Source organism: Dermacentor albipictus, chromosome 5, assembly GCF_038994185.2.
Source record: "Dermacentor albipictus isolate Rhodes 1998 colony chromosome 5, USDA_Dalb.pri_finalv2, whole genome shotgun sequence".
In the NCBI taxonomy this organism is placed as follows: Eukaryota; Metazoa; Arthropoda; class Arachnida; order Ixodida; family Ixodidae; genus Dermacentor; species Dermacentor albipictus.
The window spans coordinates 142,248,860-142,316,685 of NC_091825.1; the positions used below are offsets into that span (position 1 = coordinate 142,248,860).

At 46.5% G+C, this 67,826-nt stretch overlaps 5 protein-coding genes across 7 annotated transcripts in view; 2 read left to right on the forward strand and 3 right to left on the reverse strand.

The window, feature by feature from the left end:
* Nucleotides 1-3,398: 3,398 nt before the first annotated feature.
* LOC139060140 (cuticle protein 70, isoforms A and B-like) lies at nucleotides 3,399-8,331 on the reverse strand. Its single transcript, XM_070539045.1, has 4 exons — nucleotides 8,197-8,331; nucleotides 5,735-5,923; nucleotides 4,254-4,476; nucleotides 3,399-3,594 (listed from the first exon to the last, which is right to left on the reverse strand). Coding segments are annotated over exons 1-4 (423 nt in total). The 5' UTR covers nucleotides 8,206-8,331; the 3' UTR covers nucleotides 3,399-3,592.
* Nucleotides 8,332-18,346: 10,015 nt separating this feature from the next.
* On the reverse strand, nucleotides 18,347-20,673 carry LOC139060346 (uncharacterized). Its single transcript, XM_070539461.1, has 3 exons — nucleotides 20,265-20,673; nucleotides 18,729-19,265; nucleotides 18,347-18,352 (listed from the first exon to the last, which is right to left on the reverse strand). The coding sequence occupies exons 1-3, from the start codon at nucleotides 20,271-20,273 to the stop codon at nucleotides 18,347-18,349; spliced, it is 552 nt and encodes a 183-aa protein (XP_070395562.1). The 5' UTR covers nucleotides 20,274-20,673.
* Nucleotides 20,674-34,506: 13,833 nt separating this feature from the next.
* LOC139060141 (uncharacterized) lies at nucleotides 34,507-39,155 on the forward strand. The gene is made up of 2 exons (XM_070539046.1): nucleotides 34,507-34,737; nucleotides 35,177-39,155. The coding sequence occupies exon 2, from the start codon at nucleotides 35,233-35,235 to the stop codon at nucleotides 38,950-38,952; it is 3,720 nt and encodes a 1,239-aa protein (XP_070395147.1). The 5' UTR covers nucleotides 34,507-34,737; nucleotides 35,177-35,232; the 3' UTR covers nucleotides 38,953-39,155.
* Nucleotides 39,156-39,541: 386 nt separating this feature from the next.
* Nucleotides 39,542-51,316, forward strand: mgr (prefoldin subunit mgr). Its single transcript, XM_070539048.1, has 6 exons — nucleotides 39,542-39,740; nucleotides 39,826-39,950; nucleotides 40,105-40,171; nucleotides 40,971-41,069; nucleotides 45,609-45,747; nucleotides 51,000-51,316. Exons 1-6 carry the CDS (start codon nucleotides 39,666-39,668, stop codon nucleotides 51,071-51,073), a joined length of 579 nt encoding a protein of 192 aa, XP_070395149.1. The 5' UTR covers nucleotides 39,542-39,665; the 3' UTR covers nucleotides 51,074-51,316.
* A 14,475-nt stretch (nucleotides 51,317-65,791) lies between these two features.
* The window catches only part of LOC139060146 (c-Myc-binding protein), a 15,510-nt gene continuing 13,475 nt past the window's right edge, over nucleotides 65,792-67,826 (reverse strand). For all 3 annotated transcript variants that reach the window (XM_070539054.1, XM_070539056.1, XM_070539057.1), the window contains exon 5: nucleotides 65,792-67,066. In XM_070539054.1, coding sequence (XP_070395155.1) covers nucleotides 67,016-67,066 — 51 coding nt within the window. In that variant the 3' untranslated portion in view covers nucleotides 65,792-67,015. The remainder of the gene's footprint in view (nucleotides 67,067-67,826) is intronic.

A 67,826-nucleotide genomic window follows, 5' to 3' on the forward strand; every position in this document is an offset into this window, starting at 1 on the left:
CCAAGGCACCTTGACCACAAACACTAGGCACAAAGAAACGTCTGGTATTTTAAGCCATCATTAGGTAAAAAATGTCAGCCGATTTCAACCAAAAGCTTCTTTATACGGCTAGATTTAATGGTTGAACTAGCAAAATGTAACAAAGTTGACGCCAGATCTGCTATAATCAGCGATAGATCATGGGGGATTATTTTCGATATAGCTCTATGGGACTTAATGGGTTAATATCATGATGCTCACATAGATGGGTGGTGTCAGTGCTCAATTCCGGAAAAGATCCTGCGAGCCTTGCCTCATATCGGCCAGTATCGCCAACATCACGTGTATCATAGTTGATGGAAAGACTCATATGTACGAGGTTAACTTGGTATATTGAACAAGGAAGCAGATTGCCATCGTGTATGACCAGATTTCACGCACGGTTGAGTGCTCAGGACAGCGTCTTGTACTTACTAAGCCACATCGAGCACCATCACGTCGACGGCCTTGCGACACTCTCCATCTTTATAGACGTTGCCGAAACATTCGACTGTGTGCTTCATACAGGCATCATCAAGGGACTCCAAGCCATGGACATCTCGGGAAATGGTCTTCGATTTGTCCATGACTGTAAGAGATGCGGTCGCATCAATGCCTTCCCTGCTTTTTTCTTTCCACCAATACTCTTAACATATCTTGCTTATCTCGACTGCTGACCGGTTGGCACTTAAGTCCATTTTAAACCCAAGCGCTTATGGAACGTGTACGTTACTTAGGGTTCTCACTCTGCGAACCCCTTCGCATTGCGTTAGGATATGCCGAGTTACCTGCAGCCTCAGTATGCCCCCCTACTGGCGAAACGCACCATTATAACTGGCGAAGCAATGTTTCTTGTGCTGGACCACTTGAGCATAGCGTTTCGAAGTACGCAGACGGGTCGGTGTGTGCACAAACAGAAAGCTACGCAGCGTCATTCTGCGTGTCCATCCGGAGCTCAGAATATGCACATCAAACTTGGGCTGTCCAGAGAGCCCACGATGCGGCGGTTAGGCTCGGCCTACCAGTCCCCACGTGGGAGCGGCCCGCAGCTCTGCCCTAGGGCAAAGCGTCTCAGGACCTTGCTATTAAAGTTCTTTGTCTGTCTGTCTGTCCCTTAGTGTGTCTTGGGCTGGCAACGTGGATGGCGTAGTTTCGTCTTTAACAGTAGAAAACACGGTAATTACGGCGGCTTTGCGAAAACTACGCGCCTATTCCGCATCGGAGACGCCGGGGTGCTAATGGACTCAAAGTCAGCATTACAACGATTACACCGTGGCATAGTTTGAGAGAAGGTTACAAAGCAATCTCTGGCACTCTTTAAAGATCTAATGAGCAAGGGATTTAACGTGAAATTTCAGTGGATCCCATCCCAGGTAGAAATTGAAGGAAATGAGAAAGCTGACGCTCTTGCGCTAATAGGTGTCCCAAAAATGAGAGTGCCGAACATGTATCAGAATCTAAGGTTTCAATCCGCAATAACTTTAGGATGATGCACAAGACTCCACACCAAGCCTGTGTGACCCCCTCTCGCGATGAAGCAGTGCTGTTGTACCGCATCAGAACCGACTCCACCGACACACCCCGGATTTGTTATTCAAGACTGCACGGTGTGCTTCCCCGCTCTGTGCCTTCTGTGGTGATGTCGGTGACATCGAAGATTTTATTTGCATACGCCCCCAGTTCGACAAAGAAAGAAAAGCGATGGTCGACAGCCTGCACAAGAATGGTCCTTCACACAGGACTTTTGAAGCCGTCGTCTTCCCCGGAGGGCCTGCGGCAATCGGGAAGAGAGCGCAACGACTGCTGGTTGCCTTCATGCGAGACACGGGGCTCTTCGGCACTTGTTGACACACCCCCGATCTCAACTCACAGGAGGCTCAGGCGGAACAATTGCCGGCTATGTATGCCAGACTAACCCCGCCTGCTTGCAACACCACCACCACCACTCACATACCAAATTTCCTGATGGGTTAGTCTCTGAGAGAGGTTTATCGGTTTCGCGGCCGAGAGTGACGGCTTTCTTCTTAAGTGCTTACATCTCGCATTAGAATCGTTGAAGAGAAAGAGAGGGGGGAAGGCAAGAGAGGTTAACCACATCGCAATAATCGGTTTGCTGCCCTGCAGATGGTTGAAGATAACAGCTTTAAATCCTTGATGGATGTTGACATTTGGTACTCATGCATAAGAAAGGATGTGTTGTATGTCTATCAGAACTGGCTCACCTGCGTCACGGGCTTTCAACATTGCAAGAAGGCTAATTTGGACTTCTTAAACTTGGGTTTGCCCAAAGTGCATGAAAAGAGAGTTCTCTACTAAAAATATCAGAAAGGAAGCGCCAAAATCTGCAGCTCTTCGCTGGGGTTGTGTTCAAGTATATGAATACTTATACAGATCACCGTTTCGTACCGTGTGTATAACTGCCATAAGGAGTTTTCTTTTTCAAAGTTTTTCCAGCGCTCATACTGATGCCAATTCAGAAATTTTGGTAATGCATATACATAGTTTTCGTTTATTCTTACAACACTATAAGATTCGTTGACAGATATTCTTACGCACCAAATCCTCCATTAAACTACTGAATGGTTCTGGGCACGAGAGAGTTTGTGCAGATAGTAATCCGCATTCGGTACAGGGAGCTCCTGTTTCATGCTCCCTACTTTTCTGACATAAGTACAGCAAAATAAGGTAGCCTATTATAATCTAACAGAAGTTACTGCACACTGACGCGCATGCCGTGTCCACCTTAAAATACAAGAGGAAGCTAGCCTTTATGAATTGATCTAGTGGCATTCTTGGTATACAAACTTGTGCGCATACAATTGCAAATTTTGTCAATCGACGGATAGCCGGCTTCCACGCTAAGATAAATTGGTGAAATATTCAACAAGGCTAGAACAATCTTGGCCAGCCGTCGAAATGCATTGGTGTTTCAGATGCGCGTTTTGTAAGACAGTGAGCTCTCATCAAGACAGTGCGGGCTCCTTGTTGGCTACATGACCTCTGATACGTTGTGGATGCAAGATCCTAATTTTTCTTTTACATACAGCTGCGTGACGCCTGTCCGCTTAATCGTTGTTTGTTTGATCGATGAGGTTTCGCCTCCAAAAGCAGCACTTTAGCGTTGAGAGAGGCTACAGCTGGTGGCTGGGAGAGAAGTTTCATTCCTCGGTGTTCTCCAACGCGCACTACAATCGAAGTACAGAAAGGTTTTTGCATACTGTCGACGTCGGAAGATAATCGAAGCCGCGACCTCGTTCCCAGCTGCATCAGGTCGTATAGCCAGAGCCACGGCTGCGTGTAATTGTAGCGGAGCTATACCGTGAAGGTAGGAGGTGAACGAAGTGTCGTTGCTCGTCGAGAAACGAGAATCACGCTCGACATTTGCACGCACAGAGCACGTTTTATTCGCACGCAACACTTTTTTTTCTATACAACATTTACACACCTCACACAATTCCACGTGAGTATTTTGTTTTTCTTTTTCTTTTTTTTCTGCCAACAGTAGAAGCCATCTTATCACTCTTCCGCTCCTGGAGGCAAGTTGAACCACTGCTTACTGCTCTTCGGCGGTGATTTCTGAAAGGAAGATAATTGGGCGTGAGGGTGGAGCATTTCTCGAAGAGTCACACACCAAATTAGGCATGACTGATCGATATCAATTATGCGTCGTAGATTAGCTGCGCGATAATGAACGCGTGTAGGCATGGCATGTTGAGAAGCTGGTTTGGCGTCCTGCCTTCTCCTAGCTGTCTCAGTTATATATTTATTGTATGGTAGTATTACCAAAAGGCAAGGCGGAAAGTACGCTTTACCCTCATCATTATCGCCGCCGAAATGGCTAAGCAGAGCCTAAATAGATTCTCACTAAGATAATATGATGTTCATTTATTTGTTCATATTATATCTAATGAATTTATCAAGTACAGTAGCGAGCCCCCTTAGGCACCCATGTTTTAGGGCTGTATTGGGCAGCCCGCTCGTTCTGAATGAACGAAAACCACTCCACATACGCTACATGTCAAACTTTAAGCACAAAAAAATATACTCGACTTGTTCAATCGCGCGCCTGCATAGAGAACGTTCTAGCCCTAGCAAGATTCACTGTTTTTATGCAGGCTGATTAACTCGGCACCAGTTAGCTCCACGCAATTACAAGGATGATCTTACGTAAGCCAGAACATAACGAATAAAGGCATTCGCACAAGCTGTGCTGCAGAGAGCACGCGAATACTCACAGTAGTGCTTGTAGCCGGCGTAGTACGGGGCTGCTGCGTAGGCCGGTCCCACGAGCTTAGCGGCCGGCGCTGCGTAGGCGAAGGCTCCGTAGGCCGGGGCCAAACCGTAGCCGTAGTGACCATAGCCGTGGCCGTAGCCGTGGCCGTAGCCAAGGGCGAGCGCAGGGTAAGCTGGGGCAACAGCCTTCACCACTGGGGCGGCGTACGCGTAGGGTGCGGCCACCTGAGGATATTAAAGAGCAAATAGACGAACGCTCAGTCCAAAAGTGTCCAGCTGCAGAAGAGAAAACTTATAGATGGCGAATATAACCGCTGATTTAGGGTCGTGCTTTAAAGCATTCTAGAAGACGTAATTAACGATGGTGTTTGTCGGTTCACGTTTTTCATAATATGAGCCGTAGTATTGAGTAGCCGCAGTCCCGCGGCGTCAAATGGCTACAGTAATGTCAAGCAAATATCGTCTGCATATAGCACGTCAGATGCGTGGACCTTCTCCAGCGGACAGAACTGTACACCACTGCCTTTTAACTATGGCGTACGCTGCCCTGCCTAATCGCAGTAAAGGGTACAGCATGAAAAATACAAGCACGACTGAAGAGCGCACGCCGCAAGAGCTTGCTCGCAACTTAAGTTTACCGCACAAACGCCCATTGAACATACGCACCAGTATCTATACCGAAAAGAAAGAAAAGGATATCTAAATAGCAGTCGCACAATACATCACACCATGCCAAGATAAAAATAATATAATAATTAAACGACGCAGCTCAGGGCACATAAGTAAAGATTACCTAAAGAACTGATCTCCTCGTGGAACGCTTTCGACGTTTGGCTAAGGGATTTTGCCAATGTACTAGACTTCGACTTCCTGCCTACGTCTGAACAGCTATGCTTAATTTCACCAAATCTTGATTCACAGTCGCACTTACGGCGATATAGTGTTCTTTATACTGCATTTTATTCGTTTCCGTGGATAGCACCGTGCATGTTTATCGAACGTTCTGCGCAATGAACATCAGTTGCCAGTCAGCGCTTGAGGTGCCGGCCTTTTGTAATCCTCAAATTTTCGCGCCTTCCCCTTTACCAACTCACCCAACTTTACATCTTGCTTAGCCCTGTCTAAGCTAATGCAATGCATATTTCAACCGTCTAGGCCCCCGATGGAGTAGCCGGCTCACAGCGTGTCGAGAGAGGCCTGTGGGTGTTCACGACATGCCGAGTTGTTCTTTCGACCTGTTTGAGGGAGCCGTATCTGTGGAAGGTACTTTGCCCCCACTCGTAAATCTTCCTTATGCTACGTTCTGCTTTCCATCGTCTACCCTGTTTTTCAGAACCGGCTGACAAAAAAAAAATATTTAACCGAAGTTTAATAACATGGAGCCACGCTCGAATAACGGCTACGAGTGCGCGCCCTGTGTTCTACAGAACCACACGCGTGCTCACAGGCTTAAGTGCAACCATGGCGATCGGTGGGGGCTCACCTTCAGAGGCGCAGCAGCCAGCACGGGCGCCACCGAGTGGACCGTCTTCGTCGCGTACGAGGTGGCCACGGGGGCAGCAGCCACGGCGTAGCCGTGCACCACGGGCGCGTACGCCAGCGCGGGCGCGGCCACAACGCCGGCGTGCACGGCCGTGCACGTGGCGACGAGCAGGACGAGGGCGCTGACCATCTGCGAACAACGCGCCACGTTTTGAGCGTTCTTCTCTCGCGCACGCGTGCCACGACATCACGGAGGAACCAACGCTGGCCCGGAAGCGGCACTCCAGCAGTTTGAGCGCGTATTGCTGAAATATGCCGACGCCGTCCGGCAGGAAGGCCACAGTAATGGCAGGACACAGTGGACGATAAGAGACGCGTGCCTGTCGGCTCTTGCAAACGACCGACGTGGCGACGGCCTCCGAGATAACCCTCGAATTCGATCACCCGAATACAATTTAAGTAAATTTTACTGGAGCGAGTGGTATATCACCCTGCGCGCGGGGACGATCTCGGAGGCCATGGTCGCGGCCATTTCAGTTCTGTCCATGGTCACATGCGTCAGGCCTGTCAGAGTAGCTGGGAACATGTGCCTCAAGACGAGCGGCTTATTTGCGCAGCCACCTATACTATACCACTACAGATTGTACTGGTTAGCGGCTCAGTTCTACACAGAGTTACGCGACGAAACGACAAACGCAACCTAAATATCCTCACGGCCACAAAAACATGACTTCGACGCGCGTAATTCCTTTAATAAAGCGAATATTTTTCCCCAAGCGGTCTACTATTCGCTTACATTGACAATAACTGCCGATGACTGCCGCACATTTTTTTTGTAATAGGCTGCTTAGCGCAATTTTAACATCACACAGGCTACCGCTCTCCTGTAGTGTTTTCGTGTAGTCGCAATAGTATACATTCTTCAGATTGTATACCTGTCACAAAAGTGCACATTTCTTAAATATTATTGCGCGGAAACGGCCCTCCTTGCCCCTTAAACAATGGCAGTTTGCGCTAAATAATGTTACATACGAAGCCCCATGTAATGCGGGTTACTTCAACCCGAGCAAAATTTAAGTAAATTTTACTGCAGCAAGCGACATATTCAACTTCGGCGCGAGGAAACGTCCCCGTAGTTCGGGAAACTGTCGCCTCCAACTCGGGGAAATCTCGGAACGCGAAAGCACTGCACGCCCATTATAATTCCGCCGCAACCAGGTTTTGGGAACACTTTCCGTTCATGTGACGCGGGAGTCTTCGGAGCGTGAATCGGTGACACACCTCCACGTGATAAACATTCTCGCATCGGTCGCATTCCTCGGCATGCTTTGCTGGTTCCGCAATTTTTTGAGGGGTCGTAACGCGCTTCTTTGTAATGTCGTTCTTATACATCTCGGGTAAACTTACACCGTTGATTCAGATAGAGGAATACTGTTTGATCGTTCTGATGAGCTCTTCGCGACCTTCGTTCTGAGGAGTTCACGGTCAGGGGCGGATTGCAAGCAATCAGTTCGCCTAAGATTGGGCGTGCTTTGCCGAGGCAACATTGATATCGCACATGTGAAACGCTCATTCACTCCTTGTTGAATGCGTCTTAGTGTGACTTGCGTAATAGAATAAGTACATCGTAAAAGGCTCAGTCATTTTTCAGCGCTTTAGAGCGTTCATTAAGGGCACCTCCTCTATCATCAGTGGTAGTAGCCATTGCAAACAGGTTTTTTTGTATTGCTTATTGCACACGATCTAGCGCTACCTAGCGGAATGACAGACACGTTTTCTCGCTTTCTTACTGCACAGGCTCCGCGCTCGAAGATTCTTACATGAAATTCGTATGTCTATATGTGACCATTAATTACTATGGTGAGACGTTGAATTTAAATTACAATTGACCAGCGCTTGTGAACTCATGCTGAAACTTGCTACTCCCGCTTTTATGCCCCATTAATCGCCAATATGTTCAATTGTTTACGGGGGCACTTATACCTTTGAACTTCTCGCGAGTGTATTAAACGAGCATGTGGAGAAAACGTGACCACATGAACGATGTTAAGTAAATGAGACTAAAGAGGCAAAATAAAAAAGTCGGAACGAAATACGCTAACCCTCGCCTACAAAATACCGGATATAACGAAGTGACTTGTATAGCGAAATACTCGCAGCCGATTTAGTGAAGCTGCCTACTCCCTGGAACTGAGTAGCAGACTTGATTAACGTTTTTAATTGGCTCCTAGGAGCATAGAAAAATATCATGGTCGGTAACTTTGATGCCCTGTGAATAATTCGGCGCGGTCTTAAATGATTCAGCCCTTCCCGCTGAATTCCTTTCCCGGCCGAACTGATCGCAATGCCCTGTATAATATTCAATTTTTTTTCACAAGCTGCCGCATTATGCACTCGTTTAGTATATGCCATTAGTGCGCTTCCTGGTTGAACCCCGATGGCCTTCCTGCGCATTCCACTTACGGTGTTCATGTTGACTCGGTGGGGATGATAGCCTGCCGCGTGGGTAGGAAGTGAGATGGTCGGGAAGTTGCGGGGTGGTAGTCACGAGTGTTGGAGAGGTAGGACACCGGGTGGCGATGGTCTGAGTCCCGCTGATCGGCCGCTTTATATACAAAACGCGCGTGCCTGCACGTCGCAGGTCCACGTGACCTCCCCTCGCGCTTTCTGTGCGGCAATCCCTCTCCCCTTGGTCTTGGCCTGTCCGCCGTGTTGGCCATTTCTGACGTGGAACGGGGAGGAGTCGCCGCGCGCTAATTCAAAACCAAGAAGAGAGAGTACGCGGACTAGTCACATCGCATGAGCGGTGGTCGCTGCAACGAACGGGGGCGCCCCTGGTGCCTATTTTCTCCCCCTCTCTCAACCCCCGAACTCTTTGACTGCGCGCGGGCATGAAAGCGAGGAGGGAAGGGGGAGGCACCGCGCGTTCCTGATGACCCAGGTCGTCGTATCTGGCGTGCGAAGAAGGTGGCGGCGTGCTGGAAGGAAGCCGGAGAGTTCCTTCCTGGCCCCTCCGCGCGCGAGTCATGACCTACTCTGGGGCTTTCCCTTTCACCGCGCCGTTGAGGAATGACATCTCCGGCTCGTTGGGCCGTGGTTTGTTTGCTTGCTTGTTTGCGTGCTCGCAAGCTTCGCGGCCCGCTTGGTCGTCAGAGACGTGTGGATGGATTGCGGAGAAATGCACGGCACAGCGCAACGCCGGCAATGATGGCGATAGAAACAAACCAGCAACAAAAATTATTTCAATCTCACCCTCTCGCGCCAGGGTCGGCCGCTTCGAAGGTGGAACTTTCGAAATCGCGGCGACCCTTTCCGGTGCCTATTAGGCGGTGGATCAGGAGGGTCATGATAAAGTGCACGGGCGGGGTCAAGTCGTTTGTCGGTGCTCCCGTGCTGATAAACGCGAGAGCGCGTGGTGTGTCACTGCGGCGTTGATTAAATGTTCTGCTGTTGTGTCCGTCGCTGTCAACGCTTGTCAATACGAACGAGAGGTGTGGTGGGATGTGCGGGCAAGTCGCTGTTTCAAGGCAAGGACAATCACTGCCACACGTTAAATGCACTTGTTCCTGATCCGGTTGCGGAGCTGGTCATATATTGGATTTATATATATCGAAAATTTCGTTTTATTTTCACACCTACTGACAGTTCTTTCAAAACCGGTCCTATTTGAGTGATCTTCGACCACCGTAATCGTTAGTGCCGCATTTTGCCATCCGCTGGTTCCGTCTTTTTTGCCTGCTGCTGAAATACGGCCCCTGGAAACTTAACGCCATATACACTCAAAGTCACCTACCTTGCCGATGTCAAACAGCTAATTGTTTTGCGGGCTCGAGCAAATAAATAAAGAAGGACAGCATAAGCTTCCGTGACATTTGTGAAAATGTTCGTGTGCTTGTATAGTACGTTAATTAATTTAGAGTAATAACGTGAAAACATTTTACCAGAACTGAGCCAGTTCGATGTGTGTGTAGCCGGTATGATGACGGCTAGAGAGAGTAACCACGTCATTCTCTACGAATGGCAAAACCTGTTCACATAAATCGCGACGATAATCGTGTGAAATTCGCGCGACAGGCGCAATGGTATTCGAGCGGTCACCACAGTTTGAGGTACTCCAGATTTTCCTCAGTCACACCATCGCAAATTCTTCAAAATATAGCACGCAATTTCTTCAGAAAATAGCCCACAGTTTTTCTTTGTTTCTTCTTTTTTAAGCAGTTAGGCAATGCGCAGTTTAATACTTCAAATCAGGAGTTCCGCGGACCGGGTACACACCGATCCAACCATGTCCACACAAATCTTTAATGGCAGTGCCACGTCGGCTTGTGCAAGCGCCGCAGATACTGGAATGAATCGCACCGATAAAAGTTCGACATTCAAAGGAGCGGTGCGTTTCCACGGTGAGGAAGTCGTGAACCAAATGACAAGTCGGTCTCTTCATTGCATGCTTGCAAAAGAACGGCATACTTGTGTGCTCTGATCGAACGTGAACAATGCGGTGGACAGTAATCTGTGGGTTATCGGCGTAACGCGCGCATGCAGCGTAAACTACAAATAATGTACGCGTATCTCCTTCTAACCTGGTGATACCAATCGACCCGAAAAGGGCGCAAGGTTAAGCAACCCTGCCAAAATACTCTCTCTACGATGAAGCTCTTGTTTCCTAAAGACACTTTTTTTTAAGGTTCCCCTCGCATCGTTATTTCGTCGTTGTTTTTATAGCCGTCTCTGCCATCAGGCTACGCCATGAGTACAAGGCCCGGGGCCACGGTTGTATGTACTCCTTTGACTTTCATTTTCCCCCGTTAACAGCACCTACCAACAGCACACGAATAAAAGGAACCGCGCAGAACAGGTGATTTCAAGAAAGACACCAGCCTGATGTCGCGATTATCCTGGTCTACTACGTATTATTTCTTTTCACGACACTACACGTATACACGTATACACGACAATACACGTATACAACTGACCCGCTCAAGCGTACCCTTAGGCCGCAACGGGGTGCTTTTTTTTGCGCATTGTTGCTTCATCTTTGTTTCTCTGTGCACTCGTAGCCAGAGCGTCAGTTTAATGGTATCAGTATGTATATTACGTCGCTGCTATTAACCTTCACGTTGCTGTCCTTTGGTCAAGTAAAATAACGCAGCCGAGACACTCGAGAACGAGACAGACAGAGAGAGAGAGAGGCTTCCGGCGAAATTGAAGCTCTCTTGCCTTTTTCTTTTTTTCCAATGCAACGAAAAGCCTCCAGTGCGCATTGCTTTCTTGCACGATCGCCTCTGGGTTCGAGAAACGGGAACGTGTCAAGGGCTGTCGTCACCCGCGCGGTGACGGCACGGGGGCTGGTGCGTCCGCTCCCGCGCAAGCATGCACGACAGTCTAGCCATGACAGCTTTCGGACAGCTCGGACGGTGACGATTAACCGGGCGCGCTCGCGGCGCCGAGAGCCTGCGCGATAATTGTGCGCGCTTTGCGAGGCCACGCGACTCCCACCTCGGATGGCTTCGGCCCTGCCCCGGTGTTACGCCGGTCAATATTTACCCCCTCCTCAAAGATCTCGCGTGCCGGCTCAAGTTACTTGACACACGTGGATGGACTGCCATGGGCGAGTCACGACAGCGTGAGTGCCCGAGGAGACGGGCCGGTGGCTAAAGAAGCGATTTTCTGATGCAACGATACAGAGGAAGGCCTTCCTGGGCCGCACGGCCAGCATTTAGGCCGGACGGCCACGACGGAGTGAGAATACAGCAGTGTAATAGAGGTGTTATGACTACTGCACTCATGATTGTGTTCGCGATATTGTAGCGTTCACACCGGTGCTGCTGGCGCGACGATGTCGAGTGGTTTTGGTGTACAGAGCGGATCCCCAAAAGAAGCGAAGAGTGTACTAAACCATTGTCTTGTCGGCATTCAAGCCCAGTGGTTGGTTTCAGCTTGCTAGCTTGAGTTATTGTCCTTGTTGATTGGTTTTTGTATTTGTGCGCTACATTATAAGTTAGGACGGGGCCTAACTGAGGCATGTGCAGAATGACACCGTCTTTCCTAGTCAAGAAGCGACGGATGACCATAGAGCACGGAAGAAGTAATGAGAATTTGCAGTGGCAGCGATCGCGCACTTACTTTGCGGGTGCCCTCGTTTCAACCTGCTAAGAGTAACCGTTCTCCGGCACGCTGGATCAATTGGACAAGCGCCCACTCACGTAAATTAAAATTATTAGAAACTGGCCTAGACGGGCATCAGCGCCAGCCGTTATAAAGGCGCGGCTGCATTATTTAAGAGATACCGGGCTGTGCGACAAGTTGTGACTGTGCACTGTGTGACGTAGAATGTATTAGTGGGACGTTGACACTGCGTATGATTATGTAACGCTCTGGCAGACTGTGTGACAGCGCCTACAGAGAAAGTTATGTATTGTTTATTTCTCTTCCTCTGTTTCTCTCATATTTCGTACCCTTTTCCCCTTTTCCTGGTACAGGGTAGCCAACCAGAGATATCCTATGGTTAGTCTCCATGTTTTTCCTTTATCTCTCTCTCTCTCTATCTCTATCTCTCTCTTGAATTGGCTGAACAGGAGCACCTTTCCTGCAGTATTTTTGAATCTGAGGCTTCTTGTTCGCTCACAGGGAACTGCCTTTGGGAAAATACCTGGAAACTAACGGAATTTCTACCATAAGCCGTCAGGTACTCGGGCGTGCGCGACTCGGCAACTCTGAGAGAAGCTGCATCATCACAGTGTCCTCTGTGGTGCACTATCGAGGGACTCATACCACGGAGCCCTTATTCTGCAGTTGTCCATTGAATGTGTGGATACCCTGGGCCATTACCTGCGCGGAACGATTGCGTTTTAACTCGAGAACTGCTTGTAATGATCCAAACATAAACTTAATAGCGCGATAAAATACACATAAGGAACCACAAGGACACGATTCAGTCCTTGTGGTTCTTTCTTTCTCCATATATCGCAGCGTTAAGTTCACTTTTGCCGAGGCGTACAACAAACCAACCCAACTGAGCACGTTGCAGCGGTGTGTTAAAGACGACGTTGTAAGGCCAATTTTTATCTACACGTTAAGCCAATGCGACTGTCTTAGTATTTGGAATCACCAGTCCTCAGCTTTATGATCATGGTTTCTTCGCTTTTGTTAATCAGCAGAAGTTGGTAAGTTTCTGCAGCGGCTCCAATGGCCAGTAGCTTCTTAGCGTTGGCAGGTATTTTTCAGTCGTTTCGTGAACCCTAGCAATCGCTGTGCCACGGGCGGTACCACGAAAGAACTGAAGACCACTTTGTTATCGTCGATGGTGCGCTAAGTGTCTTATAACGCTTGCTCGATGCATCTGACATTGCTCGCGACTCCGACTGCAATATCGGTTTCAACTTTGTCTTTGACATCTCATTAGGCTTCGTGAACCGGCACGACAAGAAATCTACTTCACTCCGACATTGTTTCTAGAGATGAACGAGGGCGCGTTCACTCAATACCGATTTGCGACTCAATACTCGCGCACACAAAGCTACGCGGTACCGAGCACAGCCTGCGCTTTCTATCATTCGTCAACCCACGTTGGCATACGGCCTTGCTTTGGTCGTCCCAAAATTGCTATACTTGAGAAGTGCCTTATCTTTGCTCGACGTAGTCCCGTGCTCACTCTTCCGCAAACAGACCTTCTCATGCGTTACCAGTCGAGTCGGGCGCGACATGCAGCGATACGCACCGCCTATTCAGGCGTATCAACGGATCCGAAATATCCTCGACACGCATAGTTCAGCAACCCCGCTCTTGTAGCTCTTCTCATTCATCCCCCGTCCATGGCGATCGAAGGGTTCGTTGCCACTAACTTTCAAAGGTTACACGGGGCCCTGAAACTTTTGTTGCTTTGAAAAAAAAACGAATGTGTTGCTGTGTACAAAATTTTAAGACCAAGGTCACATGAAGTAATTCTGTCTCGTGTTTGCTCCATTCTTTTTTTTTCTTTTTTGTAAACTCACTTACTCTGGAGTAGTGGGAGAAACTGCCGACCATGCAGCTCGTTCCCTGAGGACCAGCTTCGACTGGTGGAGAAAGCGCGACGGGCGGTGAGGGACCACGGCGCCATGGAGTGAGGCCACCACCCACCAGGAAACGACCATCATCGCTTGCTTTTTAAAGAAAGTTTATTTCTCTCTCTCTCTTGTAAACTGATAATTTACGGGCGCAGCAGCATACAGCATTAAGAAGGAGAGCTGTCTTTATAAAAGCAGAAAGGCGTCCCGGCGTAACGATTTTCGCCTGTATATGCTATATGCAAGTGAAAAGGTAGGGGAGAGAATGGCCTTAGAAGAAGGAGGGCCGAAGAAAGTGAATATTGTGTTAAGACTGGTTCATATGTCTATCAATGTAATAAAAGGAACCATCTTCCGGTACTGCTCTCGGAAAAACGTTTCACACGAACCCAGGCTCTGACTACACCGCTACGAGTTGCTTATACTACACTCTCGGCTTGTTATTCTTTCTGCTTCCAGGACCATTTCTTGTACTTAAGAATGTTCAGTGGTGAACACACTGTTTTGTGCTTTCTCGGAGAACTTGCGCGGCTTTTTCTCAGAGTAGCCAGAGCGATATAGTACCAAGTACAACATAGAAAACGTTACACGACGATCTCAAGAATAGCTTTGTTGTAAAGAAACATATGTTTTATCGGTACCGGCTGATTTGTCATAGCATTCCAAGAAAGCATTGGGTGCGTCAACCGCACTCACATTCCTAGATTGGTGGCGAAAGCCCACTCGCGTTTGACTGCTTAATCTCTCAAAGAAGATGGAGCAGCTGTCGTACAAACCCCTCGGAGGTTGCACAAAATGGCTGCCTGCAAACGGATGTTAGCCTATTCCAAATAAGCTCAAAAGCGCTAGCAAATCAAGGGATATATACTTTGCCCCCCACACCAGCGACTTAGAACGAAGGCAAAGAAAATCCCACCAGTCGTGCCAAGTATCTTGGCCTCCAAAAAATGCTACGGCGAGGTTGCAATGAGGCTGAATTAGGGCGAGGCGAAGACCCTTCGCGATGGTATGTTCTGTTTCGAAAAAATGGCTCTCAAATCAATCGCGCGCACCGCACTTGGAAGGTAGAAAGTGCGTAAAGCAACTTTGCAACCGGCCCCTTGCATTGAGCGATGAAAGCTTTAGGCAACGCATGGAAACTGAATTTATCTTCGTTCTAACTATTCGGACTGTGATTAAGATGCAATGGTTTTTTGCAGAACCTTCAAGCCATAATATGTAAGCATAGCAAAATAGCGATTTAGCTGTTAAATCAAGATGTGTCTAGACCTTCAGAACAAGTTCCAGCTCATATACATTAGGCTCCGAGCAACGGCTGTTAATCTTGACAGAGGTTGAAAGTGCCGGGACCTGCTTCAACAAATCAATCAAGGTTCCTCGTATTGTGCCGCTCGAATCTCGCAGGCCTGTTTTGAAGGCGCGTTTAATTGTGGGGAACTTCAAGGACTTAATTAAAGGCAGCGGCACACCACCTTTCACTTGACCATTGCCAATCGTTACACACCTCATTCCTACCTTTCCTCCAACGAGCCCTCGTCAAGGCTTATCTGTTGTGTCACGGAATAACTGAGACATAGCTTTGAATTGAATTCCGGGTTTTTACGCGCCAGAACCACGACTGACATAGCTTTCAAACAGCTGTGCTCTGTATCAGACAAGCTGCGCCATATGGAAAGGCCTCGATCGCAGCACCACCAAAAGTGGGCTGAGGAAGACATATGTGCGAGCACCGAAGGCACGTTAGAGGCGGGAGAAGTCGCGGAGGAGGATTTGGCCGGAAAGGGTGGGGGGGGGGGGGGGGACCCTCGTCACCCGTCCGTTCCGCTTCAGCTGGTGAGCAACACTCGCAATGTGCAAACGGTTGGTCGTTTGCATGGGCGCACCCCATCACTCTGCTACCACGCAGGTCGGCCTCGCACACTTTACTTTCTCTCTCTCTCTCTCTCTCTCTCTCTCTCTCTCTCTCTCTCTCTCTCTCTCTCTGTGGGAGAAATAGTGTCGGCCTCGGCCCTGTGCGTGCCGAAGCTGCGGCCACATGCGCGCGTGGGCGCACCTATAAAGAAGGCGGCGGTCACTGCTGCGGCGTCGCCGCTAGAGGGATGGGGTCAGGCTCGCCGTCGCCACGGGGCGTGTCCCCGAGCGGTCCGCACCGCGTGGCATTGAAGTGTCCACCCTGCACCGGACAGCCGGGTACGCCGCTGCTTGCCGCTGGCATTCGTAGACGCCAACTTCAATTGAGTTGTACGAAGTCTGGCAATGAACGGAGAGAGCTTTGTTCGCAGGTAATTGATGGATTATACGTTCAATCTATTTGGGCTGGTAGAGAGTCGAAATGGCCTTTCAGGTCCTTCCAGCCAGTAAAGCTTCGCAGACGTATTCTCCATAGGGCATAAGGACAACACAATAACGTCCAGTGCTTACATGTAGAGTCATGCTATACGTGCAACAGGTGCAGTTCCACTGAGAGTGCTCACAGGAAATATATATTAGTGGACGCAAGCATTTTAGCTTGCCCCAAAAGCAGCATCACTGGCATGGGATGAGCCGAGAACCCAAACTCTGCTCGTATTCTGGCCTACGCAGGGTTGATAGCGCCCGCTTACATAATTTTGGGTCATCTACTTCGAAATCTCTCTTGAAAATCGTTTCTTGACTAGACATATGGCACTGTACTAATGCTGTCCTTGGTTTGCGCGCGCTACATGAAATGCATCGCAACTTGCAAAGGCACAGATTAGCTTGCGCGCGAGTAAGGTAACGGTATGATATTCAGCTCCGCGATGCTAAATCACACTAGCATTTTACCAACCAACTTGCTGCTACGGGCACAACGCAGCACCGGAGTAAAACGGCAGGTACAGACACATTGATCAGGATGACGCGTCGGCTGACAATCCAACACTAAATAATTTTGTTGCGGTACCAGGATACGTAGGGCTTCAATAAAGTTTTACCATACAATACCATACTAGGATATGTGCGTCAGTGAGAAAGCTCGGTAGAAGCGAGCAAAGTGATAACCAATGACTCAATCAATCAAAACTCGCACTTCGTGCAATCAATCAAAACACACAAAGCCTTATTGTACGCGCCAATAAGGGCGTTGTTGTACGCCGGGCTTAGCGTTATGGACGTACGCACGACCTTCTTTCCATTGGCGCAACTCTTCTGACGACAAGCCTGAATTTATCAGCTCAAGCATGAAACGTGTGTTTCGTTGATGACAGTCGTTGCATGTATGCTGGACGCCAAGAACACGTAAAGGCGGGCAGCACATATAGCGTCGCAACTTGATCTTTATTCCTGTATACAGCAGTGGGACGGTGATGATGGCTATGTATCGCAGTTGCGGGGCGGTGACGCGGCGTGTTGCACTGAGTGACACAGTCGGCATCGTCGAGTATTGCAGGCGGTGGGAGAACGAGTTTGACCAACGGGCAGCTGGTCCTTGCCGAAATTGCTCGCAGGTGGGGCATCCTGAAAAACCAGATAGACAGGGTGAGTGATGATCGCCCAGACAGTGAAAGTGATCAAAAAATAATACCAGTATTTGTCATGAGCCACCTGTCACCTCTATTCTGTTCAAGGCAACCCTCCTATACGATAAGTCTCATACTGTAAAAATGTCGGCTGAAGGAAAGAGGTGCCAGGTGGTTTCTTGAAAAAGCAGATCCTCTCTGTTGCTGCTTCCTTCTTTTCCAAAATAAATTATTCCTTCAAGTTCATTTTTATAAGAAAGTTGTTATCCAGAGGACGTAATTTTCAACCTTTGATTCGGTCTACGGCAACTGAGTTTCGCGTTGGCGCAGCCTAAGCTATCCTATATTCTATAAAAATAAGGATATAAGACAACAGGAGTTATATGGCAATGAGTCTTTCGTGATCCATCGAGACATATCCCACTAGAGATCTCGCTATAAGTGAAATCAAAAACTAACTATCGCTTACGGCGCACGTTACACTAGTTCATAGTTGCGGTCTCATTATAATTTCGGCCTCTGAGAGCTTGGCTCCTTTTTTTCTCGCCTCTGTCAAGCCCTTCACCCTCGACCTCACCCTTCAGTTGTGCTAGCCTTTCTGATGCAATTCCATGCGTAGCCCAATAATTATGTGCGATTCCTGTGCCGTTCTAAGAAAATCGATCTGGAATTCGCATCAATTCCGTTGAACATTCGTAAGATTCGAACACAAGACATATTAACTTGTTACGCCGCGTGCGGATTGTTTCCGTGGCAGTCATTTCAATGCATGGTAGACATTGAACTACTGTTGAAACTTTCAGTCCAACTTGACGTGAAGGAAGCGTGTTTGACTCACATCCGTAATATTTCCCGTAGTGTCCTGCAACGGCGTAACCGACGGCGGGGTACGGTCCGTAGGAGGCCACGGCAGGAGCTCCGAGCACCTTAGCTGCTGCTGGTGGTGCATACGCCACCGGAGCTGCGGCCGCACCCGGATTGGCAAACACCTTTGCAGGAAGGACGAACAGATGTAAGGTGAAAACGGCAAAAAAAATGTTATCCTGAAGCAACTGCGTGCTTAGACGAAACAAAATAAAAGGATGTAGCTTATATCTGAACGAGAAGAAAAAGAGAATCCGAAGGGTTCGATTTTCGTTAGCCATAAACTCACAACCCCCATAGCCCCTCCCCCCCAAAGAAAATTTTAAAAAATCTAACGTTTAACGGCAACTTAGTAATGTTAAGGAAAGCAGAAATGAAAGCGGACAAAAAGACAACTTGCCGTAGGTGGGAGTCGAACCAGCATCTTCCGCGTGCGGCGCTCTACCAGTTAAGCTACTACCGTGGCGGCCGCCTTTCCGTCCACTTTCTTGGGTATTTGTGTTATGCCAACAAGATTAGCCTTTGGAGTACCTACCCAGCGCCGCATTAAGGTCATCACCCATCCCCTCCCTCTCTTCGCATGTACGTCTATCTCTCTTCGCCTCACCCTGTGCACAGGAGCAGCGGGAGCGGCGTAAGCGGCCGGCGCTGGTGCGGCAGCAACCGGTGCTGGAGCAGCGGTCACCGGTGCTGGAGCAGCCGCCACCGGGGCTGGGGCAACGGGGGCGGGCGCCACTGGTGCTCCGTGCACCGTCTTGAACGAGTACGAGCTCGTAATGGCCTGCTGCGGCCCCGGTGCGGCATAGCCGGGCGCCCGTGCGGCGTATGCAGGTGCCGGTGCGGCGTAGCCGGGTGCCGGTGCGGCATACGCAGGTACCGGTCGTGGTGTAGGTGCAGGTGCAGGTGCGCGTACTGGTGCCGCCGGGGTGGTGTAGGGGGCGGGCTGCGGCCTTGGCTGCGGCGGAGCAGCAGCAGCGGCAGGTGCAGGGCCCTGCGCGTATGCCGGGGCGGCCTGAACCGCGTACGGTGCGGGACCGTAGCCCAGGAATGGAGAAGCGGGCACCGCGTATCCATACGCTACAGGAGAGGCCAGGTTGCCGGCGTGGGCCGTGCACGCGACAGCCAGGAGGATCACTGCACTGGGCTGCGCGGCAACGCCACGAAGGTCGTCAGAGGAATGGTCACGGCAGAGTTAAAGAGGAAGAAAAGGCCCAAGGCCTGTGCCACAACTGGCGGCCTTTGTGGAGAGTACCATGCACGCTGGTGAGTGAACTCGGCCTTGGGTAACGCTGGTGAAGCAGCTGTATGTGATGAAGCTGCGTGTACGCGACACCAACATGCGCACGCGAACGTGGCCCACTCAATACCTCGAGACGGCGCAGACAATAGGGGTATACTTTTCTGGACGCTGTCGAATTTCGGCTTATTGTCGAATTCGCCGTACTTCTCTATCGCTCAGAGCGCGATTGTTCAGTAATATGTGGCAAAGTTGCAGCGCATATATGGGTGACATGACTAGGTACATTTGTAGCAGGTCCCAAAGCTATTTTTATTGTATGAGTATGGTATGCACTCACATGCTTTGACAGAAATCATTCTGTGATCTGTGTCATACCATTAAAAACCCTGCCAATACTTCCAGTTATGAATTGTTCGGTTCTTTACTAGCAGATTCTACCAAAGAGATTTTTCGTTGTCGCTCATGGAGACAAGAATGGATTACATTTAAAAATGGAAAGAAAGAATCGATCACATTTAAACTAATGAAGAGGCGCGTATGAACAAACTTTATGCTTTTTATCTATCTGGAACGACGAGGGTGTAACAAGGTCACATGGAGGTGGTGAACCATTGGATCGCTGTGCTATCTAAAAGAACCGATCGTCTCCCTAAGTCGGTAACGCTGCCGAATGTGCGACATCACAAGCGTGGCACTGTTCTTGCAGTTTTCGGTGAACGTCAACTTGAGGAAGCCATCGCTGGAAGACGGAGTTAACGGTCAGATTGATTGCGGCGTCTATTGTCTTCCGACAACACTTGATCAATTTAACGATTGGCAAGCTTATCAGCGACATAGGGGAGCAAACGAGCACTGCCTCGGCAAGTCTGTCAGGGACAATCTCGGATAACGTTTCTTACTTACGGCAAACATTCTGTGCGTCTTCCCGGGAGCTCCACACGGAGTCGACAGACTGCGACAGGGACCGACGACTGAAGGAAAACCAAAACCTCCACAAGATGCCTCGCTCGCCACCGCCTCCGCTACGCATCGCTTTTGCCGAGTGCCCAACTTTTTATACGCGACCGAAATAGGGCGTGTACGCGCGCATTCTTTCGGTAAGTGTAAAGAAGAAAAATAAAATTAAAAAGAAGCCCGGTAAAGGGGCAGGCGTTAGGGTGGATGAAGTGCGATCCTAAATACTCGCTGCCTTGTGCCTCATGCAAAGACAGGAGCAACGTACTCGCGCGCTCCCGTGTCACAGAATACACCACCAAGCCGACGAAAAACTAAAACTGTACTTCTCACTTCTTTTTTCCTTTTCGATGCTGGGCCGCACAAGGTGTTACTTTGCATCTGCGACCGTGGTGTCTCCGACCTATGCTATACGCTATTCTCGGTGACTGTCAACCGAGGTATCTGCATGCAAAGCCTGACCCAGAATGCATTGCACGGTCGTGAAACACGCAGTGCGCCGTGTTGATCGTTGACATATCAACAGCCTTACACGACGCCTGTCAGCTTCTGCTGCAGCAACATCGGTTCTCAGTACCAACTGGCACGTGTAGCGGTGTCTCGGCGGCCCTCATCCTTGAGATGAAAAATAAACTAATTTGATTTGATTTGATTTGATTTGATTTGATACGGCGTTTTCATGCGGAGCGCAATGTCGCTATAGTTGAGCTCTCCGCGGAAGGCTGCCTCGTTCCGTTGGAATTGGTTGATTAGGCTGATATGATAACGTCGCATGATACATGATCGTCCGTTTCAAATGGTTGTGGAGACACCATAATAATTATCAGCCGCAGCTGTGCGGCAGAAATATAGTGTTTGGCCCCGGCTTAATTTTGACCACCTGATCGGGACACTAAAGACAAATATTAAACTTAAACTATTAGAAAATTACGCTTACGCAATATTAACGTGGCAAGTCCCACCGTGGCCAGCCAGAAAAGAGGCAAGAACCGAAGGTAGAGACGCCACAATGCAGTTCCCGCTCCAGTTCGCCACCAACATAGCTTATACTCGAGCGTAGTTGTGCCGAATGCGTTCTAAAGGAAGCAAGGACTCAACGTAGCATGTTTCGATAACTTATTTCTGTGCAGCGACGGCTCCAATTCAAGAAAACATATTGAAGTTCACGTTCGGCGTGAAACTTGAGAAACGGAAGCTTAACCTTCGTTTTCTTCAGTAAAAATCAACATTTTTAAGCCAAATCAATAACTATTGAGTTTTCAAAGACTATACTGCCAGTCTAAATTAATTTAATGCTGTTTCTTAGCGTCCCTTTAAGTTGCCCTGAAACCTATAACCACGCGAGTGTACCTGCATTCCTCCCCTACCCTCTGGAAGTAGAATGATCTCGGGCTGCGCAGGAGTGCGCCTGAATTCGATTAGAAAACCAAAATCAAATCATTCTCGAGGCCAAAATGTCGCGGAGACAGAGCCGAAAAGCCCTAAATAGGCTTTTGAAACTGAAACTCTCCATTACGGTTCCTGTCACAGCCCAAACGTGGCTTGGAGACGTTAATGTCAATCGGACAATCGGCAAAGACCGACTGCCAACCCTGAATGTTCTTAGCCGGCTGACAGCGCGCGGCAGCTCGTTCCGCGACTGACAGCGCTGCCATGACGAACCTGTCAAAGGCGAGCTCCTCTCGCTCGCTGCTCAAGGATTCCGCGCGCCGACTATGCAGATCACCCGGGCGGCGCTCGGCACGGACCTTGAGGAAGCAGACGCGCTCCTTTAGATGATCGGCGATCGAGGGCGGTTGTTTCCTGGCCATTGTTCGCGCATTCACAGCGCACGTGGCGTTCGCTTTGTGCGCGCTCATCTGTGAATATAGTGCTTAAGAGGAAGCTTTAGCTCGAGTGCTCTTATATAAATATATGTAAAAGGAGAATTCGTTTTTTTCGGCAACCACTGCACTAAATTTGACGAGGTTTGTTGCATTTAAAAGAAAAACTTAAAATCTAGTGACTGTTGGTTTCGAATTTTTGAGTTAGGTCGTCAATTTTTTATTAAAAAATAGCGAAAATCAAAAATTTTCAGAAAACGAAACTATCAAGTTTACAACCCTCTAACTCAACCACTAAAAATGATAATACAACTCTGTGAATTGCATCTAGTAGTACATCCAAAGCGGACAAAATTGATATGTTACACATGAATATAAAAAAATTTAGTCATAGGGAAATACAACTTTTGCAAAACCGTTATAACCAACGTAACAAATTCACGTAAGATGTAAAATGACATATTGAATTTGTCCGCTTCGAATGATCTAATGGATGCCGTTTACAGAACCACGATATCAATTCTTTATGCAGATCTATGAATTTGTAAACTTCGTGCTTCTATTTTTTTTAAACGGTCAAATATTTGAAAATCGTTTTAAGAAAATTCAAGCCCTAAATCGAAATTCCGCTTCCAACAGTCACTAGAATTTAACTTTCTCTTTCAAATGCAACAAATTTCATCAAAATCGGTCCAGGGGTTATCTCATAAAAGCGTTTTTGCGTATTACATGTCTTTGAATAGGCCGCGTCGGAGTTGGGCCCGAGCTAAAGCTTCCTCCTCTTAAAGGTCAAACGCAATGAAATTTTGGACCGCGTAGGAAACCTGCAGTTTCGGATAGCGTCGATGTATAGCGTAATCCCTCCGAGTAATAACTTAACGTTTCTCAAGTACCGATTGGTGGATGCATGACGGAACTCTCACAAAAAAATAAAATTGATGACTTTGATACCGAAAGTGATTTACAAAGAAAAACGCTGACGTGCCAAGCCGAGAGCGGTGTCGAACCTTTTACCGACTTTTTTCAGCTAGGAGCCCTTTAAACCAAAGAATGGCACACGGGACAATCGCTACGTTTCAGTTTGCTTACCCTGTTCGTAAGCGTTGTGTGAACAGCCATTCAAATTTTCATACTCGTGCACGTAGCGTCAGTGCACATTACAGCGAAGTATTTGTAAGGAATTTAAGTCCACTGCCTCCAGTTTTGTTTATTTTATCCTTAGAATCCTACTTAATAGCTATAGGAAGCCATCCGCAGATTAAAGGTATGGCACTCCCTGGTAACTCTTTTGTTAAAGTGACGGCGTATATATACGCTGACGACATCGCACTGTATGTCCACAACGAACAGTCGCTTCTGCATGCCCTTAACATATTTCAGGATTATGGGCCAATATGTGGTGCAAGGCTCAATTATTCGAAAAGCCAGTACTTTTTCATTGGTTCTCCAAACGCACGTCTCCACATCGCCTCGGCATTACAGTGGCATCCTAGAATCAAGATCTTGTGTATCTCTTTAGAAGCATTTGGCATGCCAACGTCATCATAAAGACATTAAAAATCAACGTTCAGGCAGCCCGACATTTCGATTTTCCTCTTCTTGATAGACGTTATTTAATTCAGTCCGTTTTCTTAGGGTATCTTTGGTACATGTGCCATGTAGCTAAGCCACCCCTTTGTGTCTTGAGAAGTGCCCAATGCTGTGCCAAATCGCTCTTTTTTTTTTCCCCGGGTGGTGCTGAACTATTGGCGCGACCTGCAGTGGGGCAGCACCGCGACCGCGGCTGGCTCTCCTTCCCTAATGTCTCGGTTACAACCTCCCTATTAAAAACTGCGCACTCTAATGCGGACCCTGCCATATGATGACACCCCCGCGCAGACCCCTACAAAGTATTTCCTTGGCACGGCATTACGGGTTTTGCTTCCTACGAACCCCGCGAATCGTCGACCTCAGTCGGTGAATGCGCCTACAGTATACACGCAGGACATGCGTAGCCTTCCACAGACAATTGTGAGCTGCGTGTCCGGACGTCGACATCACCTGTGATAAGGTCGTAGAAACAATGGGCGCTCTCCTGCTGCCCTCGGTGCACCCGTGACCAGCGTGCCATAGTGCACCGATTTCAATAAAACTCTGCCTGGCCACTTGGAGACTCGGCTGGAAACTGTTCCCAACTCGGGACAGGCTGGAGCGCCGGGGCATGGTACGTGTCTCCTCCACGTGTCCCAACTGGATGTCGGTGGAGGACACGCGACAATCGAGTGTGTCGTCGCACGTTCATGTGGGGTATCGAGGCCAGGGCGTTTGTATCTAGCGGAAGGCTTCCGCGCGGGTGCTTCGCGGGCCTTATGCAGGTAGCGGCCCTGTTCAGCCTTTCGCGCAGTCGTTGTGGAGCTGTGGCAGGCAACTATCGCCGTCGGGCAATGTGGCCTATACTGGACCGGCTGAGGCGAGAGATGTTCGCCTTCCTCTCGGACAAGCTCCTCTTCCTGGGAGAACCTGAATTTCTCCGTCACTGTTCGTGCCCATTCGTTTGGGCCCAAAACGGGAGAGTTAATCTAGCCTTTCGCCCGAAGTGTCTATGATAGCCACTTTCGAATAGTTTGTTTGGTTTGTATTTTGAATTTCCTTTTCCTGCATTATATACAATGTTCTTGATATTCGTACATGCAAAGTGTATGTTTTAGAGTGTATACGTATGTATTATCTGTGTACATAGTTTTGCACATATGATTACTTTTGTTATTTCCTGTACATAGTACAAATAAACTTTTTTTCTAAACAGTATTTTTGTGATTGGTATGAATGAGACTTCCATCTATATAACGCTTGGTAGGCTGATGAACCGATCTTAAAATTGCTGGATATACTCTGCGCATACATTTAATGTTCACATTAATATCTCATTTCTGTGTTTGCTGCTAGAGCACACAAAGTACATGTTTGACTAGGAAGGCGTCACACCAAACTAGGAAGGCGTCACACCTTCATGCAAGTTCATGCAAGTCTTGTTTACCGACGCCAGGCCCTGCTGACGCCCTGTCGCTTTCACGCGGTCCCCCAGTCAGCCGTTTGGACAAGTCAGTCGCTCGCTCGCGCGCACTCAAATCCAGCCGGAAATTTTACATCTGTCGCGGCAATAATGAATTAGTAAGGTGCCCTTCTATTTATACCAAAAAGCTTTCTCTTACGCCCATGAGCAGGAACCTTAGTGTGCCAGAAAACACAGAAAAAACGAAAGGCGGATGGCAATAGTATATACGTTGAAGTTCCCGCACAACCTCCCTGTGACGTCACGGAATTACCCAGCGTCTGCAAGTACCTAGTTCATTGCTAATCGACAAAAGGAGGCTCACATTGGGATCTAAAGGAACCAGAAAGCCACCCTATAACTTTTTTAGAAATTTTGATAACTTTTATTGCCCTAAAATGACCCAAATACGAGAATATACATCGAAGTCAATGACGTCACACTAACATATCGGGGCTACGGTTCTGGCGCCGGTAGAGAAACCTTGGCTTTCGTTTTCTCCGCTAGTAATCCATGTATCTTTACTCGCCATGTGAACACAAATTGAGTTCCGAATGAATGCGCCACCGGTATACATTAAATTAGCGCTTCCCTTTAGCGTCCCTTTGATTCTTACAATAGTTTCGGATTATAACACTGGATTATCGGTGAGGTGCTCGACATCGCGGCGTTTCTGCAGCTCGGTAAATGTATTAAAACCTAACCAATCGAACCTTCACTAGCCGGCATCAAGAAACGAAGCACGAAGTGCGCCGTCATATATACTGTCGACGCTTCTCGCTAACATAGCAGCGCAGGACAACGAAGGATTAGTTGTTCCGCACTCTATTGGACGGGGCAGGTTAACCTGTACACCGCAACGCAGAAACATGGCGCAGCTCGTTCCCTGCTAACCGATTTATAGTCACTTTACTTCTCTCTAACGTCACTCGACGCTCCTCCCAGTGGCTTTCATTTCTTCGAGCTGCAGTATCGCGGACAGTGGGCCAATGCCGCAAGCCTCTTGGACGCGTTCTCTGTGTGCTTCGTCCGTGTATCTCCCTCCGACCATCACATCGTCTCGGAAACAGTCCTTCGCGAGTGTCCTTGAGTTTCTCGAGCCGGTATTGCGGGCAATGCGTAAATCCCTTTAAAGACTTTCTCGGCTTCCTTTGTTTCTTGTCGGCGCGTTCGCGTCTTTGCTTCAGTCGAAAACAAAGCATCGCCATCCCATGAGAAGCCGGCCGGCGCTAATGGCTTTCTGAATGCTTGCCGCGGCGCCGCAGCAGCACGGCGAAGCACACCTCCCTCCAGCTCCGCGCCGAGAAACGAGAAAACGACGCGGCGGCGACGCGGTCATTGCGAACGGCGTGCGTACGTTGCGGCAACGTGGACGCGTCGTCGTTCCGGCGATAAAGCGCGTCGGCCCAGCGGCGCGACTTCGGATCGCAGCGTGCTCGCACGGCGCGCGCGTCACCGCCGTCCTCTAGGCAGGGATCATGGCGCGTGCCGATGGGAGAAAGGACCGCGGCGAGCGGAGAAAAGCGAGAAGCCACGAATCGGTAAACAAAGAAGCAAAAGCGGCAGGAACTTCGATGATGACGGCACCCGCCGCTGCACAATGCCCGCTGCAGTCGCGCGAGAGAGAAAACGGCGGCGCTTCGACTGCCGCGGGGTGCACCCCAACGACGAGCAGACGATGGCGTCGTCTCGGAGAGGCTGAAGCATGTGGGGGCCGTTAACCCTAATCATTCTTGGTCAGAAAACGATGCCGTCGTCATATATATATAATATCCTTCCCGCCTCGGCGGTCTGTCCCTCCTCCAAATCTCTCTTTCTCTCATTCTCTTATAAGTTTGAGATGACGACGCGCGCGCGTGCGGCAAATGGCACGTGAGCGTGTCCAGAACTCAGCGGCGCCTTTGGCCACGGTTGCACCGAGGACGCGGCGTGCCCTGGTCGCTAGGGCCGTCGTGGCGACTACGACGACGGCAAATACTACAGCGGTGTGCGCGCGTTGTAGTAGACACGCCACTATATGCGACGGAGGGAGATGGGTCGACCGTCGACGGTTGATCGTCGCGGTGTACGAGCGAGGAAATTAGCGTCGCGCACCCGAATGTCGCCACCGTGCGCGACGCTGCGGCCTCAGCGGGTGAGAGCATCGGTGACCCTTGCATGCGTACCGCTTGTCGAACGATGGAAAGGCCGCCTGGTTTCCGGTTGGGTAACGGTCTTGTAGGACTTACGCCCCCGATAAGTCCTCGCGTTCCGCTGAATGCATTGTTGCGCTGCAAGATCAACACTTCCTGGATGAGAGAATCACCCCGCGCTCTCAGCCACGACGTCACGAGACAAGGCCGACTCTGTGTCAGAAGTACACGGGTGTTACATGGCGTGCGAGCGCCAGGCTGATTACACACTTTTAATGGCAACATGCCACAGCTTCCAACGCCCTGGTGAACCAAGATAACTCTCGTACGCGCAATCCAGAGGTCTAGGGCGCCAGGAGCGGCACGGAAGCGGAACTATATACACAGCGAAAAGGCAGATATGGTGAAGGCGCGGTGTGGCCTGTATACTTTTGACAAAGGCAGAAGCAGTACGTTTCGGCGGGCAGAGCAGGGCCTAGCAAAACCTCTTACTTTATTTGTCTTCTTTTTTTCGGAGCAATGTTTTCAGTTTCAGTTTATTCAGACATGCATTGCCTGGGTTGAATGGACATGAGACAGAAAAACTCTACCTGACTAGGTCCCTCCACCCATAAATTTGCTCAGAAGCAGTGAAAAATAATAATAAAAGAACAATGGCTCTTTACATTTTAGCATTATAAATAATAGTTCAAATGCAGAAGTAACATCGCGAACAGGCTTCTTAAATTATGACGCAGAATCACATAATAACGCAACAGCAATAACCTCTCACAGGAACAAAACATGGGAAAAGAAGAAATAAAGTTCACGAGGGTTGCAATGTGGGCTTGTTCAATGCATCTTCAAGGGGAGTATGGTAGCGCGATTCAAAGACGGGACAAGAGAAGACACAAAGGGACACAGCGCTATCCATCGCTAACATCGCTAACAGTTAGCGCTAACAGTTAGCGCTGTGTGTGTCCCTTTGTGTCTTCTCTTGTCCCGTCTTTGAATCACGCTACCATACTCCCCTAAAAGAAGAAAAATGTGTAACCGGCAACCTATTAAAAAGTTTAACATGATGCAAGTCCTTGCAGAATGTGACATAACCATTTGTAGCAATGTATAAATTCTATGGAATATAGCAAAGTACAAAGATAATAGGACAATAAAAAAGCCTTTTTTACTCAAAAGCTTATTTAGGGCAATTTTACATTTTTAACATTTTTCTTTAAGCTGAGTTTAGTGCTACATTGTTCGATAAGTTCGTGGATAAAACTTTTGTGGAGAAGATAAGGTATTTAGTATAACAACGGTTGATTTCCGTAGATGGTTCTGAATAACTTATCTTAAATCACTCGTGTCGGAGATCATAGGAAGCATTAGTAGGGTAGCAATGAGCCATATAACTATCCACGTCATTTCCAATTTTCTTGCGAATATATAAGGCAAGTTTAAGGTTGTAAAGTTGGTTCACCACGTGTGATTTAAGCTTGTTAAAAAATGGCGCAGTGTGTCCATTTGGTTGCAGATTTTCTAGCAGCGAACAGCTCTATTTTGTAGAATTAATAACCTTTCAAGATTCATTCTCAAAGCCGTATCCCAGATCAAGAGACAGTAATGGAGATGACAAAGAACTAGCGAGTAGTATAACTGAAGCTTCAGCCAATTTGGTACCAGATACCTAAGTTAGTATAAGGCAGCAACTGACCTAGACATACTGGCATGTACTTTGTTGGTTTGCGGTGTCCAACTGAGGTTTCCATGAAGTACACCGAAAAATTTAAACAAAAGGTCACGCTCGAGGTAATTATTTTTTATATCTAACAGAAATGGTGTAATTTTCCCGCTTATTTCTGCTCTTGAATAAAATATATTTAATTTTACTGACGTTTAATTGTACCTGGTTAGAGTCAAGTCACTATGAAAGAAAAATCAACCACTCGTTCACTGCTTTTTCTAAATATCTTAAACTACTGCCAGAGAAAAACAAGCTGGTATCATCTGCCTACAAAACTATTGAGGAAGTTTGTGGTACGGGCACGATATCATTTATATAAATAATTTTTGAAAAAGTGAACCGAGTATATAACTTTGTTGTACACCGAACTTCAATGACTATAACTGAGATTGATACCCATGCAGAGATCTATACTGCAGCCTTTAAGTAGCTGCGTGTTAACTGCAGAGCTACCCCTCGGATACCGTCATGCGGTCATTTTTCAAACAATATATCATGCTTAACCGAGTCGCATACTTTTCGAAAGTCTATAAAAATATCTAAGGGGAACTCCTTGCTGTCAATATCCTTACCTATCTTTTTCTTTGGTGTTAAGTAAAGTTGTTTTTGTATTTTTTTTTTTTTCGCGGAAGCCGAACTGTTTCTCGACAAGCAATTCTTGTTCATCAAGAAACTTGGTTCGTCTTGTTTTTATTACGTGCTCCAACGCCTTTGAGAGTAAGGGTAGCAACGATATGGGTCGATAATTGCTGAAATCACTGATAGGACCACCTTTATGCAAGACTGCAACCCCCGCTGTTTTGATATTAACTGGAAAAATGCCTGTTGACGATGATCTGTTACAAACATGTCGCAATGTTGCTGATAAAAGGTGAGCAACGAAAATAATTGGAGTAGCCTTAATGTCATCATTACCGGCAGCAGTATCTTTATTTAGCTTCTTAAGAGAAGATATTATCTCTAATTCATTGCAAGGAGACGGAAGTATAGACTTCGTACTGAAAGTGATATATCTATCTGCATCTAGTTGAGAGCTGAAAGACGAATATGTGCTAGAAGATATATCCAATGTTCTCTCCAACGACCGCGTCAGGCCTTCCACAACTGCATCCCGCAGACGACCGGGGGAACCGAAAGGTTAGGTGCGAACAGCGAAGGTAATCCAGTGTTGAAACTGACACCGTTGGAGAGGAACCTGATAAAAGACTACGGGCAGTGTGCTCGTGTGTAGAGCTGAGCTGAGCTGCTTTGCTGAAGAGATACCATACCTGCCAGTCTCTCTGCGTCATCTCACACATCAAGTGACGTTGCTCATATAGCCAGGTTCAATGCCTACCACACTATAGTTCGAGCACCAATGTGTGGAAGATGCGCTGAGGCTGGGGTTCCATTGCCGGTCGTCATGATAAGAAAACAGCCACTGATCAACGTTGTTGTTGTTGTTGTTGTTGTCGTCGTCGTCGTCGTCGTCGTCGTTGTTGTTGTTGTTGTTGTTGTTGTTGTTGTTGTTGTTGTTGTTGTTGTTGTTGTTGTTGTTGTTGTTGTTGTTGTTGTTGTTGTTGTTGTTGTTGTTGTTGTTGTTGTCGTCGTCGTCGTCGTCGTCGTCGTCGTCGTCGTCGTCGTCAACATCGACTAAGTGTGACATCAGTGATGATGACGAAATGACAAGAAAATCAAACATGCACCCGTTGATCCTTCACAAATGTCCCCTTAATAGTCTTTTGCCGCCCAATTCATGACCGATTCCCTGGAGTGGTCTGCACCACTTCACTAAGGAATAACAACAAAATAGCAAATCGAATTTGAATTCATTTTATTACCTACAAATTTGCTATCATATTGTAGATCACGTGCTTTCCTCCGAAAGAAAATCAAATCAGTGGCGATTTAGCGGTAACTGCAAGAGAAATGCGATAAAATTACGTCGCACCTCTTTGAGGTCTCGGATCAATGATTTAAACCGCGTTTACCGCATTGCAAGGTGTTGATCAGGAGTTCACTCGACACACGTTCTGCCTCTTCGAGAAGCTAGCGAAATTAACATCGAAACGTTAATGGAATATCGCAATATATTGAATGGGTGGTTTGATTTACTTGCTTTTCTTTGACTTAGCCATTCGGTATGTGTCTCTGGGTGTGTGTCCGTCTTTGCCCGATCCTTCATAGTGAACGTATGCTATAGCATGCTACTACTACTGTGACACAAGAGAAATAAAATCGTTAAATGTAGCTGGGTATTGTGTCGCATTCCTTTGTGCATGCACTTCTCATCATCATTGTGCCGCTGACGGGCATCCTATGCGGCTCACGTCCTCGTGACATCGATGCGTAGGCATCTGACACTGTGCATCCTCCTGCTTCGATGAATAAAGTTGTGATCTTGTGGTGGAAAAGATAAACCTTGCGCGGGATTTTACGGTAAATGCAGAATGAAACGAAAACATAATTCTACGCATCGCCGTTAGTTGTAAAGCACTCATTTAACAGCCTCACTAAACCTTCACTTCACATAGATTCCAACATGTGCGCTCGAACTGCTCTCTCTCTCTCTTTATCTATCTATCTATCTATCTATCTATCTATCTATCTATCTATCTATCTATCTATATATATATCTATCTATCTATCTATCTATCTATCTATCTATCTATCTATCTATCTATCTATCTATCTATCTATCTATCTATCTATCTATCTATCTATCTATCTATCTTACACACACACACACAAGAAATGCATGCATGTTTTGTCTCAAAGTCTCTCTTCCGTTTTCTCTCGTATGTCTGTCTTCCTTCCCACGTGCGCGACATTATTTGCTGTTAACTTGATATATTACAGCTAGATTATGTATTGTGTTGCACTTTCGGCTTCCACCGGCGGCGAGTTGTCCTTTAGCCCACTTTCATTTTTGTTCAGTTTATCATTTGGACACTTCATTTAAGATTACATATAATTTCAACTATATGCCTCCCTTGGCATTATTATATGTTGGCTTCATTAAGAGAGATAGGCACAATTACAAGTCACCCTGCTCCATAGGCATGCATTTTCTCATCAACTCCTTCGCCGAGTGATCAGGGCTGATCTCCGCCTTCACTGGCTCTGCGTCATGATGGGACGTCGTGTCGTCTACTTCCGGTTGTTTTGGAGCGCGCGAAACCTCTCCAACCTCTCCGCCACTCGCATGGCAGTCCATCCCAAGCGAGAGCTATCGAAGCAGCATGCGCTGCGAGCATGCTGTCGCAGCGCCGAGAGTGTCCGGCATTCCGGTGATGCAGGCGAGCTGGGAGTTTCGACGGATGGGTGGAGGCGCAAACTAAAGCCCCTTTATACTACTATTGCTGTGATGAAGGTTCTTTAGCGTAGACCTACGTGAGCGGCCTGATCAGTCTCTACCTGGTGGCGTAGAGCTTAACCAGCCAAACAAAGAGCAAATAATGCTCTAACCAAGCCTAAAATGTATTAAACATTTAGAAAAACAACGCGTTCGCGATTACGCTCCTGCCAAAAGTTTACGCCAGCCCCAAAATAGAATACACTTTATTGGCCCTTTTTGTGGAGCAGTTTGTTCTATAGAAACAAGATGGCGCTTTCGGCGATCGCACTGCACATCGCCTCAGCGAGTACGAAACCTTATCGCGAAACCACGGCGCACTGCGCGCAACCGGGCTGCTCGGACGCGCGCGCTCCGGAGCAATACCAAAGAATCGTTAGCACGTTAGCATGATTCCGCCAAAGGGGGGCAAAATTTCCCGCGGATATTCCTTCGTCCGTTGCCGTTGCCGTGGCACGGTACATTGCGTACAGCGCTGCATGCGCGTTCATTTCACCAACTTTAGTTCCTCCTGTCCCACCTGGTCACAGCAACATCCCGTAGAGCACGGTCCAGATAATGCAGCGCAACAAAACACGGTGACCAACGCAAACCTGCCCGCATGGCGCATTTGCCACGGTACGAAACCCACGGAGCAACACGTGTGAGCGCACATAACAATAACAAAGCCGCCATTGTGGCCCGAAAGGCGTGGCCGCTACAGCAAAGAAATAAAAAATCAGCAAAAAAAGGACAACCTCCTACATCATTTCCTCCGCACTTTTCGCCTAGCGCACAGAGGGGGTAGGGCCTCTCCTCAGTTTCCTTCCTCCAAGGGTGAAAACGAGTTTCTCGCGCCACCTTTCCTCCCTGACTCGCCCATGTCTTGTATACACACGCTCTGAACCACAGCCCTCCCCCCCCTCCCCCCCCCCCCCCCAGCACGGTGTGCCGGACAGCAGCAGCCACAACAAAAGTCAAAGGAAGAGGCAAAGAATGCTTCGCTTTAAAAGATGTATTCCCATAACCAAACATTTTGCACCCCTATTGTGAACTTTGTTTTTGTACGCCTCCGTTGTTTGTCGTTTCCCTACTATCCTTCCACCAATCTTCTAATCGCCTCTTACTAATCTCTAGTGCGGACAACTTTCGCGTCGAATGTGCACCGTGCCTTCTGGAGCTCCCTGGGCGTCGATCGCCACATTAGCCTCTTCACAGCTGTGATTATGCGTGACCCTGCGCAACATCACTGCAGAAATTGCAGCGCTCATGTTTCTACTAGAACATTCTAGTTTCTACTATACCCAAGTCCAGAGGGAAGCTAGACAGAACGGTAGAGAGGAGGCAGAGAATGGGTAGAACTGATGCATGACACTTTCTTCTCCCCCTTCGGACTGTCCCTTTCATGCATGTTGTTCTTTCAGAACCAACCTCCTGAAACTTTCTGTTCCGTAGGAAAGGAAAAGTTCGTCAGAAAATTCCGGGTTGGGGGCTCGACCCCCACCCCCCTTCCCGGCTACGCCAATGTACACGTGTGTTTGCGCATTTCACCTCCATTGAAATACAGCCGCCGTGGCCGGAATCCGATCTCGCTTCATCGTGCTTAGGAGCAAAACACCACAGCCACTAAGCAACCAGGCAGGTTAAAAAAAAACGTTGCAGCTTTAATTACCTCAAAGACTCAAACACAATTTCATTGCTCTCTTTCCCTCTTTCTTCACGTTGCCTCAGCGCATTTTCGGATTCCACTAATATTACGGCTTCTTTGATATCTTCCAGTCTCGCGGCATCCCTGTCCTTCTCTTCTTTCTGCGAACAACTCACGGTGAAGGTCAGCTGTTCAACACCGTGTTGAACCTTCCAAGGCTTCCTGTTTCTGCCTTCGCGACTCCACCAGATTCGCTTTACTTAGCATTTTTTCAAAGCTGTAACGCGCATGTGACAACCGCTGTGCACATGTGTATAATATATTTTTTTTTTTTTCCGCGACCATCATCAAGTTACACAAATCGCGACACCTGTTGATAAGCCGACGTTTCCGATGGCCCGGAACGTAATACATACGTGTAAAAACGGTACAAACCCACAAACGTGCAGGTTCCGTAATCGCATGTAATCGCAGCGCAGGCAGCGCCACCCCGGTGGGCGCGCCAAAATTTAGAGAACGAAACTCGAAACCACGGCGACCACGGGACCACAGCAAAATATATCCGTTGTTCCTTCGAAACTGCTGCTTGCGCGCTGCTGTTAAGCGCGCCTGATTGTGTTGTGAATTGCCATTCAATTGCGCATTAGGATTGGTCGGTTGGTTATGGCGTAAACCGACGGCGGTTTCTCGATTGTTCGGACGGCGAAAATGTGAGGAAACCAGTGCACCTGTTCGACGGATTTTTTCTAATTCAGGTGAGCAAGAACGTTTGACTGGTAGTAGCTTTTGAAGTGTTGCACACGCGGTTGAACCGAGTGTCGTGGCGAATAACTTGCTTGGCGTCCGAAAGACGCGATTCTTTTGTCAGGCTTTTTATTCGCCGCACGGTCGTTCCAATGAGTGGTTGCTTTTCTTCTGCGGCACCTTTTATCATTTTTGCCCGTGTCGTTCAATTTATTTTTCTTAACCAATTCTAGGTTGCTCTCAATGAAGTTATGCCCTTGTAACATATTCCCATGTAGCTTTTATTAGCGTTTTTGGCGCCCGGCGCTTGCTGTAGTTCTTGAGGCTCGTACAAGAATAGCTTATTTTGTAAGGCGTACGATGTGTTGCCACCATGTATGCCCTTAGTAAGAGTGGTTGCGTGTTGACATCATCGAATCGAGATACGTTTGTTTTTGCTTTGTTTAACAGGCCAAGGACGTGCAAGCACAGAGCCGGAGCAAAAGTTTTAGTCGCAGACGGGAAACATGGATGCTGCCCGTTTGAGGACTCCAAGCAGGAAGACAATTGCGCGAAGGTTGTGTAGCACGCCAATTAGGACAAGTGATGCTGGGGACAATGAAGTGGCCGATGGTGACGTCTCATCATTTCTTTCCACCTTGGACGATTTTGTAGAGCAATGCGATAGTTTCCTTCCTGCATGCCCACAAGTCCCATCTGAAAGCGATGCTGCTGGCAGTACAGGCAGTTTTCACGGATTTTTTATCGAGGACAGTGAAGGACCAAGCTTGGCAGAGCGTGCAAGCACTACTTGGCACGGTCGCTTATTAGAAGACAACAGGGTGGACTCTGTCGAAGATGCTGATGAAGCTCAAACACTCAGTATTGCATACTGCAGTAGTGAATATCAGTGCATAGAAACAGCCCAATCGGAAAAATATCCATCAGTTTCTCAGCATTCAGCACGTTCATCAGCTAGGACTTTTCACAGGGAGCCGGACTTTGTTGGTAGTTCACAAAACAGTCACTACTACCACAATGGAGAACATTGTCAGGGCTGTAAAAAAGATAAGCTTGAGGGCGCACACCCGAAACACAGTGCTAGTTGTGCAATCCTGGAGGAACCAAATAGGGAAAATTCCAAGTCCACATCAAAAAATGAGCATTTTCGTTCACATTCATTTCAACAAGGGAACACATATGTCTCTACAAGATGTAGAGGGAAAACAGAAGGGAACCATTACAAGCAGCATGATCAAAGCTTTCATAGCAACTGTGAAAATGTTGAGCATTCTGCAAATGAAGGATGCAGACAGGAGCCTAGAGCAGGCAGAGTGAGCCGTCTGAACTGTGCTCGGATAGAAGGTGCCTTTGATACCGGAGAGTGTCCTGAGGCTCCTCATGGGAAGGAAGGTGGCCAGCATTATGGCCACTTAAATAGCAGCCGTGAAATGCAGAATGCTAGCGATTCCTCCTGCACACATTTCCAAGAAAAACTAGAGGAGCTGCAATTTGAGAAACACATGGAAAGTTTTAATAAAAGCTGTGTCATGGAGGATGGTTCGGCATTTAAGGAATATAAGGATGAATCATTGAATGCAGAGCCTGCACAATATGTAGATAGCTCTGATGACAGCTGTATCATGGTATATGCCTCTACATTTAAGAAATATGATGAAGTAGAAGAGGTACAAGCTCGGCAATATGTAGAAAGCCAAGATGGCAGTGGTATCATGGTGGGTGGTTCGGCATTTAAGGAATATAAGGTTGAGCTATTGGACGTAGAGCCTGCACAATATGTAGAGAGCTCCGATGACAGCTGTATCATGGTGGATGCCTCTACATTTAAGAAGTATGACGAAGTAAAAGAGGTAGAAGCTAAACATTATGTAGGAAGCTGCGATGGCAATCGTGTCATGAATGATGCTTTTACATTTAGAAATGATAAACCAAGGGAGGCAGGCTTAGTATGTCCAGAGAGCTTGTGTCATGTCCACCAGAGTAAAGGTAGCTTAGTAACACGCCATGAGAATGAATCAAATGAATGTGGTGTGCATTGCAGCACTAATTCTTTTCAGGGAGTTTTTGCACCTAATCAGAAACAAGTGTGTGAATGTGAGGCTCAGTGTAGCAGTGCCTATAGTTCGAGCTCTTGCCCACATCATGCAAACTCTGTTGGCAGTATCTCTGTACCTGTCCACCAGACACTTTCAGCAGGATGCAAAACACAATTTGACTTCTGTTACAAATCCTGTACTGGGGATAAACAGGTGCCATGTGTCACACCTCACAAACAAAATGAGCTGGAGACTATTGAACCATTAGAAGATACTACTTCAAATAACTTTAGCAATTTTTTGCCTTCAGAAGCAGCTAGTGACAGTGATCTCTCTCCGGCAAATCGCACTGCACGTGTGAAAACTGAGCATTGCAGCTCCATTCGGAATCTTACAGCCTCAAGCATTAGTAACGCTAGGAATGTGATTTTGAAGCCACAGTTGGGAAAGAATGCCAGCGCTAACAGCCCTGCTTACTTTACAGATATTATGCAATCTGTCCCAAATATGTGTGACAGAAGTTCATTATATCACGAGGACATGGGGCAGATAGTACCAGGGTTCAAGGGGGCAAATGACAAACCTGTTACTGGTTTGTCAGCTCCTAGTGATGATCATGCAGAGCCTTCCAGTTATATAGAGCACAAGCCTAAAGACAACGCAATTGAGAGTAGCACTGATGCCAATGAAAAATTGGCAATTCTTGTTGTTGCGGGACATAAAGATCACCACAATGAGACCGACATTGTTCCTGCTGTAGACAAGGAGTGTAAAGGAACTTCAATGCCAATTAGTCCCAGCTCAAAACCTGTTCCTCTTCTGGATGCATGTCTGCAGTTGGACCATATCTGTGATAGAGCTGACATTTTTGACACTGCACTGGTAGCAGCAGCTGACAGGAATGTTGCATCAAGTACACAAAGATGCACCAAGGATGGCATCAGACCTCCATCACCGTCCTGCTCAGTCGCATCTGGAGATGTTCTAGACCTCGGAGTTGAAACTGATGATGAAGCCTTCATTGCCGAAGTACAGTCACCTGTTGCTTCATCAAAATCTACAGAACACGGCCAACCAACTTTGCAGATTGCAAATGCCATGGCCTCGACACATGAGGTACCAGCACAACCGTTTATTTCTATGCCAGAGTGCAAGCCTTCCCAGGAGCTTCCGAATTCTACGGACACCAGAAGCCTTGCTGGAATCGAACCTGTAGCCCCACTGTTGGTACATACACTAAGCAAGGATGCAATGTACGTATCTGATGATTTGGACATGCGTGAGAAAATAAACACTATTAGACGTCACCAAGGACGGCATTTCGAGCCACCACACAAGCCTGAAGACCTTTGTGCTCATTCAAGCCACACTATGACCACTGATTCTCAAGGCTTGGACCTACAGCTGCCAAGTGTCGAGGCCCCAGAGGTGCAAAACCGAGCTCCATTCATGAGTGAAGATCCTGCTGAAAACAAGGACATTGAAAATCCTGAATGGGAAGCTGTTCGTTGCCTTAGCACAGATGAAGAACGATACCAGGCCGTCCACAAGATTTGGCATAACACCAGGATTCCAGACCCTCACAGGGAACTGACGACTTTCCATTATCGGCGACGAATGTTAAGTCTGGGACATGCAAAGAGCCAGCCCGCTAAGTCTAAACGCCGCAAGCGCAAAGCATCACGCAGCTCCTCGCGTGAACACACGAAACCTGCCAAGCGCCAGCGTTTTGACACTGACATCATTGACCTGAAGCTAAAAGAACTCAAACGGAAAAAGGAGAAAGACGTCACAAGAGCTCAGAAAACGTTCAGGGACGACATCCACAAGCTCCACTCGAGTTTGTGGAGGCCAAGGGAGGAGCCGTACGCTTCACATGACCGCGGACACCCTGACAAGCGCCACAGGAGAGCACATACGGCGCCATGGGACTTCCACTATTATCAGTCGCAAGAAATGAGGATCTGCGAAGAGTACAGAGCCAACGAAGAGAGCATCTACAACGAGTACAGGGCCAGGGAGTACAAACTGCTGAACGCTAGAGACGAAGTTCGGCGCGTCGACGCTTTCTACGCTGGCCTGAGGGACAGCGACCCGCGACTACTGTCAGAGGAACAAGTTAAAGAACACTTGAAGCTGGAGGAGACGCTGGGATGTTTCAAAAAGGCTTACAGGACACCGAGGGAATGAGTGCCGATGTGCGCGTGTGCTTTCGGAACTTTTGAGTTACGTGGTGCAGTCGGTCGCTGACTGTGCAAGGGTGTGTGAAACTGCTTCTAGTACACTCTAACATTGTGACAGCCAGAGGCTTAGCACGTTTTATTTTTCTTACGAAGTCTCTCTCTCTCTCTTTGCGTTCTCTTTACGTAAAATAAAGCATGAAATCAACAATGCGTTTGTGTCTCTAGCCGCTCTAGCATGTCGCATGCGAAACTAGCTGCTGTTATCGGTAAAAGGTGAAACTTGAAGAAGCGGTGCGCTTCCTAAAATACTTAGAATGAGCTACCGCTTTTTAACTTTAAGGACTAGCTCAGGAATTTGTGCTGGGTTCGTGCAAGGTATAGCGTTGATCGTTCGCTTAAACGCGCAAGTACGCTAAACTTTCGGAAGATACGGGTTTCGGTTTCGAAACCTTTACGCAATTTCTAAGCAAGACCTACTGAAAACGCTAATTTTTTTCGTTCTTTCTTGATTTTTTATTTTTACACGCCTGTTTAATTTATTACGCACTGCATTTTTGGGGATACGAGCAGCAGTCAGGTGGGCCAGGGGGCGCTTATGTCGTTTCTTGTTTCGCCGTCTCGCGATTGCCTTTTTAATCTCGCGTTCACCACGCCTTACGTCAAGCTGCCTTTAATTGTGCTTACTATTGCTTGATCGGCTGCATAAGCACGGCTTTCGCTATGACAGACTCGGCAGACGTTGAAAAGGCGACGAAGAAGTTGATTCATGCAGGGATTCCCAAGGCAGTATGCCTGGTAAGTCGCTCACACGTGATTTGCGCCGGCTGGCTTGACCAGCAAACTGTCGCTGAGAGTAATGTTTGTATGCTATGCATTCTAGGACGATATGGATGAATTTATGGCGAGAGAAGAGAATCAAACCATAGATGCGGCACTTAAGAACCTCGACGAGCAGCACAGTAAATATAAGTTCATGGAGTTAAATCTGCTCCAGAAGAAACAAAGGTGGGAGCGCCTCAATACTTTTCATTTTCCCTCACTGCTTTTCTATGGAATCTGTCAAGTGTTCATTGTTGCGTATTTTTTTTTTGGGGGGGGGGGGGGGGAGGAGATGGATCACGGTAGCAGAAACAGCATGTGTACGTGAATTGTATTTCAGGTTAAAGAGCCAGATCCCTGAAATCAAAACGTCGCTGGAGATCGTCAAACTGCTTAAATCGAAAAGGGTATGGTCCTGAGCCTTCTTATACAACTTTTGATTGGAAACATGCCTGTTCTATCAGCATCGGAGATATGCTGCAACTAGATATTCTTTTCTTTGTGGCCGACAAACTCGCCCTTAACGTAGCCGGCTGACAAAATGAACTGTTCAGTTTCCTCTTGAACAGAATATTTATGTATGCTGGTTTGTAGTGTAGTGTGTCAAACCAGTGCAATTTTTGTGCATGTGGGGAAATATCCTGAGAAAGCGCTTATATTTATTTGAAGCCACGCCAAAATACTAACTACAAAACAGATTGCTGGCCGCTTAAGATATACGAATATTGTGGATTGAATTGCATGGTTCTCTGATGTTGTGGGACGAAATTGCATGGAAAACATTGTTTATTGACATGAAGGGTGGTTATAATTGATAAAGCGATCCAAAGATAAAGGTTTAGGTGTTTGCAGGTTGATTTCTGAAGCTTGCATAATCTCCGAGGTTGAATGCCATCCTACTAACATTATTGCATGTCTTGAGCCTTCTATTATCAAATGCACATATTTTCAGAAAGCATTTCATTGGCACATCACTACAAATTAACTAGACAAGGGCTCCTGTTGCACTACTGTTTGTAGTAAATGGTTCCAGAATGTTACATTGGCCTGTTTGCACTTGTTAAACTAGTTGAAGCTTGCTGAGCTTTAAATGTTGCCACCATGATTGTGCCAACAGACTATGCAATACAAGTGTTGAGTCTGTATTTTGTTTCCAAGTATTGCAATTCGTAGCAATCTACAAAGCCTACTGCTGACTCTCCTTAGGACTCCTCCGAAGACATGGAGACAAGGTTTGTGCTGTCAGACCAGGTCTACTCCAAGGCTGTCATACCGCCTACAGAGCGAGTCTGCCTCTGGCTTGGCGTAAGTCTCTTATTTGCCTTGTTTGACTTGTTTAGTTTCTGTACAAGGACCTGGCTTTGTTAAATCTCCAGTGCTTGGTTGACATTAATTTACATGCATGAACACCATGCGGCAACACTCTTGCATGTTTGACCTTGTCATGGTGCCGATGTAACTGGTATTAAATGCCCCCAAATCTCCAGTGCTTGGTTGACATTAATTAACATACATGAACACCATGCGGCAACACTGTCTCATGTTTGGCCTTGTCAAAGTGCAAACGTAGCTGGTATTAAAGGCCCCCTCACAGTGCTCGAAACTTTGGTTGCACTTCAATTTCTAAAGTGTGTATGGGTTGTATTATACCACAAGAATATTTCAAGTTGATTCATTATGAGAGGAGATAGAAGTTAAAATGTCACAATCCCATGCTTCCAGGAGGCGAGCTTCACTGCCAACACAGGCACTCTCCCTTTGTCTTGACTAGCGCCCGTAAGCAACACCCCTTCCTTGCCTTCTCCCATACCGGAATCAAGGGGACACACCACATTTGCATCATGAGCACCATCACCTTCTTTTCTTCTTTCTCTTTCTTTATTGCTGCACAGTGAACTTCTAGTGGCAGTTCTGTGCATTATGGTTTACGAAAGTAACATGCAATAGTCAGTGGCGTTGCAGGCAGTGCGTCTTATGTAGAGCTGCTTATGCATGTGACCTTGATTCTCTAACAGGAAGCAAGGCCCAGTTGAGAGGAAGGGCGTGTGAGACAAGGTTTCATTTAAAATTTTAGCTACTCTTGTGCTGCGCAGCAGTCTGATACGTTGTAGACAATCATCGGCACATAAGGCATGCTTGTGTGTTTGTAATGCCCAGACATGGTGAGGGGGCTCTTTAAAACTGTTTCTCGCAGTACTTCTGTCTACAAATTGGAATCATTGCGTGATTATAATTTCTAGTTCTTCTAGCAGGTTTCACATGTCGAGGAGCAAACACACATGGAAATTGCAGACATGCAATGTTAGTAGATGTATAGAGTGTGCAGTAATACAAACACACTTTAGAGCAGTGATGCAACATGGTCTCCTGTAGTTCCGCTTCAAAGCCTCGTTTAACCCTTTCTGTGCCACTGATGAGTATAGCCATCATAAGCAAAAGTATCGTGCAGTGGGATCACATCCATCAGTTTGTTTCTAGTTGTGGCTTTTGACACTAGGTGATCTGTGTGTAGTCTTTTTTATTTTATCTTTTTAAATATTCAGCTGCTTGAATGCTTGCACTAAAAACATGGTGTGCCTGCACACCGCATACTTAAGGAACTTGGTACAATTTTTGTCATTTCCTGCGGTATGGAAAGCTTTGAACACTAGCCTTGCAGTACACGGGGTTATTATTGGATTAGTGTGCAGCCATTTGATATTGCAGTGTTCATGTCCAGTAGCTGTCTAGAAGGTCTATGCAAAGCACTGCTACACTACAAAATTTCTCTGCTGCAGGCATTGCAGCCGTCAGCCACGTTTTATGGCTGTCAAATCCTTCACGACTTGTCAAACCAAAGTGTAATTTATTCCATTGTCATGATCTGCTTAGACAACTTGTGCTATTACACATTTATCGTCATCTATTGGTATGCCTTCTTCTTTTTTTGCTTAATTTATTTTTAATTCTGTATCACATTGGAGCAACAGTGTACCACCAAGTATAAAAGAAAGCAAAATGCTAATGTATTGTTCTTAGCTCTCATATCTGTGTGCATATTGGTGACTGCCCCTCTAAATGAACATGGTGGTAGCAAAGGTTCTAGGTATTAAAATTATAGTCATTTGCTTTGCTTGGCCAAACCACAGTCTAATTATGAGGCATGCTGTAGCGGGTAGCTGCAGAATATATTTGACCGCCTGGGGCTTGTCTTAATGTATGGGTCAGAGATTACTGCATGCTTGTAGTACAGCATGTTATGGTTCAGTACCATGCAGCTTTCGAGCTTATCGGTTAACGCTGCTGTTTCAAAAGCTTGAGCTAACTAAACAATGGCTGTTTCTGCACTGTTTACATGGGAGAACGTTATTGTAACCCTCTGTGGTTGCCCTGCTGCTACAGCATTGTGCTGTTCAATTCGAGCTCACAGGTTCAGTCTCGACCGTGGCGGCCGTGTTTCAATGGGGGCAAAGTATAAAAACTCATGTACTTAAATTTATGTGCATATTAAAGTACCTCAGGTGGTCAAAATCATTCTGGAGTCCTCCACTACCGCATGCCTCATAATCATATCATGGTTCTGGCATGTTTAACTTAAGAATTAAACAGAAAAAGATGTCTTGTGACTGAGTGTTAAGCACAAGCATAGTAATCCTAAGCACACTGCAAACATTTATTTATTTGCTTATTTACTAGACTGCTATAGCAGCAGATCTAAAACTATACTACATGTTGCAACAGCATGCTAAAAGATTGTCGCGCTACACTTCTAGATAACCATGCTCGCCCTGCAAAACATTATATAGTCACAGTAGCACATATGGAAAACATGTAGTGGCTTGTGCTTTCTCCCTGTGGTCATTCGAAACCCCTGCCATATTGTATAAATCCTTTCAAACACCATGAATAAACACAGCAGTAGAGAAAATCTGAACACTAAGAAGAACAGCAGCATGGTGATGAAAATCCCTCATGCAAGGTGCAAGCAGGCATGCAAGGTGAGGCAAAAAAGTGGAAATGTAGTGAGATGACTTGTACTTTGTAAAGCCTAGCTGTCACTGGTATAGAGCTGCTGAACCAATGGGGAAGATAGGCTGAACTGGTGGGAAGTAAGTAGTCCAGCTGGAGGGAAAACAGTGCATGTGTGTGTCATTTCTTTGTGTCAACGATCCCCGCGCTACTTCCATGAAGAAATGCAAAATGGGACAAAAGGAGGAAAAATGCCTTTACAATGGCCGACCGTTTATTTGGACCTCACGGGGACTGTAGAAATGTCCGAATAAACAGGTGTCCAAAAAAGCAGATTAAGAAAAAAAAGAAACCCTTTATTTCCACGCACTTATTCGGGCTCGGCAATAGGCTTGAAGAAATTGTGAATGCGTCGATGCACACTGTTCCGTTTATGCACAATCAGATAAGCCTGAATCTCGGAGAGGGTCGTACGGTCACTATAGGCGACTGAAAGCACAGTCACTGCTTGTACACGCTCCACATGCGACGGCAGCATAGCACATGGTGCGTGATTTTCTGACTCAGAGTCATCGTCCAGCGGCGCAGCAGAAACCTGACGAATGATCTTGCCGTCGTCGAGTTTGGCGCATGTCAGTACAGCAGTATCAGCACCTGTGAAACTGTCAAATGAGACGGGTGTCCAGAATCGCAATGCAACCACTGCGCAGGTCTCGGCAGAACATTTTCGGCGTCAGTAGGGAGCACATAGGAAGGCGACAAATCCTAGGCCTCCCAGCACCCGCTTGCCGGCAGCATGCGCGGGCAGCGCCATTAGACACTTGACGCGATGTTTCCGTTTGCCGCGTTGCATCACCGCAACCTCGACACAGCACACAAAGCAAACATCACCACACCGTCACGCCGATAGCAGTCGCACAAACGAAAACTGTGGCCTACTTGCAGCGTCGTGCATGAAGAAAGAAACAAATCAGCTGCTGGATTGTCTTGACATGGCTTACTAACTGTGTTCCTGCTTGTCCCTGTGTCTTTCTTGCGCTATATATCCTTGTTTGTATGGCTTACTAAGCTGAGACCAGAGCTGCTGTAGCTACGAACGAGGCTGCAACGATGATGATGAGCGGGGATTTGCAGTAGCGCCACTTCGTGGGGCAGCAAGGAGGCTCCGTTCAAGACAAAAATGGCATTCAGCAAGTCGAACCATGCACCGGTCAGAGTCTGTGCATGGCGCTCTCGATCGAGTTGGCTCAAGGAGTGTCCGAAAAATCAGACGAGAAGTTTCAAGGTGTCCGAACTTTCAGCAGTTGTTATACATTATGGTCTATGGGGAGAATGGCGGTGCCGCGAAGCAGACTGAATAATCGAGCATGTCCGAATTTTTGGAGTCCGAAAAATCGGTCGGCGACTGTATATGCTGCAAAATCAGTCGACGAATGTATTTGCATATGCCCATCTGTGTACACTGATAATCACGATGCCTGAGCATTTCTTCCTGGTTGCTTCTTATGTCTCCAGACACTAAAGTGGGCTTGCCATGATGTCTATGCAATGATTGCCATCGGAAACAGTTAAAGTGGCAGTGATAATGTGGCTTTCAGCATAATGGTGCTTTTTGCAGCAAGTGTGTGAATTGGTTAATGTGCATCTACAGTGTTATTCTGCACTGCTACTTTGCTACCAAATACCACTGATCAGAATGTTAATCCTGATCACGGTGGCCACATGTTGATGGGGACCGTATGCAAAAATACCCATGTACTTAGATGTAGGTGCACATTTAAAAACCCCAAGTGGTCAGAATTAATCCGGAGTCCCCCACGATGGCGTGCCATCGTGGTTTTGGCGTGTAAAACCCCATAACCTAATTTATTTTAACCAGAATGTTTTCTCTTGCAGGCGAATGTGATGCTGGAGTACACGCTAGAAGGGGCGGAGGAGTTGCTCTGTAAGAATTTGCAAACTGCTACGAGGAACTTTACAGAGCTGCACAGTGACCTGGACTTCCTCAGAGATCAGATCACAACTACTGAAGTCAGTATCCTTAACCAAGTTTGTTGTAAATTTCTCTCTTGGCACAAAAGGGAGGAGTAATTGCTGACATGGTCTTATTAGCCTTGGATATACCTTATTAACCTTGCCATTCCTAATGACCTTTACATGTGTACTTGTTTTTGTCAAAAGAAACATGAAAGACAAAGCACAGAAGATAGAGAGTACACAACAGAATTTTCTTCTATGCTCCGTCGTTTATGTTCACTTTGTAGTTAAGTACACAGTTAGACTGACTCACTGACATTTTGCGGAAAGAAACAGAAGCACTGTGCACGTGAGCGCAGATAGCGCCAGGCTGTATGGGTGGCCTCCTGTTGCATCCACGCCACTCAAAAGCTCTGAAGGGTAAGGCGTACCCTCGTCCTCACCTTCCGACAGCCATACATGTTGACTCTCCCAAATTTTTTTTAATGTTACCACAGTTGGGCTTATTCTACAAATACTGCGTCAAGTTATTTACGATAAATTCTGCTCATGAAAAAGTTTCACTCACTCGACTGTGACCCTACCATTGGGATTCTTTGTCATGGTGAAAGGATGGCAGCAGGGTACTTTCTTTGAGCAAGTTTATGCAGATAAATTCCTGAAACAGGTAAAATTGGCAACAGCAGATTTGCTGAAAAAGTCGCTGTGGTCTAAATATGGTGTGTTGCTTGTCAGTGTCTGCTGCTGCCTGGGTCCTGCATCTAAAGATGAATCATGGTTCATAAAGTATGTGTCTTACGAAAGGCACGTGCTCAGAGCAAGTGTTAAAAAGAAGTACATGTTATTCCGCTTTTCCCCTTATTGGTCATGTGCATGGGATATTTATGAATTCTGACTTTCATGGTTTGGCAGGTATGCAGAGCTTTCCAGCACCAGTAGTTGTATCAGTGCAACTTGGCATAGCCACAGCTAAGCAAGAGTCTCACTTTTGTTGGCTTTCTTTCTGTTCATGAAGGCTATACATTTTCTTTCAGAAAGGCAGTGGAGAATTTTTACTAAAATGACACTAAGCATGTTTGCATATTATGAAGTGAAAAAAAAAATGCAATGTGCAAAGTTCCTTGCCATATTGATTTGGCATGAATCTTTGTGGTGGTAACTCTACGGCTTCGAGCATTTCTAATAGTACTGAGGAAGATTTGGCAGCACAGCATGTGCGAGCCTCGTAGCAGCTAGAAGCAGCAAGATTAGTTATGGTTAGTACAAGCATGCTGTGCACGCTACTGTGGCAGTGTCGTCTGCTACGCCATTCACTTCAGGAGGACATGTGCCTGCCAGCGCTAACTGCTCATTCCTGCTTAGAAAAAATGGTGCAATGTGCACAAGTACGATGTGGCCACAATCTGCAATGCATTTTCTTTCTTTATTTTTTTCCTCCCCTTTTACTGGAGTGGCACACAATCAGGAAAAGGAAAATGGGAATTTATCAACTCGCATGAAGTGTTATCAGGAATTCATGTGAACAATAGGGGCCTCACAAACAATAAGGATTTGGTGCTTGCAATACTGAAATGAAGAATGAAGCAGACGCCGTTCACAGTGGAAAGTGCTTCGCATGCTTGTGCTTACCATTGCGAATCTCGCCGCTTTTCACTATTGTAAGGTGCTGTCATGCTGTGTGGTCAACAGTTGTGCATTATAATAGTGTATAATGGTACACTATTAATGCACAACTCGCACTAATAATGTAATGGTACACTGGTATAATAATATGGTAGTCGTTCACTATAATATAGTATTTAAACAAATAAATATTAAAGATATGTGAAACTGTACACTGAATTGAATGCGGTGGTAACTTTCTCCACCACCTGCACCAACCGAATGGAACAGGGTTTCACAGCTTAAGGCCTGCAGGCTGCTAGCAGAGCAGCTTGTGGCTGAATGCATTGCATTCAGTAGGTGGATGTCTCATTTTCCCTTTAATAATTACTGCTCTCCACCTTGCAGGTTTCTGCAGAACTACGTCAAACTGTTACCTTTGTTTTGAGTTAAGTTTGACTTCGCCCTGCCATCTGCTAGCCTCCTGGTTAGCTCAGATGGTAGAGTGACTGCCCCGGAAAGGTGGTGGTCCTGGGTTCGTATTCCACACCAGGATGAATTTTTCTTCAACTGCGAGGCTTTTCTTTTGAGGAACCAGTATGGCTTTCCTTTGTAGCAATTGCTTTGATTGTGTGGATGTTTCATTTTCCCTTTATTTATTACTTCTCTCCACCTTGCGAGTTTCCACAGAACTGTTAGATCAAACTCTTGCCTTTCCTTCAAGTTGTTGATAAGTTCGACTTTGCCCTGCCATCAGCTAGCTACCTGGTTAGTTCAGGTGGTAGAGTGGCCACCCTGGAAAGGCGGCGGTCCTAGGTTCGTGTCCCGGATGAGGATGAATTTTTCTTCAACTGCGAGGCTTTTCTTTTGAGGAACCCATGTGGGTTTCCTTTGTAGCAATTGCTACGATTGGGTAGATGCTTCATTTTACCTTTACAGTGAAACCTCGTTAAATCGTAGTTGGCCGGAGCTCGGAAAAAGTATGTACTAAACGGTAGTACTGTTTAAGCGAAATAGCATGAGATCGCCCACTTATCTGTCGAAAACGGAACTCAGAGGGAGTGCGATGAAAGGGGAAAAACATGCAGTATTTATTCACTTCACGGGACGTAAATGTTATTTTCGTTTGATATCGCGGCGGCTTAGCACGACGACAGCGGCCTCAAACTTACTGAAGCTGCGTGCCAGCTTCTCAGCCGGCCCCCCTTCTCTCGGTAAACACTCGCACGGCAGATTCCTCGTTGGCGTTACGTATTCTCCGTGCACGCGCGCAGTAGTGCTGCATAAGTCCCGGGGCGCCTTTTTCATTGCTGGGTGCCGGAGTTCGGAAAACTTTTCGTTTGGAATAGTTAGGTTATCGCGCCCCTGTTCTCCTTGCGACAATCGCATTCATGAGGCTGACGTAACGCGCAGCTTGTGCCACTGTCGGGCCTGAATAGCCCGTGCTGTCGCTTTCCGTGTCGTCCTCATCACTGTCGCTAGTTGACACTTCGGCAACAACAGCGGCAACGATGGTGAAAAGTCGAACCTCGTAGCCGACATCTCTTCGCGGTCGCAGCAGCGCTGCCGAGCAATTTCGCATTCCAAATGCCACACACTGTAGTCAACAGCAGATCCATATCGCGGGCCAGCGCCGACTTCTTCGTGTCACGTTCGGTAGCACAGACGATGTCTAATTTTTCTTCTATGCTGAGCACCCGGCGTCTTTTTTATCCTAGCTTCGGCATGACGCGAGTCCTCGCTTGCACGACGCCACAACGCTCTCCGGCACGGCGTCCATGCGGCGTCGAAATGATGTTGATGTTGATGCAGCTTCACGTGCAAACGCACAGGGCGCTTGGAGGCCGTTGTATCGATCTCTGAGGCTTGTTGTTCTGCCGGGCCGCCCGATGGAGACGACACACCTCCGTGTTTGCGCGACGAAAAGTGGAAATGCTACGTTTTAACCGATGCGTACGCAATAAGCTGGTACGGTTTATGCGGATACAAAATACATTATGTTCAGAACGACAGAAAGCTGAGCTAGTTGGTAAGGATTCATTATGCAAAATTGAAGGGAGGCGCGCAGACAGGACACAAGAGTAGAGAAGTGGACAACACGAACGCCGACTATCAGCTGAAGGGGGCACTGAGGCGAAAAAAGAAAGAAGACACAAAACTCATCTGCGCATGCAATGATGAGAAACTCATCTGCGCATGTGCAGATGAGTTTTGTGTCTTCTTTCTTTTTTCGCCTCAGTGCCCCCTTCAGTTGATAGTCGGCGTTCGTGTTGTCCACTTCTCTACTCTTGTGTCCTGTCTGCATGCCTCACTTCTATTTTACATTATGTTCAATGGCCGCTGAGTCGTAGAGGTTTCCACATAACTATTATGTCATTACAATGTGTGTTGAAGATAGCAATGAGATAATGAGAATTGAAGCTCCCGCGCTAATTCTTGTACAACATAGAAATGAGGGTTGTGGATTTCATCAGTAAACAAAGGCATGTTGATGTAGTAAGCATATGATTATTGTTTTTGAGATGTTCTATAAATTTTGATATTTTTTGTGGTTCTGTGAAATCCCAAATAATGAGCTTTTGCTGTAGAACTGAGCATGTTGACAATGTTTAGTGAGAAGGAATCGTTCTTGCTATCAGAGGCAGATGCAGTAGACCATACTAGGATAGATTGAACTGCAATGCATGTGTCACCTGCAAACCTAGCTCTCTGGATTTGAGGCCATACTTGGCATGTCGATTTTATACTTGTGAGGTTGGTTGTCCGCAAGCATCCACGTAACAGCTTATAATTTGCAAAGATTCATTTGTAAAAAGACAAAAGAGGGGAATGTTTAGTACAATTTGTGTGCCAACTGCAAGCTTCTTGGCTGGATAGGATTCATATTGACAGCACACCTCCAATTCTACTGTTAGACTGCTGCCCCTGCAAATGAAACGTGGACGCACTAAGTACAGTGGCAAAGCCAAACAGCTGGGCCTGACACAGCTATGCAATCTTATCTATACTTACATAATTCGGTATAATGTATGGATTCATTTTGCTGGATTCTATTCATTTATTATCATCCATCGTTCACAGCTGGTACCCGCCGTGGTTGCTCAGTGGCTATGGTGTTGGGCTGCTGAGCACGAGGTCGCGGGATCGAATCCCGGCCATGGCGGCCGCATTCCGATGGGGGTGAAATGTGAAAACACCCGTGTACTTAGATTTAGGTGCACGTTAAAGATCCCCAGGTAGTCGAAATTCCCGGAGTCCTCCACTACGGCGTGCCTCATAATCAGAAAGTGGTTTTGGCACGTAAAACCCTACAATTTAATTTTTTTTTGTTCACAGCTGGCCAATTCCACTGATAATGTAGGCAGAGCAGCACTCTGACCATTGATGAAGTGCGAAAACGAATGCCATTGGAATAGAATCATTGCATTATCCCAAACAGTCTACCATTATCCTCAAGTTCAAAAGCAGGTCAGCAGGTTGTATTGTCTAACTCGTACGAAGGTTGTGCTGCTTATATCCATGCCTCATCTTTAGCCCATGTTTTCTCTTGTGCTGCATTTACTTGAAACATGCTTTTGAGAACATTTCAATCAGACGACGGGCACATTTTGTTGCTAGCACGTCAATACCCCTCAACAGGTAACATTGGTATATTTCAACACTACCCTGTTTGATGCTGCTGTTTGTACTTGACTGATCGCTCTTCAGATATGGCAAGGCTTCACAACTGGAATGTGAAAAAGGTGCAGGCGGAAAAGTTGATTGCCCAATCATCGACATGAGAACCAGTTACAGCATTACACAAGCAGCTTTCCAAGGGCTGACTGGTTCTTCGCTGATGGTTGCATCACAGAAAGCATGAATTTCCTCAAAAGTGTTACGCCGTGCCGCCACCTTGTGGAGAGTGTCTGAATGCCGTGCTGCATGTTGCACCGGTGTACTGAATAAGTTATTGCCACGTTCATGAGACCTAACCAAAGGCTTATAAAATGGTGAATAAAAAAAGGCTTTGTTTCGGCTAGTTACATGCCTTGGTACTGCATTGTTGTGCAGGATGACTGCGGGCTACCTGACTGTGGCTTATCTGCTGCCAGCTTGCGTTTCATTGTTGTTATAAACATGCATTTAAAGGGGTGGAGACATGAAAATTTTCGTTTACACATTCTTTGATTCAAGCATTGCATACTACAGGAAGTACAGTACACATCGCAAGTTTCATATATACCCGATAAATAATTTAATAATAGCATTACTATACCGAGCCATTTCGGTTTCGGTTTATGGGCTCCAGGTGATGCTACGGCGTCGTAGGAGAGGATACGCAACACGGCTTGTTCACGTGGGTCACAACAAATAGTGACTTAAAACTATGCTACGTAGTCCGCTCGCGCACACGCGTGCTCTGCCAGCATAGGTAAACAACTGGCGACTCGAAGTGCATGTCACAATTATAATTATTGCGAAGAGCGAAAACAATGGTAAGAAAATATTGCGGCTTGTGAGCGTCGGTGATTCATTCCGAAGCGTCATTAGCTTTAGCTTTGAAGCGAACAGGAGGAGGCCTAGCGACGATATTGGTGCTGGCGAACGATCAGCTGTGGTGAGGCTGCCATCGTTGCCTGAGTGACCACTCCTCGGTTGCTGATTGGCCACTTCGCTGTACGGCTGCAGCACAAATGGGTCTCAGTCTCATCCTCTCTACGGCAAGGAAATCTTGCCATTTGTGAGCAAAACTGCCGTCACACGGCGGCCAGCGAACGGCGAGTTGCCGTGCCGGTAACGTGGATGGGCCTTTACACGTTGACAAATGCCAAGTGAACGAGAGACTGCTCTGAGCTTCCGAACTATGCTACTCGCAGATGCTACATCAACTGCTCTCCACTACAGCGCTGTGCATGTCTCGGTTAGCCAGGGGCCAGGGTTAGCTCGGTTACAGTGTTCTAGAAGCCTTTAGCAAAGAGAAAGGATATCTATATGCCTGTAGCTCGATCATAGTGGAGGCTATGCTCGGTCAGTCGATTCACCAGGCTCCGTAATTGCCATTTTATCGCTACTCATCATACGTCATGTTTTTGTGTTAGTGTGCTATGACGTCAATATTTTCGTTCCTCCATTGTCACGTCATAGCAGCCGCGCTAGCGATGGGTCTCGACCATGAGAAGGAGCTTTTAATGACTTTTTGGAGCTGAATTAAAATTATTTTCAAATGTTTGCAGCGCCCAATACCTCGTTGTGGGTTTCCTCGCATAGAGAAGCAGCCTTCAACATGCTTTTTTATAGCCTCAAAATTTGGTGTCTCAACCCCTTTAACAAAATGTATAAAACCATCTAATTTGTCAGAAAAGCTGTCAGATTCACTATTTCTCAAGATTCACTTTCCATGCAGTGTAGGAAGCCATTCCCAGATAAGCCCAAAACTAAGACGTTCTATACATGGCAGTGCAATTCTAACAATATTTGCATGAAGTTTCAGCCTATGCCTGTTGTGATTGTGCATACTTGGCCACAACAGACAGTGGACATGCCACATTTATAGCTGCATTTACATGAATGTGGCAGTAGCGTATCGAATTTCTTCGCACATTGTGGTAATAAAATGCGACAGGCATTGACATCTTGCACAATGCTATGTTCAAAGCAACCTGGAACCTGTTTTTGGTGAGCAAAGAGCAGAAGTGGGCAGCCTTCTCACTTCTCAGCCTTCTCAGTTTCCTCTCTGCCTTGGCGCGATAACCGAGCGCTTACACACTCCGTCTCTAGCTAACCTCTACTGTCGCATTAAGGCTATTTGCCTTCCTGGCACATTACTACCTTTCACAGATGCAACATGCTAGAAAAGTGATTAAATGCGCCACTCATTGCATTCATGTAAACATGGCTTAAGGCTCTCTATGGACTCCATATGCTTTTGTTTAGTAAAAGCAGTTTTCTTACTAGGGGTGTGCAAAGAATACTGCAGTCATTTTTGAGACAGAGTCAAATAGTGCCAGAATTGAATTCACTATTGAATACTTGTTGAATAATGAATATCCATTATCATATTGTAAAGCGATGTTCACGCACGAGTATTCTTTAAGTTGGCAAGTTTCTGTCATGACATAGTACGCTATGAAGCTTCTTTTTTTTTCTAAGCACAAATAGAGCATTAGGAACAAACACATTTGTTCACACGCACAGGGCTCTTCAGAATGTAAACGATCGTTATACAGCCTTTAAGTTATGGCTATCTAAGTGACACAGCCTGCTCCACCACCAAAGTTCTCGTTTTATGTTTATAGTAGTACTATGCCCACGTGGATGAAAACTTCCCGTACTTTTGCCCCAATTTTGTTTATTTGGGCGCAGTTGTTTTGAAATATTCGAAAATATTTGCATTTACGAATAGCTACTATTCGATTCAAAGACCAAGTCAAATAGAACTCTATTCAATTTGTAATTCAAAAGTTTCAAATATTCACACGCCCCTTGTTCTTACTGACAACGAAGGCCATGCAGCAGTCTGTAATTTCCATTTCAACTTAGTGTGCCGGTAAAGCTGGCACAAATTTTACCTCATCTTTTGCTCGTAGGCTCCTGTGCCATATTATTACGGTAAATGTAGCGTATTAATGGAAGTGTGGGCAGAGAACACTTAAGAGGAAAAGGACGTCTTGCCTGTCTCATGCTCTCGCCTTGATTCCTTTTAAATAAACCCAGTTGCTTTCATGACGTAACAGTTTTGGTGTAGGTTGCGGGGTAATTGAAGTAACGACAGACCCGGAACCATTTATTCTTCACCGGAGTCGTCGCCTCGCCGGACTATCACCTTTGCCTGCTGACATGTCCAACGACGGAGACATTCAGGATCTGATGCCTGCTGCTCGGGGATCCGTGCCTGCTGGTACATGGCGCAACTACCAAGAACCTCAGGTTTTCTCCGGGAAAGCAGGTGAAGATGTGGACAAGAGGCTTGGGCATTACCAACGAGTAAGCAATTCCGACGACTGGGACACTACCAACTAATCAACCTTCACACTCACTGACACTGCCCTGATGTGGTTTGAAAATCATGACGTGGGAGCGTTTTGTTGTTGAGCTAAAGAAATGCTTCAGTGATTCAGACGCAAAAAAGAAACATGCGGAACACACCCTGGCACAAAGAGCACAGCTACTATGCGAGACTTGCAGTACCTACATCGAGGAGATGTTGAAATTGTGATAACAAGCCAACGCAATAATGTCGGAGGAAGACAAAGTCGGGCACCTACTTAAGGGCATAGCAGAAGATGTCTACAATTTCCTGATCGACAAGGACAGTCTTGCTTCAGTGTCTGACGTCATGAAGCACTGCTTTACGTTTGAGGCACTGAAGATGCACCGAATAACGCCAAGGTTTAGCCAATTAGCCACTGTTAGCACTGTGGCCAGTATCAACATGGGCTCTTCATTTGACGTGGCGTCGACCGAAGAGTTATACAGGCACAACAAGATGGCACGTCGCCCACCTGATGTCTCTGGCTCCTCTTTTTCGCAAGCCCTGGCCACTTTTCCACCTACGAATGTGTGGCATCCATTGGCCAACATCGCAGATTTATCAGAGTACCGACGCGCACCAGCATCGAGCAGTAACTACTCTTTGGATACCCGATGTGAACCTCACCCTCGTTATGCCCGTTCCTGTGGACCTCCCACGAGTGGCAGTGCTCTGCGATACGAGCCAGTCACTTGGCCTAGGCATGCTGAAGTGCCTGACTGTTCTGAAAACTAAAGCCATTCGCTTCCTATATGCTACATATGCGGCATTCGCCACACATCCCAATTTTCTCCTCATCGTCAAAGGCCTCGGTACAATCTACTTGCAGCCCCAGCGCCCAACACCCAGTTGCCTTCAATGGCCCAATCGCCTTCTGGCAGCAACTTTTGGCCAGGAAACTTCTGGAACCGCTTCCCCGCTTTCAACTGTAGCGTGACGCTGCCTCCTGCTCCTCAACTGCGTCGATCAAGGTCACCACCGCTGGAAAACTAGAGAGCGCGGCCAATGGAGGCGAGGTCGCGGGAGATTCGCTGCTGAAAGATATGCCTCTGCCTGTGTTTATGTTGACGAACAAAATGGAAGTACTTGTTGATGGTGTGTCTACAATGGCGTTAGTGGACACTGGTGCTATTGTTTCTGTGATGAGCCTTGCTTTTAAGAGGTTATTAGGATGCAAAATGGTCTTTCAATGGAACCAAGTTGCAACATTTTGTAGCGTAAGTGAGGATTTGTTGGAGCCTGTTGGTGTTTGTACTGTGCCAGTGTCGCTGGGTGATCAAGTTTTCACAATTGAATTTGCCATTCTCTGCCAATCCTCACCTGATGATATATCAGGTATTGATTTTCTACAGATGTGCTGTGCCACAGTTGATTGCCGAACAGAGGAGATGTTTGTAAATGGCAACATTTCGTACGAGCTCAGGCAGGATGCTACAAGCAAGGACGGTGTATTTCATGCCTGTGAGGACACGCTCGTGCCTGCTTTATCTGCTGTGTACGTTCTGGTGAGCTGTGTTAGTAGCAGTCAGGCATTTGACGCTGCAGTAGAGCCTGCACATTTAACGTGCATGAGGAACAACATTTTTCTACCACATTGTCTTGTGTCTGTGGCTCAGCGGCACTCTAAATTATGGATTGCCAACCCTCCAGGCGAAAACACGGTGGTACCCCCTGGCACGAAGCTTGCTTACTTCAAAGAGCACAAGTCGACGTCAGTTTACATGCTCACAGATGTTCCAGATAAACGAGTTGGCGCTTGCTTGTTCAGAAGACTCAAATTCTTCCTATAATAGCAAATCAACCAGCACAGATGAGCACCGTACATTAGTGAACATTCTAACTAAGCACTTATGTATCTTCGACTTTGCCCAGGAGGATAACGCGCCGTCCATTCCTGTGTTTCGAACCAAGCACAGAATTAACACAGGGTTGGTGCAGCCTATTCAACAAAACCCCTACCGAGTATCACAGTCGGAGCACAAGATTATCGAAGAACAAGTTCGCGAAATGCTTCAGAGAGGAGTAATCCAGGAATCCTCCAGCCCGTGGGCTGCTCCTGTTATACTTGTGCAAAAGAAAGACAGTACTTGGAAGATTTTGTGTGGACTACCGCAGTCTCAATTCCATTACCAAGAAAGACATTTGCCCTCTTCCAAGGATAGATGATGCATTGAACTGCCTTCATTCGGCGTCCTACTTTTCATCTGTTGATTTGATCTGTTGATTTAGCTGTTGAAGCGTTCAAGCCTCTTCGGTCTGTTAAAGAGCTTTGTATTTTCTAGGCCTCTGCTCTTACTTCTGCCGATTTATACCCGCTTCTGCTGTTGTCGCTTGTCCCCTGACTGGTCTGCTGCATAAGGACACCGCTTTTGATTGGACTCATGAGCGCAACACTTCTTTTCGTTGACTGAAGTTCCTATTGATGACGGGCCCCATTCTTCAGCATTTTGACCCAGCCGCACCGACAGAGATCCATACCAATGGAGGTTGCCTTGGGCGTTGGTGGAATCCTCATTCAACAATGCAACCAGAAAGAGCACATCATTTCTTATGCGAGTCGTGCTAAGTAAGCCTGAACACAATTGCACCATTACGAAGCAAGAATGCCTAGCGGTCATTTTTGCTGTGCAACGTTTCCGCTCGTATGTGTATGGGTATCCATTCACAGTCATTGCAGATCATCATTTGTTGTGCTGGTTGCTCTGGTCATCTCGCACACTGGGCTCTACGTCTTGAGTAGAACTTCACAGTTTCATGCAAGAGTGGTCGCTGATACGCTGATGCAGACTGCCTTTCGAGAATTCCACTAAACATAGCACGTGTGATGCGGATAACTTTGACTGCTTGATTGGTTCTTGTGATGCCAGCATTTCCTGATAAAGAGACCTCAGCTTACAGCCACTTTTCAACGCTGCGCGTGACCCAACAACCCGAGGCATTTGTGTTTGTGATGGCCTCCTCTACAAAATGAATTTCTTAACCACTGATGCCTGCTTCCTTGTTGTTTCGGAGAACCTATGCTCCACTATTCTGCGGGCCATGTACAACGATCCTACCTCCAGACATCTAGTAGCAGCGCGTACATTTCATCGTGCCAAAGAGCAGCTTTACTGGCCCCAAATGCGTTGGTCAACTTAAATGTATGTGGCTGGTTGCGCTTAGTGTCAGGCCCGCAAGCACTTTACTACGCTAGCCGGACTTATACAACCACTGACACTTTGTAACTCTCCTTTCAAGCAAGTTGGAATTGATCTCATGGGTTGCTTTCTCCGCTCATAGAAAGAAAAGCGTTGGATCATCGTAGCTGCCGATCATCTGACCCAGTATTGCAAGAGAGCTGCCTTGCCATCTGCCACCAGCAGCCAAGTTTCCTCTTTTCTGTTGCACTTGATCATTCTCCGTCACGGCCCTCGAGTCATCATCAGTGACTGCAGCCTCCAGTTTACTGCAGATGTCGTAGAAGAGTTTCTTCAATTCTGTGCTTCCAGCTTATGCCATTCAACACTGTATTACCCGCAAACAAATGGGCTGACCGAGCGTACCAACCGCACACTGGTGAACATGTTGTCCATGTATGTCACATCGGACCATAAAGACGGACGAAATTTTGCCCTTTATTACATATGCCTTTAATACTTCGAAGCACAAAACTGCCGGCTACAGCCCGTTTTTCCTCCTCCACGGCTCGTCCGCCACACCACACACTGGACACCATATTTGCTTTGTCAACCCACGACAATCCATCGGCAAGACTGCCTCACTGAAGAAGCTCGACGCTTGGCCCACATGTGTACTCTGGCTTCGCAAGACCGGTCAAAAGCACGGTACGACAGGCACCATCGTGATGTCACCTATTCTCCAGGAGATCTAGTCTTGCTGTGGTGGCCTGTGTCATAAACTTCTCGCCAGCTATAAAGGCCCATACGTTGCTGACAAGCTCGGTGAGGTAAACTATCGACTGATGCATCTCACCGCAACTGGACGATGCTCTGCCAAGACTGGTTATACACATCACTCGTCTGAAGTCCTTCACTTCGAGAACTTAACTGACTTGCCCAGCAGGCTTTGTCTAGGAGGGGAGAAATGTTAGGGTAAATGTAGCGCATGAGTGGAAGAAGTGTGGGTGGAGAACACGAAGAAGAGGAACAGGACATTTTGCCCGTCTCAGGCTCACCTTGACTCCTTTTAAGTAAACCTTGTTTCTTTTGTGACATAATGGCATTACAGGACAGCCTGCCTTAAAGCCCTCAAACCACTACTCAGTTCTTTTCCTGGTAGCAGGGCAGAGCAGGCTAATGTCCACATGTCTGACTAGACAAAGCATCTGAGGCGTCGTGTCCCCAAGCCTCCACGTCGACGTGCCACTGCGATTAAGTGTCTAGGGCATTCTGTTGGAGAGTATGAGGTCACCAGTCCAGTTTGCCACCACGATGGTTGCATTATGATCGGGAGCACAATACGAAAGCACTTGTATACTGAGCGATAGGCACTGTACTACCAGACAACTTCCTAAAAGGCAAGATTGTGATCTGCCCTGCTGTAGCAGGAAGTGACAAAGGAAACCCACATGGGGGTTCTCACAGAAATATGCTTCGCAGACAAGTAAAAATTCATATTGGTCCATTGAGTGGACCCGGGACCAAAACCTTTCTGGGGCAGTCACTGTACCATTTGAACAAACCAAGAGGCTAGCAGATTGCAGAGCAAAGCTGAATTAATCAACAACTCAAAGCACAGGGGCACAGAACGTGGCAAAGCGGTTCTGCAGAAGCCTCTGTACATAGTATATGAGATGTTTTCGATCCCCAGATTAAATGTGTATGATACCGTGGGGTCTTTCAGTTGCGCAGTCACATGTGCAGTTTGTCTCCGTAGCTGTTCTCCATTTTCACCAAAAGGTTTTTGCAAAAATAGACAACCCTAGCTGATCTAAATTAATCTACAGCCTTCCCTAATAGCACAAAGTTTCTTGCTAAATTTACTAGAGGGAACTCCAGCATTGCTATCACTCAGCCAGCGTGGGAGGGGTATGGTCAGTACATGGATTTATCGTATCTTTGAGCTTATGGCTTCAAATGTAGTTACAGCATTACTTACTGCACTTTATTGGGCTAAACTTTGAAACAATCCTATATTTCTTAACGCAGAAGGCAATAAGATTCTGCACACATGCAGAATTATTCCATTTATAACAATATCTTGGTGAAAACGAAAAGTTTGCAAAGTCACAAAGCCAGAAGGACAAAGTTTAGGCATATACATGTACTAGTCTTCACTTGTCTAGCCTTCATTCCCATACTGGCTGAGCTGCCATGCTTGCAGCTCCTGTTGGCACTAGTTCCAGAGTTCTCTAGTAGTAATTGTTGTAGGAAACTCTATACAGTATGGTATTGCTAATAGTTCTATAGAGTTGCATTGAAATGTTAAGCCACTAGGTCAGTCAGTCATCTTTCAGTTCAAGCAGCATTTAAGGACTCCTTATTCTTTAAGGGAACACCAAAGAGAGAGAAAAACAGTTCAGACAAATTAAGTATGCTTTCAGAATTCTATTTTCGTTAATTCTTGTGGTAAGTTGATTACTAGGAAAAAGAAAATACGAACTGTTCCCCCAACCCCCACGACATAACCTCATGTTAGATACGGTCAGCCGAGCGCCTGCTGCTGCTGCTTCATGCAGGAGATTCCCTGTCATCGCACACACATTCCAAACCTTTTGTGCAAGCTGGCAGGGATTGTTTATCCAACGACGTCACAGTGCGTACCATTGATCTTCGAGCAACTTGTCGTGTGCACGAAAAGTGTGGTTGTGTGGTTTACCGTATTTGCATCCCCCATGTGTGCGTGCCATTTAAAGAGTGACCCATGCGGTGAGAGCGAGAACCACATCTTGGTGTCGGTCTCGGTGAGTTCATCGACACTGTTCTAGAGGTGGTGAATCATCTCTGGAGAACTCATCGTTCAAGGACCCCAAGGAAAACTGGTTGTCACTGTGACAGCAGTGCTTACGTAATGTGTGGGAAAGTGGATGACATGAAATTAATGGGACCCGAAGAAGAAAAGCCCCTTTCACCCTGGAGGGGGAAAGGTTGTTAAAAGCAGCAGTGCATGTGTGTGAGGAGGATTCTGAGACTTGTCAAGAGCAGCACTCATTCTGCTGTCATAGCTCTCTTAAGAGAATTCATGCTGCTTCCCATAGCTTTTTTTTTTTCTTGGCCTTATGCATATAAATATGTAAAATAAATCCGTCTTCCTTCATCACAAGTTGTTGGCACCCCTTTGGCACGCTTCAACATCTCGGGCCGTGAGAGCATTGATGCCATCAGAGGGAATGGCCAAGAGCATTTTGGAGTAGATTTTGTAGCAGTCGACAGTGACAGTTCTGAATTTTTATCTGCCAGACACTATTCCTGCGCATCAAGACTAGTTCTATAATACCAGCACATATGATTGTGAATGTTCTTCAGGAAAATCATCTGTGTACACGGCCACTTGTAAAACAAATTGCAACCATCATGCGGCCACAGTGAGTCAACCAGCATGCTCGATAAGTACTGCGCATCCCCAGTGGTAAAGTAAGACAAAGGCACACAAAACTCGTGGCAGTACAGTCATGTGGCATACAGGATGACCATTTGAGCAATTTTTTTGTAGGCCTAAAGACTTCTAGCTGGTAGAATAGTAGAGCTACAAATTCTTTGCGTTACGAGCACTCGCAGATAAACGCGACATAGCAAATCTAATAACATGCAAGGAGGCAAGAAGATTCAGTTTGGTGAGTGCACCATTATACAGCCGCCATGCTGAATGCACAAAATGCACATCACACCGCCGATACGAAGTATGAGCATGAGACATGCCAACAAGTGTAATGGGTGAAGCGTGCTCTACTAGGCCTGACAGAAAATCCTCATTGTCCTTAGCTCAGTAACCCTTTAGCTCATTTAGCTTTATGAATGGCAGCAGATGTGACAGCGCTCTTTGCATAGGGTGGTGGCAACTGCCACCCGAGTTTCACAGCTCTTTGCAGATGCCTCCCATAATGCCAAGCAGTTCATCCTGGAGCAGCTTTGGAGCAATTTCTCTCAATTGTAGCATGAATATAGCAATTTTAACGAAATGCAGTCGATTGGAGCAATTGTAGCAGCATTCCCACTGTTTGAAGGTTTCCCTACATCGATCTGGTAGAGTTACCAAGTGTCCAAGAGGCCTTTCCAACCTCGCTGAAATCCAATACTCAGCGACGTCATGGATCTTTGCTTTCTTTTTTATTTGAGTTGTGGCACACTTGTTGAAAGTTAACAAGTTCAGTCTTTGGCCCCTTTAGAAACCAACTTAGTTCATCTTTACTGATGAACAACCAACTAGCCCCCAGCAGACACTGTTAAAAGTCCATGATGTTATGCAAGGCAATCTGGTGTGGCAACTTGAACGCAGCACCACCACCAGTCTTTTGTTTTCCTGCTTTCTCTGGATTGCCAAGCCTCACCTCGTCACCAGCTTTTTTATGGCACAGCGATAACTTAATGATGCATCTGATTTTCTCTTCAGTATACGTCCAAAAGTTTCCCAATTTTGTCTCCCATTTATGCTTTTAAAGGAGATGAGAGAAAAAGCTGCTTTCTCCGACAGCCTCATAGGAAACAAAGGATTGATCTTCTCTGTGCACCGACTCTAGGGTTTTGTTGCAAAATTCACTAATATGAAGTTTGACTTTCATTTGCTCCCTTAAATGTCAACCTATCACCATGAAATTAATGATAATAGTTTTGAAAGAATACATTATCATATTAAAGTAATATAGTCTCTTGTGTCCCTTTAAAGCATGAGAATTGTCATGAACGTTGTTGAAACTGCAGCCTTCCCCGTCACCCATTAGGTAATACAGTAACCACACACATACTACCCTAATGACAACGTGTTACCTTCGTAAATTAAAGGTTAAATACATGTTTCCAACAAACTGCACTACGTTTTGACAAACTATACAAAGCAGTGATGTGCCATATGTTGGATGTGTTCTGTTGACCTGCCGTAACATGTAGCCTTTGTACCAGGTGCAGTTCAGGAGTTGCCAGGCTACGCTACGACATTTACAGAATTAAGAACTGGATTTGTTAAGCATGGTATGCCTCCCCACCATGTGAATTTAGTCACTGCTAAAATGAAATTAATGTTTAGAAACCACCAAAAAGCAGCAGCTTACAGCTACAATACCAGGCCACTTACATTATTCAGCCATGGTTTCATGCACTATAGTTCAAAGCTTGTTCAGAATTGACAGGTTAAAAAAGCTTTTTCTGTTATTTAAAAAGCAACCTGCTTTTGAAGTTGACAGGTCAAGCCCAAAGCATGTTGTTTTGAAGGTGGTGAATGTTGTTACGATTGGCGTGTAACACCCCGGGATAAAAGGATGCTCGGGGCACCCTGCTCAACTGGAACGGAGGATGGATTGCCAATTTGCTGTGGTTGTCTTGAGTGGTTACCAGTCTGGCAGGTGCCCCGCAGTACTTGCAGGCCCCTTCGTTTGTGTGCATGCCTAAGCGAAATGAAGGATGGATTCCTAATTTACTATGGCTGTGTCTCGAGGGATTGCCGGTCTGGCTGGCGCTCCGCAGTGATTATAGGCCCTTTTGTGTGCGTGCGATTTTAGAAGAACCCTTTCCACGAACTGTCCAAACTCTAGGGGAGAATGCTTTCCGCGAATCAATGTCTCCAAGAAGAAAGGATAAGCGCCTATGGTCCCGGACCTGCGGGTTGCCACCTGCGGAGGTGGGCCCGTGCAAGCTCACCAAGGAGAAGGGGTCCACCGCCTATCCCCGACTAGACTCTGTGGGTTGCCACCTGTGGAGGCAAGGTCGTGAAAAGTCACCTGGGACAACGAATCAGCCGCTTACGATCCCGGACCTGCGGGTTGCCACCTGCGGAGGTGTGCCCGTGCAAGCTCACCGGGTAGGAGGGATCCGCCGCCCATCCACAACCAGACTCAGTGCCTGTCACGTGATGTCGACGTGAGCAAGATCCCGCCTACGATTTTGGTGGGCCTATTTAAAGGGCCCCACAATGTACTTTTTCAATTCATTCTTTACTTATCTTTCACCAACCATTGAATAAACCATGCAAGTTTCGCACTAGAAATCGTCTCGTCCCTGCCTGATCGCCATGGTCCAGCGTACACTTGCAGCCTGCCGACAACGCCACGCTACCCAAAAATAACGCTGGTCAAGCTTCAAGTAACCGGCGTCGCAACAATGCATGCCAAGCCGTCCTACTTGAATGCACACAGGCTGCATTGTGACATGCTGTCATTTCTTCACGCTGTTCAACAGATCGTCCTAGTTAATCTTTCCTGCAATGACTGCATCTACAGACATGTATGCCCCACTGTTTTGACAGCGTTGATGGAATCAACTCTTCATGGTTCGACAAAAGTGGTCAGGAGCAATTGGAAACAAAATATTGCCAATCATAAATGCTGAAAAGAACATGAACTTTTATGCAGCCCAAGCATGCAAACTAAAGTTGCAAGTTCCATCATGAACATCAATGCTCAAATGATTGGATATTAAACTACATGCACAAGCCCCAAAAGTACTGGGTTTTGTAGCATGAGAAGTCCACAAACCTTTGTCCCCAAGTAGAAGCTGTACATATAGACAGAATGGCTTATCTAATTTGGCTAATTTATTGTAGAGTTAATCACATCTCTAATATAAACAAAAGAGATTCTTATTAAACTCAAAGTTCTGGGGCCAACTTGGCTGCTATTTCAAGGACATCTAGCTCACATATGTTGCATACTATATCATGCATCATGTGTAAGATAGCTCGTGCCATTATCCGCCCAAAAAGACAATCGTAGGTGCCTTAGCATACAGCATTTTTTATTAGGGGATTACTCAATTTGATGGCAAAAGAAACTGCTCTCGTGTTCTTAAAAATTATTGCTTACAATATGTATCAAAGATGTTTGTCATGTACTGCTTTTTCTCGATTTCAATGATCTGCTGAAAAAGAGTTGTTTTCAGTATTATAAGAAGCCAACAAACACTGACACCAAGGACCACATAGGGGAAATTACTTCTGCTTAATTAACGAAATAAAGAAATGGTAAATAAATGGAAACGATCCCACAACCTTCGCATGCGAAGGTTGTGGGAGTTTTTTCATCCACTTTCGTTTCCATTTATTTACCATTTCTTTATTTCGTTTATTAAGCAGAAGTCATTTCCCCTATGTGATCCTTGGTGTCAGTGTTTGTTGGCTTCTTATGATATGACTAATAAAAATTGGGCCCCTCGGTTAACCCCCTTTCTTCTTGTTTATTACATAACAAGGGTCTCGAATCCGGCAACACTGATGCCTTCAGGTAGCATGTGTGGCTTTATTGGCCGGTTGCCTTCACTCAAAAAGATCACGTTCTCGTGACGCCTGTGGCAGAAAGGATGTTCCACGTCCACTGCCTAGGTCTGCGAGTGGTGGCCCTGGCTAACACTCCCAGGGGTCTGAGAGGAAACATAAATACCCAAGAAAGTGGACGGGGAAACGGCACCACGGTAGCTCAATTAGTAGAGCATTGCACGCGAAATGCAAAGGTTGTGGGATCGTTCCCCACCAGTGGCAAGTTATTTTTTCATCCACTTTCATTTCCATTTATTTACCGTTTATTTAATTTATTAGGCAGAAGTAATTTCCCCTATGTTGTCCTTGGTGCCAGTGCTTGTTGGCTTCTTATGATACGGCTAATAAAAATCGGGCCCCTCGGTTAGCTCCCTTTCTTCTCGTTTGTTTTCAGTAAGTCACTTTAAAATGTCATATATTTTCCCCTGCAGTCTTAAGTCAAAGCAACGCTTTTGGATCGATAGATTCTCAACGAGGCATGAAAAAAAAAAGAAATTTACGTATGCTCTTTGTTTAATTCACTGCCACAATATATCCCTGTTGCCAATTCCAGAACTAAACTTAGTAAGGCACTGAGGCGCTCTTCTAATTACATGCAATTTCCCGTTTGATAGTTACGATAAATACTATTATGTCATGTTGTCGTTAATACCTTGATTTTTTCTCGACTTTGCCACACTTTTCCTACTATTTCTCTTCACTCTATTTTGCTACAATTTTTTATGCAGTATTTCGCAAATACTGCATATGGCTTTTCGTTGTCTGCCAGTGAAGTCCTCTGTGGCTTTGGTAGGCCTGAAATAAGTATTTTTATATCTTTGTTAATAAAGATATAATTATTATTAAACTATGGATGGTGGCTGAGCACAGCGTTATAGATATTCATGTTACCAAAAACGTACCTTAAGCTGCGCTGCACCACCAACCATTGCTTAAAGCTAATGAAAGGAGCAGAGTTGACCTCGAAATGTTGGGCTTGACAAATCCCACTTTTTTTTTTACTTGGAGATGTCACTAACTGTATAATTTTTGTCCGTGAATTTAACATATCTGTGTTCTACACAACATAGAGGCAGAGCAGGCTGAGCACTGTCTTATCACAATGAAGTTTATTGTGAGCTCAAAAAACAGGAATGACTCGATGCTTATCACTTTCAAAACAGGATACAGAAACAGTAACCAGGACAACCTCAATGGCACACATATTGCAGTCCCCCGTTACTGCAGTAAATAATAAAGACAAAATAACAGATCTCTTTTAACAAAATATCAAGGAAGACTTTTTCCACCAGACTAAGTACTACAAGTACTGACTGTGGGCTCCTCACTACCATAGCAGGTTCTGTCTGAACACATGAACAGAGCCATTGATCGGTGGCCACATGCAATCACTACGTTTGAAAACAACTAAATGCAAAAAGAAAAATTACATTACCATACATACAGGTGACTATGTCCAGCACTCCTGGCTGACTGAATGCAATAGTGCTGCTTGGAAAATGAAAAGGAGCGAAGCTTATACTAGTGCAGCAGTTACTCGCCAACATGTTCCCGAAATTCCTAATCGAATGCCACCTTGCTTAAAAGAGCTTGCTTAAGCATTTTTCACATCGTTTACATATAAAATCCTTAAGACTAAAAATCTATTGCAAACCGGCATGCCAAAAAGAACGAAAAAAAGGTTGATAGAGCGGACTGCGCTACTGGGACTCACACGATTTTTAACCGCAAATGAGCCATAATTTCATGCATAAGTGATGCCCAGCAGGCTGCAAGGGCAGATCTGATGACGATAATCATTATTTTATCTGTATTGTGAGCTTTTAAAAAAGTAAAGGTATATATAGTACCTGCAGATTGTGCAATGTCAGACATCACGCAACATGTGTCTTGCTTAGGCACTGGCGTGATCAATGTCCAATTAAAAAATTCCAGCGCAAAAGCGCCGAGAAATTTTTCGCTACTCCTTCTCCCTGGTTTAGAAATTTTCTACACATTGTCTCCTCAGCCGAGCACAGGAATAGGTATGCGAGCCTGTCTGGGATCAACGTTGCGGCTAACTCGGCAGCAGAATTCATAGTCGGGAGTGCTGGTACACTAGGTAGTAAATTGAGGGAGGCACATGTCGTGGACGGAAAGCCCAAGGCCAAACTTGTTACAGTTCCCTCCCTTCGGGGGATCGGATGTTATGCACACGTGTGCTTCATCTGCGAGAAGCACACCGAAGTAGGAATTAATGATCCCATCAAAACAGCAACACACTTTCAAAGAGAGATACGTAACAATTCGCCTTCGATACACTGCAAACAGACAACTACAAATCAGGCTCCGCAACAACTGCCTCTTCCACTTCGCCCTTGGCAATCTGGGGGAGAAAAGGGGAACTAAATCAATCAACCAATTAATCAATAAAGACACACATAACCAGACCAATGTTTCAAGCAAGCACATGTTCAGTTCATGTGGGACTTCTATACCCTTCAAACAACTACACTAAAGCGATCAGACTAGGCTGAATATTAGGCTAAGGACCAAGCTAAGAAAGTATGATACCTGCATAAAAAACAACAAATTAATTATTGTTCAAAGCAACTTGGAAACACTGGAATGAAAGGCAGCACTTTAATCAGGGCAGCTAGTAGTCTGTCCTTCACATACTAGTTGTTCTCTCTAAGCTGGAAGCAGGATGACGAAACAGGCATGCACGGGACAAGGACATTTGGCAAGAGCCTTGCTGAAATCTCACAAGTGGAACACTTTAGACAAGTACGAAAGAGAGATGAAGCTGCCCTTGTCTAAAGTGCATGTACACTTGTTTAAACCTGCAAGTATGAACAAACTAACTGAATACTATCAAAATATTTTTTAAGCCCAGCGTGATGGATAACAATATTTCCACTGTTTACAGTTTAAACCGTCATTACCAAAATTGTAATTAGGGGCTGGAACACAAAGTATCAAAAATGCAGGTCATCCTATAGTAGCACATAGCAATGCCATGGTATCATTACTAAATCATTGCTGCTAAATGATGTATAGAAGGAGGCGAGTATGGAAACTTTACAGCTGTTCGAAAATTATAGTTTTTCTTACTGCGTGGGTGCACCACTATGATCCAGAGAGGA

Coding starts and splice junctions, on each gene's coding strand:
- LOC139060140 (XM_070539045.1), bottom strand. Junction 4,477..5,734: donor TGGCTGCTGCGCCTCTGAAG/GTGAGCCCCCAC, acceptor TAATATCCTCAG/GTGGCCGCACCCTACGCGTA.
- LOC139060141 (XM_070539046.1), top strand. CDS start 35,233: ATGGATGCTGCCCGTTTGAGGACTCCAAGCAGGAAGACAATTGCGCGA.
- mgr (XM_070539048.1), top strand. CDS start 39,666: ATGACAGACTCGGCAGACGTTGAAAAGGCGACGAAGAAGTTGATTCAT. Junction 39,741..39,825: donor TTCCCAAGGCAGTATGCCTG/GTAAGTCGCTCA, acceptor TATGCATTCTAG/GACGATATGGATGAATTTAT. Junction 41,070..45,608: donor GAGTCTGCCTCTGGCTTGGC/GTAAGTCTCTTA, acceptor TTTCTCTTGCAG/GCGAATGTGATGCTGGAGTA.